This window comes from Neopsephotus bourkii, unplaced genomic scaffold (assembly GCF_033783945.1).
Source record: "Neopsephotus bourkii isolate Nb327-2 ecotype Australia unplaced genomic scaffold, CSIRO-AGI_Nbou_v1 NB_1250, whole genome shotgun sequence".
Classification (NCBI taxonomy): domain Eukaryota; kingdom Metazoa; phylum Chordata; class Aves; order Psittaciformes; family Psittacidae; genus Neopsephotus; species Neopsephotus bourkii.
The window spans coordinates 4,533,876-4,604,268 of NW_026901735.1; the positions used below are offsets into that span (position 1 = coordinate 4,533,876).

Here is a 70,393-nt window from a genome sequence, read left to right on the forward strand (position 1 = left end):
CACAGCCAGCTGGAGAGGACTGTGCTGTATGGGGTGAGCACTGGAGGGGGCACCAATTCCATCCAAACCCCCTCTGTGACATGTATTCCTTCCAACAGACACTGAGGCCAGTTTCATCTGGCATCTCAGAGCCATGGATCAATTATTCTCTGCTTGATGCCACTCCCTTTTCTTTTGGGCTTCATCTGGCAAACAGATACACACCTTCAGCCTGGACCTGCACTCAGCATCCACAATAACTGCATCATTAACATAAAAACACCACTTCCACATTCATGCTCCCAATCCCACCATAAATAGGCTTTACTTGCAAATAAAGTCCTTGCCAAGTAGTATCCTGCCTGGCTGTGCTCTGTTTAACTGAATAAATTGCTAGGACTGAATGACTACAGCCTGTATTAAATGTTGAGGTTATCAAACAGGCACTTGTACGAATTCCTGCTGTGTGGCTCCCGGGTCTGTGTGGGCTGGCTGCTCTCCTGCAGTGCTGCAGCACCATGGAAACATTGGGTGGGAGATGCCTGCTCCTCACTGCATGAATGGCTGACAGATAGCAGTCCATCCCATGGAATTAAGCCCTGCTGGCTGATGAATTCTGATGAGCTACTGCACTGTTTCTGTTGGGTTAATGTCTGGCATTAGCCAATGTCTGGGTTAGACTTGACAACGTCTGTCCTTGTCTGTTACCACTTTGGAAAGCTTTAGTGTCAGGAGGTATGGATCTGTAGGACAGGTAGCAGGTAATACCCCGATTTTAACAGAGGTGAAACCCTTTCAACTCAAGGGAGGGAAGAGTTCAAATCCCTGGAGTAACCAAAAGCACTGATGACATGATTCTTTTCCTTTTAATTTGTACTTTTATGGCAAGGCTAATTCCCTAAACCCTTTGCTTTTAAAATTGTCAAGAAAATAGGGATTAAGCATTATTATTCCAAACTATTGTCAGCAATACAGGTAGTTATAAACCAATTCTTCATACACCTCAAGTGAGGATTGTTCAGTATCTTGCAGGACAGAGCTCTGGAACTCCCTGAGCAGCAGCTTTGGGAAGTGCCTTTCCTGAAGCCTGGTTTGTGCTGCAGGATTCACCCCACTGACAGCGTTAGGAGGTTGGTTAATCTCTGCAGAAATGCTTTCTCTGCCCATAGGAGTTTGTGACACCTTCTCTGCACCCCTTGCTGTGCTGCAGGGTATTGCTGGAGTGTCCCTTGTACATTGCTCAGCACCCTGTGACTGTTTGACAGGTAACAAATTGGAGGCAGTATCCCTAAAAATCCAAATGAAAGACAAATGTATTCTGTAAACGGGATGACACACATCATACCAAAGCACAGCAACAATCCCTTTCACATCTAATGTCCACTTGCAGTTGAACAGATAAGCTTCACAGTGCACTGGAATGCTGATGGCACAGGGACAGCAGGTTTTCCAAAGTTCCTTCCACTCACTAGCACATCAGCATCTTCCTGGAGTGTGCACGCCTCAGCTTCTCACTGCTGCCTTTGGGACTGGTTCAGCCTGCTCCTGGCACTTGTTGGACTGGTGTTTATCTAAATGCGAACAAGGAACAACTGGGCTTGAATCGGTTTTAATTCACAGACTTGTAGAAGATCAAGTTGGAAGAGATGTCAAGGATCATCTGGTCCAACCTTTCAAGGCAAAGCACAACCTAGACTTGATGTCCCAGCACCCTGTGCAGCTGAATTTTCACAGAAATCACAGAACCATAGAACCACAGACTGGTTTATGTTGGAAGGGACCTGAAAGCTCATCCAGTTCCAGCCCCTGCCATGGGCAGGGACACCTTCCACTAGAGCAGCTTGCTCCAAGCCCTGTTCAACCTGGCACATTCTAACCACCAAATTCTATTCCTTAAAACATCAGAAATCATAGCATGAATTTCACTAAATCAGAAAGGTTTTCCCAGTTTCTAAGAGCAGAGCACTAAGTGTGGCATCAAAGCTGAATCTGACTCTCAGCCTCACATTAAATACCAGTCTAAATCCAAACTCTGGATCTATTATGTAGCCAGATAATGTTTTAAGGATCCACTGTTCCTCAAAAGTTGTCTTGGCACTTGAAGCATAGCAAGCTCTGAAGCATTATAAAGTGCTTTCCTGGTTTTAATTGGAGCACATATGGAGGAACTGAACTCTGTCTGCAGGTGACAGACGGAGAGTCTGGAAGGTTTCTATCCAACCTGCCTGTGTGAGAGCAGGGAAACAAGAGCCCACATGAGAAGGGGGGAGATTGCTTGGTCATTGCACCCACCCCCTTCACGGTTTCTGCCAGAATGCTCCAGGCATCCTTAGATAAGCAAACAAATTGTGTTCATGCCATTTATCATTGTCATTAATATAACATGCCAATGGAAGCTTCCAGTAAGCCTTTGTGGTTCTGCTTTTCTAAAATGAGACAGACTTGAGCCAAATGCCAGATTTCTGACAAGGCATTTCTGAAAACCTGCACTATTCCAGGTCTGTATCTGGGCTGGGACCGAATTTTGCCTCTGTGCCCTTTTTAGATATGCATCAGGAAAGCCTGGATCTACTCAGTGTCACAAACTTCCAGTGTTCAAAATCCAGGTTTGAGCTATACACTCTGCACTCATCTCTGCTACCAGGGAGGGACAGCATCTACACAAAGCCTTTAGGAAAAGAACTACTATAGCTCCATTCCTTCCCTATTCCCTACTTCACCAGGCAAGTCCCTACAGATCAGAGCAGGAATAATGCCTACCCCTCCATCTGAAGGAAGCAGGACACTGTCCTACAGATGCTGCTGACTCCAGTAACAGCCCATTGCTTACTCCTGTAATATTCCCCTTTCTGTGCACAAAGGGCACGTATATTACTGAACCTCACTCAGGCAGGAATGCAGTGCTGCTGGATCCTCAGACTCTTGCTTTCAGACAGCCAAAGGAAATGGGCCTGTATTTTCTCCCACAGGTGCTCCATACCACATGCACACACATATTCTGCAGCTACACTTACACAGAGCTCACCTACAAACAGCACAGGCTCCCTCGCTCTGGGGCACGTAAGTACCAGCAACACAGCCCAGCTGCCCATTGACCATCACTGGCCAGCCCTGCAAGAGCTGTGTGTGCTCCTGCTGCTGGGAATGCTGGAGATCACCCTTCCCACCTCTGGCTCTGTGTGCTTGCCTTGGAAAATAACACCACAATTACATCTCTAAACTCAGTGAAGTGAGAGCTAAACACAGCCATGACCATTTCATAACACATCTGCTTATTCTCTACACTTGTTAAGAAAATGACACCGTTATCCAGATTTTAAACCTCCATAAACTCCCTTTAAAATGTTCACCTGCTGAAGGAAGAGTTTGTTTTCCCATGAGACCTACGGTCCAAACAGAAAAGCCTTTTATCAGCCAAGCAGGTTTATCACTGAACTGCAGTCCTTCGTGCCATGTTTACAAGGCTGTAGGTAAACATGTTTGGGAATTGTCACTCTCATGTGGAGAAGCCTCCCCAGAGGAAGAGTTTCCTATTAATGTTTCACATATACATACACATATACATGAGGATGGACGGGCTGTGATCTAACAGCTTCACAAGCTGAACTGCCCAAATGCAGCACTTCTTAGAAGAAATGTTCCAAACGTTGCACAGTGTTTAACCCGCACTGAAATCAGGAGTAACTGTGGAGCTAAGCCCTGCCTGGGCTTTGAAAGGGCAGGATTAACGTAAATACTGCACGGCTTTGCCTGATCTCCAGTCGGGAAGTGTTTAACACCGCAGCTTCCTCCCGCCTGAATCCACATTACAGATTTAAGGAGCATTTCTGACAGCTCCAATGCACTCCCCCCCATTAACAGCAATGTGAATGCCCTGCAAAGAATAATTAATATTAATGACAGAAATTACTGCACAAATGGAGAACTCAAGCCCTTGGGGTGAAAAGCAGAGCTCAGATGGTGGCTGGGGATGTCTGTGGGCATCTGCGACAAGTAGTTGAGTGAAAAATGCACACATGAAGCTGAAAAATATACGTAGCTGGTACTGCAAAAGCATGACTCCTTCAGATGGCTCCTTGACTATAGAAATGTGGGCAGCTTGGCACATTTCCATCAGCATCATTCAAATGTAAAGCAAATACATTTTCAGTCTATTACTACACTTCTGGCAACGCTGAATCTACGTACATAGAGCCAGTCTAACATTAGAGTTGTTGGAAGTGCGTTATCTGGGGGGGAGATTTGGCTCAAAGGAACAGACACCAAACTGATGATGGGTGGATGGGGCTGGTTGTATTTCCTGGTACCGGGATTGCTCACCACTGCAGACTGGGGGTTTCATCAGAAAGCATTTGGAGCTTGATTACCGCTCCCATTCTGCTCGAGGTAGAAAAGAGATTGCCTGCAATGCTTAAATACAAGCCCAGAGGGAAAGCCTCATTTTCCTAAAGCAGCATTTAACCTGGAGCTCAGGCACTCACAGGAGAGAGATGAGAGCTCCTAGGTGGACCAAGGACATGACCTCCATCTACCACAATCTCCATGCTACTAACTGTTCTGGACAGGATGTTTTACTGCTCATAAATATTCACCAGGCCAGAAACAGAAGCTGAAAAGAAACCAGGGCATGAATATCTCCAACTGGCTGGACAAAGAGACTGGAACAACTTTGAAGGAAAGTTGCACTTGGGGCATATGCCTAAGATGAGAGGATCCAGGCTTCCGAGATGGACACAAAGGCTTGTATTTATTAAGATACACCATCAAATGAGGTCCAACAGGAGACTACTACAGGTTCCCTGCTGTCCTCTGGAGCAGCTCCCAGCTCCATCATGCTGATCTCTGCTTCCACCCCTCCTAAGCTCTCTAGTTATTCTACTCTTCATAAGCCAGTTATTTACACAGGTAGGGCCAAGCCTTCACCTCCTCAACTGCCCCAGAAGCACTAAACCTTCACATTCCGAGGCTCTTAGCTCAGTTAATGGTAGAATCATAGAATAGTTCCAGTTGCAAAGGACCTCAAGATCATCAAGTTCCAAGCTCCCTGCCATGGGCAGGGACACCTCACACTAAACCAGGCCACCCAAGTCTCCGTCCAACCTGGCCTTGAACACTGTCAGGGATGGAGCATTCACAACCTCCCTGGGAAACCCATTCCAGTGCCTCACCACCCTCACAGGATAGAATTTCCTCCTTATATCCAATCTAAACTTCCCCTGTTTCAGTTTTAACCCATTACCCCTTGTCCTGTCACTACAGTCCCTAATGAAGGGTCCATCCCCAGCATCCCTATAGGCCCCCTTCAGATACTGGAAGGCTGCTATGAGGTCTCCATGCAGCCTTCTCTTCTCCAGGCTGAACAGCCCCAACTTTCTCAGCCTATCTCCATACAGGAGGTGCTCCAGTCCCTGATCATCCTCATGGCCTCCTCTGGACTTGTTCCAACAGTTCCATGTCCTTTTTATGTTTAGGACACCAGAACTGCACACAATGCTCCAGGTGAGGTCTCATGAGAGCAGAATAAAGGGGCAGGATCACCTCCTTCGACCTGCTGGTCACACTCCTTTGGATGCAGCCCAGGATACGGTTGCTTTCTGGGCTGCAAGTGCACACTGAAGCCGGCTCATGTTCATTTTCTCATCGACCAGCACCCCCAAGTCCTTCTCCTTGGGCTGCTCTGAGTCTCTTCTCTGCCCAGCCTGTAGCTGTGCCTGGGATTGCTCCCACCCAGGTGTAGGACCTTGCACTTGGCATGGTTAAACTTCATGAGGTTGGTATCAGCCCAGCTCACAAGTGTGTCAGGGTCCCTCTGGATGGCATTCCTTCCCTCCAGCGGATCAACCAAACCACAGAGCCTGGTGTCATCGGCAAACTTGCTGAGGGCACACTCAGTCCCACTGTCCATGTCAGCGACGAAGATGTTAAACAAGACCGGTCCCAACACCAATCCCTGAGGGACACCACTCATTACAGGTCTCCAGCCGGACATTGGGCCATTGACCACAACTCTTTGTGTGTGGCCATCCAGCCAGTTCTTTATCCACTGAGTGGTCCATTCATCAAATTGATGTTTATCCAATTTAGAGACAAGGATGTCATATGGGACATTGTTGATCGCCTTGTACATGTCCAGGTAGATGACATCAACTGCTCTACCCCTGTCCATCAGTTCTGTAGCCCCATAATAGAAGGCTACCAAATTGGTCAGGCAGGATTTCCCCTTTGTGAAGCCATGCTGGCTGTCACCAAGCACCTTGTTGTTTTTCATGCGCCTTAGCATGCCTTCCAGGAGAATCTGGTCCAAGATTTTGCCAGGCACAGAGGTGAGACTGACTGGTCTGGAATTCCCCGGGTCACCCATTTCCCCCTTCTTGAAAATGGGGGTTATATTTCCCTTTTCCAGTCATCGGGAACTTCACCTGAAGTTCTTTCAGTCTGGCTGAGCAGTTCTTTCAGTCTGTCAGAATCTGCTCTATTGAAACAGAGAACTTAAATTTAGCCTTCTATTTAAACAAAATAACCTACTGTTGCATGAAGGTCATTTTTAACAACAAGCTCTAACAATTTCAGAATAGCATCTTCTTTTTTGAGTTGGTGAATATTTATGCTAAAGCACTGTTGGCTAGAAACTGAGTAGTTGTAATGTGATAAAGGGCTGATAATAGTGTACAGTGACCTAGAAATAAAGCAAGACTGGCATTTTTGTCCATAGCTTACAAGCAAATTAAGAACAGAAATGTAAAACAGTTTAACTCCATACCATTAACTCAAGCCCTACTCATAGTAAATTACACTGTAGCACTGCTAGGAGTCTGCAGCAAGTATGTGAGACTTGCACTGACGGAATGCTCCTGGAAAAGTACTGTCAGTGGCAGAGCCTGCACAGCAAGGGCAGTGCTGGTCCTGACCCCACAGAGGGAACGTTCACAGAGATCCCTTCTTCTTTGAATGTATATTGCAATGAACTGTCGTATCAATGCAGCAGGGTATGCTTGGCAAGCTGCAGCATAAGTGCACAGTGCTTTATTTAGCTTTACAAGAACCAGCACATATGCTCTGGAGCTCAGAACCATTAGGCAATGTAATTAAAGTGCAAGTGAGCAGTTCCTTGTGGCAATGAGGTTTGGGTCACCTCCTCTCCCCTGCCCCAACAGCAGCCCTCCCTGTGCCAGAAGCAGGGGTATGGTGTGTCAGCTGTGGGGACATTCACCAAGCCTCTCACCTGCTCAATGCTTTAATCCTGTCCCTGTTCCGCACGGCCAAGTTGTTCCTTCTGCCTCCCCCCAGGGGGTTGCTGGGAGACTGTTGTTTCTAATCAAATCATGGGGATTTTCAAGTGCTTCCCTTTCTAGTTAGAAGTTCTCTTTTTTTCTGCATTTGCCCTCCAAGCAAGTACTTGCATAAATAAGGTCTAGCTGCTAGAAACTTCCTGCATACACAGCACCTGTGGGTCAGGGAGAGTCACAGTAACAGGGACACCTCACGCAGGAAGGAGATGGACAGAGCTGGTTGCTATGAAATAGAAACCCTGTGCTGCCCCTTCTGTCAGCACTGCCAGCCCAGGCAGCCACTTGCACAGATGCTCTGGGACTCCCTCCACATGGTCCCCACCTGCCTGGCTGCTCCTTCTCCTTGCCAGGAGGCTCCATAAACAGGAGGGGACCGGAGCAACACAAGGGCTTTCACTGTGGCTCCTGCTTCCATTGCTTTCTCCTTTTGCCCACGGAGGTACTCTGCTTCCAAGTAGGACAATATCAGAGGACTGTTTCAAGGTCAGTTTTGCAGTGTTCAAGAGAAACCCAAATAGAAGTGGCACCTGCCTTCACCACTAAGCTACAGCACACAAGAAGCTTTCAGAACAAGACTAACAAGAGACAGAGGAGCAAAAGCCACATCACTCTTACAGTTCTTTTCCTTGACTAGAATAAAGGTTCTTTAATTTGAATTCCTACTTGAGCTCCTGCTCCAAATCCCAACCTGTGAACACAGACAGCTCAGGACCTGTGGATTTCAAGGACTTCTCAATTACTTCTTTTTCTCATTGTCATCCTTGGCTGTTTCCCAGACATTCAGGAAAGCTTTCATAGCCTCACAGGGCCTGCAGGATAATTTGCCCAAGGAAATGTGGACCGTATCAGCCTGCTTGAGGAGTTGAGGGACCACACACACACACCCGCTACTACCACCTCTGTCTGCTGCTGAGCATCACTGTATGATTCATTCTCCCTGAGCAAGACGGTTACCAGGCTGCCAAGCAAGACAGCTTTGCAGATTTCAACCTGTGACAACATGAATTGGAACTAACACATTCCCAACAAGATGATGCTTAAACCACCCCATTGCAAGCAAAAACTTTAGTTTCACAAAATGATGCCTAATGACTCAACGCGTTCTCTTTGGAAACGCTTTGTCCCTCTTTTCCTATAGGGACAAAGCAGCAAATGCAGGGAAAATACTACACTATGATGCCAGCAACACAGGGAAGCTGGCAATAACAATCCCGCTACCGTACAACAGGATACTGATGACATAGTCCTGCTACAGCCTGACGGGGAAAGTAACACGTGAATTGCATCAACGCTCATTAAAGTCCACACTTTACCGTGAAGTCGCATTTCACAAATAGAGCAGTTTCCATTGCTCCAGCTGGGCTTGGGAGCAGCTCCTCAGGGTTCGAAAGGGGCAATACCACCGCCGTGTGGCCGAAAACAGCCATGTCACAAGGAAGCGGTGCACGGAGACCTGACCGGAATCCCGAAAAGCAACTGCTTGCTGCATTTTCTTTTGTCATTACTCAGACACTCCGCAGCAGGTTGCTGAATTCTCGTGAAGAAAGCACGGATTCATATGGGTATATACGGACTTCGGCTATTTCCCCCTGTGCAGTACATGGCATCATATATTAAACACAACATCATGGATTATAGAATCACAGAACCCCAGCCTGCTTTGGGTTGAAGGGACCTTAAAGCTCCTCCAGCTCCAACCCCTGCCACAGGCAGGGACCCCTTCCACTGGAGCAGCTTGCTCCAAGCCCCTGTGTCCAACCTGGCCTTGAGCACTGCCAGGGATGGGGCAGCCACAGCTTCTCTGGGCACCCTGTGCCAGCGCCTCAGCACCCTCACAGGGAAGAGCTTCTGCCTAAGAGCTCAGCTCAGTCTCCCCTCGGGCAGGTTCAAGCCATTCCCTTTGGCCTGTCCCTACAGGCCCTTGTCCCAAGCCCCTCTCCATGTCTCTTCCAGATTACACTGCGGTTAGCCCCAATCCTCCTGGCATTTTTCAGGTATTGATAATACTACAGCTACCATACAAAGGTGTGCTGGGGGGGGGGGGACGGGGGGGGACAGAGTGGGGGGATGAGAACAGGGAACATGCGCTGTCAATCACCAGTGGAGTGACAAGGTTGGGTCAGAGGCAGATTATGGCCCTACAGTTCACCACTTGGCTTGGCACTGATCACGTTCTTCCAAGCAGCCAGGTAGAAAGAGGCTGTTTTCAAAGCTTTGCTTCAAATGACAACAAAACATCTTTACAGGATGGAAACAACAGCTCACACCCAGGTAATATGCCAAGTAATAGGAAATGAGCTCTTCTGGCTGCAGCAGTCCCCGAGTCAGCTTCTAAGCAGCTCCATGTACACCAAGGTGCAAGAGGAGCGCAGTTTACCTCCCTTCTGCAACAGAGATGGTCATCTGCCTGCCTGGGCATGTCTCCCCTCCAGTCAGAGCTCACAGGAAAGCTGCAGTGTGCAGCTCCCCAAGCCTTCACATAAAACCATATAGTTATGGTTGGAAAGGACCTTAAGATCATCTAGTTCCAACATGCTGGAATTTTCCTGACCAGGTAAATCATTAAAGTCATCTCAGGCCCAGGAAGCGGTTATTCACCAGTGTGAAACACAGCCTGATGTGGCTGGATGCAGGATGCTAACCAGACAGGAACTCCTAGGGATTGCCTATCTTGTGCCTAAACTTCCCAGACATCCCTGAAGGAATTTGTAGTATTTGAAAGCAGCATGGACTGTTTCCAAGAACAGTTTGTGCTTTGGGTTTTCTTCATTTGTTCTCCTGTTGCTTTATTCAGGCTGTCTGGATCTTCAGGGTCTTTTTACTGGGTCAAGAGATGAATAATCCAGATTCTGTGTTAAAGCAGTGCAGCCCCAGATGATGGGAGCAGCAGTAACAGCCTTAAGACTGTGAGCATGCAAAAGCTGCCGACTTTGTGCTGGAGCCCTTTAGACACTACAGAAGATCTAGGAAAATCCTGAAAGAAATCTTTGTAAATGCTCAGTTGCATTTCCTAGTGATCAAGACAGCTTCTTCCTTGGTTCCTGCCAACACCACCTTTTCCCAATGTTGTTTAACAGGCCTGAGAGCTAGCACCTTCCACACAAGGCACATCTGCATTTCAGAGACTCACAGAGAGAAGCACCAAGAATCACCCAGATGAATGCCTGTAAACATCTACAATATTCATGTTTCCCACTGCTTCCAAATTGCTTTCATTGTAGTGACAATGAAAACTCTAGTCTGAGCACTCTCTCCTTTGCATACCTGCCTTTTCCTAACAGCCAGGAGCTGTGACTACACATGGGGAGACAACCACACTCCATGTGTTACCCCATCCTTTGGTATCCTGAGCAACTGGCCTCCAAACCACTGCAATATGAAGCATTTTAATGTGTACTTTGTGAGAATGGCTGTGACCAAATGAATGATTTAGTAACAAAGTGTTTGGAGTAAAGCAGTTGAGGGCATGAGCAATGGGGCTGGATTTGAGCAGCAGCTGCTCCACATTTGTAGAATAATAGATCTGATGAACATATTTGTGAGGAAAACTGGGCACAGCTGGGATGCAGCTCAAACGAGAAACAGCAAATTGTGAGCAACTGCATCAAAGGGCTGGTTTTCAGACCAACTCCACTAAAGCTGCATGCAGTTGGGTTTGGGGGTTTTAATGCAATAGTTTGGCAGATAAGGGAAGCAAGGAGAAAATGCCTCTGTCTGAAGTAATCACTATGTAAAGGTCTGTAGCAGAGTCAGAAAATCAGTGTTCTTTTAGAGTACAGAAGTAATTCAATTGAGTTCAATAAAAACTATATGAGCAGATATATTTAAGAGAAATTCTGTGCTTTTCCAGAGAAACACCATAGATCAAAGCTCATGGCATACTAAGTACAGATATTAAATCATCAGAGCAAACTTTCAGTTGCTGCTACACCCAAAAGGAACCTACAGTTTGCACCTTGCTTTCTACAAGTCATCTCAGGAGTGGATGTCATACAACACAGGAGTCAAGATATGCAGAGAGCTATTGGAAAAGCATATGCCAATGGATTATTGGAGATTCAGTGCCATAGAAACATAACTGTGCCAGAGTTATCAGTAAACAGCATACAATTGAAGCTATATTTCTGAAAGAAATGAGGTGAAATAATATTGTTTCATCAGCTTGGGAGACTCATCATCTTAGTTCCACTAAGCAAAGCCAAAACCAAACCATACAGGCACACACATGTTGGATCAATAGAGATAAGAGTCCTTGCAGGATGGAAACAGCCCGGATCACTGCTTCATACTGTAACCTATGGATAGCCACATTCCTGAGGCCATCTCCCACCAGTACCAGGAGGCTGCCTCATGAGCAGCCCTCACACTGTACTGGTGACTGGGGACAGCCCATTCTGGGTGCAGGATTCTGCACTGCTCCTTTCCTTTCTTCACTGTATAATGAGCTACAATCCTCTACTCATCCTTACTCCCTTCCAGACCAGAAAAAAAAAAACCCTGATTGAAACCCCATGTAGTTAGCTATTTCCCCTCTGTTTTCATCTATTTTCTTTTACTGAGAAAGTAAAAGGATGTCCAGCCTCCCCACATGAAGCTGATGGATAATTTGGGACATCACCAGTTCCTTATTTCACCACATATTTCCAAAGAGCTAATAGATTAGCATAAGCAAGAACAGCAGAACATTCAAATACTGGGTAAGCGTGGTTATTACTATAGCTGTAAGCAAAATGATGTGGGAAATGCTTTTCAGAGAGGAGATAAATATCCAGAGGAACTTCCTCCTGTGGAGAGAAAAGTCCCTCCAGGTAGGTCTGTGCTCTGATGAATGGGCTGGATCCCACAGCAAGTAAACATGTTTTACCAGCACCATGGAGTGAGCAAGCAGCTTCCATGCTCCTCCTGTGCACCCAAGCTAGCAAGAAGCAAACACACCTGAATCCCTTCACTAAACTATACTTAATATCCACTATTTAATTAAGTCTTAAGCTAAATGACTGGAGGAGAAAAAGCACAAGTTAATTAAGGTATCACCATGGAGGATATAAAACCCCTTTGACAGAATAATATATAATATATGAAAGGCAAAGCAAAAGGGCTGTAATTTCAGATTGGCTCCAGGATACCTCAAGAATCACACTGTCTGTATTAACTAAATGTGTTTGAAGTCAGGACATCTCATGTCTCCACATACAAAGGCTTTACAGCTTTAGATACATACTGCCAACACTTAACAGACTCAGGTAGAGCAGGGGAAATGGATACTGCTATGTCATTTTCATATGCAGTACCTCTGAACCCTATTAAAAATAAAGCAGGCTTTCATTAAAGCTGCAGCCTTCATCTAAGACAGTTGCAAGCACTGGTTGTTAATTATAGATTAAACATTGCCACAAGACTTTGTACTTGAAGCTAACCCACATCAACCAAGCTCCAAGCTCAGCATTTGAGAATTCAAAGATCACACAGCTTCATACACATTCTAATTGTTTGCACGTACTTGGATTCTCTTGCAAAGAGGCTCTTCGTGCACATCACCCTATAGTAGCATCATGCTCATCTTACAACTACTCCTGTTGGATCTGCTTACACTGTTACACACAATCCTCTCATCCACTTAAAATTATTTCCTTTGGAGCAATTAATAATAATAGATAGATAACTGTTAAATGATTATTTCTACACTAACATTGTTCCAAACATGCCTTTTAAGTATTTTTATTCAGCCCAAAGAGTTACATACATTCCAAGAGCTATTTATATTCCTGAAGCAATAATATAAATACAAATTCAACTGCTACAAGGTTAAGGGATTGTGTATCTCAAAAACCATAATATTATTAAAGACTTCAAGGTTTTTGTCATGATTTCTACAAAACACCAGCACATTTCCTCAAGCCACTGCAGAAGAGCTACTAAGAAGCTTGTGCTGGAGAAGCAGGATTAAGACCAATGATGAAACTGAGCAACATTTTCCTACCTGGTGTCACAACAGCCTGGAATCTCAGAGTTTACTCTCAGGCAGACTAACAGTACAGCTCTTGCAGGAAACCCTCCAAGCAGGGCTATAAGCAGAGGACTGCTTTATAGACTGTGCCTTGTTTCTGTTAACCAGCACACTACTGGGGAGTGACCCCACCCCTCCTCAGGTGGGATCCATCAGGAGGATGAAGATGAACGGCAGAGTCTGAGCAGCTCATGAGGCTCTTGTTAGCTCATTAGGAAGGGAGGAGGCAGGGGGCTAGGTCAGTGCACTGAATGATGTGAAACTTGAGTGAAAAGAAGATGCACAGTGTTTCTCTGTATCTGTAAGGTGCAAGTTAAGCAGGCTGCTGGTACCATCCTTGGTCAGAGAAAAAAGAACATGGTGCTCAGGTTGCTTGAGTTTAGGGAATGAAAGCACATAGAATTCCTCAACATTTGCAGGAGAGAGGAAAATGCTTGAGGATCCTGAGTTACTGAGAGCTCCAGTAACCATTCAAGGCTGAGCAGCAGCAGGATTTGCCCCCTCCCTTATGAGGAAAGACTGAGGGAGCTGGGTCTCTATAGTTTGGAGAAGAGGAGATTAAGGGGTGACCTTATTAGTGTATATAAATATATAAAGGGGGAGTGTCACGGGATGGAGCCCTTCAGTGGCAAACAATGAAGGACAGGGGAATGGGTACAAGGACACAAGAGGTTACTTAAACTGAGAAGAAACTTCTCAGTGAGGGTGAGGAACTGGAACAGGCTGCCCAGGGGGTTGTGGATCTCCTTCTTTGGAGACATTCAAACCCGCCTGGACACGTTCCTGTGTAACCTTATCTAGGTGTTCTGTCGGCAGGGGGATTGGACTAGATGATCTTTTGAGGTCCCGTCCAATCTCTAACATACTGTGATACTGTGATACTGTGATACTTACTTGGTTCATTTTTTTTCTGCTCAAGCCTCCTCTCCAAGTGTTTTTATGTACAAGTGACTGACTCCACATCAGGAAAAGTGCAACAGGAGTAGAAAAAGATATGGTTCCAAACTGAGATTCTTCTTCTTTCTCAAATTCTTACACACACATTTCCATGATAAAGTAAAATTTATCATTTCCTCCCAGTGCCTAAAGTGGCCAACAAGAAACCTGGAAAGGGTTTTTTGACAAGGGCCTGTAGTGATAGGACAGAGGGGAGACTGAGCTGAGCTCTTAGGCAGAAGCTCTTCCCTGTGAGGGTGCTGAGGCGCTGGCACAGGGTGCCCAGAGAAGCTGTGGCTGCCCCATCCCTGGCAGTGCTCAAGGCCAGGTTGGACACAGGGGCTTGGAGCAAGCTGCTCCAGTGGAAGGGGTCCCTGCCCGTGGCAGGGGTTGGAGCTGGGTGAGCTTTAAGCTCCCTTCCAACACAAACCCTTCCAGGATTCTATGATAATCTTCTCAGGCATTCTCCTCTAAATTCCCACGCCAATCCTTCCAAAAGGGGTCTGCACTGTCACTATAAAAGCACAGTCATTCCATCTCCCGAAAGCAGCAGGTCAGCTAAAGTGTTGCTATCTGAAAGCTGGTAAACTCCACTGAGCTGCTTTTCTAAGGAAAAAGAAAAAAAAAAAAGGAAACCCAATAATATTGTAATGAAATGATGGCAATTGCTGCAGTTTGTCTTCAATGTGCATTTCCCCCAGGCACATCCTGCCTGGATTAGATTCTTTGTCTATAATATGTTGCTCTTACAGAGTCTGTTACTACATATGGAAAAAAATCCAGCCCTCACTGTTTAATATCCTTGAAGAATCATGTTCTTGGGGGCAAAACAATGCTTAAACGCTTCATCCAGAAATGTAAACAGCTGAGCTCTTATCCTGTTACTTCAATGACACAGTGAGAACTTCATTAAGGACCCAATTTTTCAACCTTTACACATTTTTATGCTTCTTGTTTCTCTTACTAAATACCTGGCAAGTTGTTTCACCCAAAATTTAAAGAGATGTGCATGAAAGAAGAGGAGCAGCACATTAACAAAACATGCTCTGCTATCTTCACAGCACTCATAGACACTGTGCTGGGCCATGCTCTTGGGTTTCCTGCTGACTGGGATGTGTAGGCAAATATATATTGTAAACGTTTGTATTCCTTAATGACAAACTCAGAAAGCTCATGTTATCACAGGCAGGCTCCATAATCTGTTCCCTTATGTTTTAAAATCACTTTCCATTGGAACTTAAGGGCAAGAATGTTAATTCAGCTGCACTAAACATCAGATCACTTAGCACTTCTAATAGGCTTTATTCCTGTGTCTAAAACCAGTTAAACAGAGACCTACAGCATACACAGTGCATCCTTCCTCTTCTGTTTAGTAACATAGTGAATAACAATATGGAGCGGCAGCCATAAGCTCGTGTTTTAAATGAACTCAATCTCTGTTTGTTTTACCTTCTACTGTTAGTAGTAGTAGACACCAACATCAAACAATTATAAATGGGAAAGCAGAAAATAAAACTCTACTCTCCCCATGACTTTCCTTCACATGTTTTGCAGAACTCTGCATATGAAGAGTTACCAATGCCCTCCTATAGCTAAGGTGGGCTGGTATTTGTATAGATAGTTGGTATTCTCTAACAAGAATAAAGGAGAGAAAAACACTGAAAGATAAGGAAATCTCATTGTAAAGCCATAAAACTGGCTCTGAGCATATTTTTAGTGACCTGGAGGTATTCTCAAATTACTTCAAAAGACTTCTTGTATTTCCAGTTGATTACATCTGTTCACAACGGTGCAGTGGTAACAGTACAGAACACCTGCCTCCGTGCAGTAATTTTTCTTTAAGGAGGAAAAACCACAAGCAAGAATAGACTTGGAATTGAATTGTAAAAGCTGAACAAACTACTTTTGTCCCCTGGGAAATGAATTAAAGCATTTTAAGCTACAAGAGTGTGTCACTGCTTACACTAGTGCAAAGAAGATGGACTGCAGTAGTTCCCAGACTATTGCAATTGTCACTTCTACTATGTTTGCCAGACATGTTCCTAAAATCTCCTTACTTGATCTAAGATATGAAGTTTTACAAAATGTATTAGATCATTTCCAGGCAGGAGGTTGAATGCAATTCAAGGACTTTTCTAGTTACTGCAACCACCATTGTATAACCTGAGAGAAGGAGTATGGGAAGTGATCCATAGTGAAGCAGTTGGAGTCATCACTTTCTGCAGGCTTTACTGGTGGAGATTTCCCTAAGATAATCAGTAAATTGATTTATACTCTTGAGCAGGTTTAGAGCCTGGGTCATTGGGAAAATCAATACCACTTTCTGGCTTGGCAACCGCTCGCCAGGCAGTTTTGTTAGAAAGGAAAACAGGTGAGTATTGAAATATATAAGTGATGAAGAGCAGCTCTGAAGTTTTTGAAACTAGGGAGAGAATACACATCGTTCTTCTTCTAATCAGATGCAAAACATAAGTAAAGTAGCACAGCTTCACTGAATTCTGACTTGTTTACTCCACTGACTCCTAAGTCAACAACTCCTGGCTTACCAGCAAGTGCTACAGCTCACAGATGTGACAGCAGTTACTCAGAGCCAGGTTGCTTGGCTCCTGCAATTAGTTTCTTAAGCACATAAAAGAACCACCCTTCTCTTAGTATGGTCTCTACATGAGAGGGGTTTTCTCAGTGCTGCTCTAGACCTGGTTCTGCTGGCTGGTACAATCAAGGTGTCTGTGTCTTGGTGCTTTGGCTTTTATTCCCCTTCTTTTTATTAGCCTGTAACTTTGGGTCTTACTGCTTAAATATATTTGTTATGCTTGTGTGTTTTCTCACAGCAGTAACGTTTTTATCTCTTGTTATAAAAGTGTCTGAGGTATTTGTATGTCTTTGCTGACCTTAAAGGACATTTATGTGGGGAACTTAAAATATTTGAGTGATGGATAGCTGTATCAAGAGGCGCTAAAATCCTCAGGAGGTATTGATAGCTCCCAGGTTACAAGTGGGCTTGGTCTACAAGCCCTAAGAAAGAGGACACTAAAAGGAAAAACAGGGGAGCTGTGGTAGCGTAGTGTTTGTGAGGTTGTTTGGGGTCGTTTTCTGTGGGATTGTAAGAGGTTTTTTTGAGGGGTGGTCTCTGGTCACCTGTATCTATAGGAAATACACAGGCTGGGACAGGGTACTGGAAAGAATGTGCTTTCTCCTGGAAGCAGTTACCGTGTGTTCATGCAGGTGTGTGTAAGCTGTGGAACAGAGGAGCTGGGGCTGCCCCATCCCCGGCAGTGCTCAAGGCCAGGTTGGACGAAGCCTTGGGTGAGATGGTTTAGTGTGAGGTGTCCCTGCCCATGGCAGGGGGGGTGGAACTGGATGATTTTAAGGTCCTTTACAACCCCAACTATTCTATGATTCTATGCTTTAGTAGCTCTGCAGCTCCCAACACACGTTACATCTCTGCTCGCCGATGAAAGCTATCGGAACACCTCACTACCTCCGCTCTTCCCCCTCAGGCGGATGCATTCTGCGTCACGCCAGGGTCACGTGTCCGCCTCCTCGCCCAATCCGCACCCTCGCACCCAATTCAAACCGCGGGGCGGCCGTGGCCGTTGGCCTGATGCGCGGAGGGGGAAGGGGCAGCGCGGCAGCGGGACCCGCCCGCCCCGCCCGCCGCGGGCCGCAGGGGACACGCTGACCGCCATGGAGAGCCGGCCCGCGGCCCCGGGGCCCTACCGAGCCACCAAGCTGGTGAGGACGGCGGGGCGGGGCAGGCCGGCGGTGTTCGGGGCGGGTTGGTGGGATGGGAATGGGGATGGGGGGAGGTCGGTGGCTGCTGTGGTGCCCGGGGCTCTCAGGGTAAAGCACAAATTACCATTAGCCGTTCCGGAGACCAGTCGGGCAAGTGGGTTCCGGCCTTCCCGGCCCACCCGGCTGTGTGGGCCCTGCCACCCTCCCCAGAGAGGGCTGTGTAGCTGCCAGTGCCTTGCTCGCTGAAAGCTCGGTGACAGCTAAGGAAGGAGCTTGTCAATTGAAGCATGTCGTCTAGTTTTGTGTGAGAAAAGAGTTTAAAACTGGACTTTTTGTGCCCTGCCAGCTGGATTCACCCCCTGCCTGACGGCTGCGGTGGTTTGACAGTGCCTCAGGAGCCCGAGCTGGTGTACATGCTGGGCATGAGCAGACACAGTCAATACAACTCCTTACGTTTGTGAAACTATAACCTTATTCTCAGATAAGAACAAGATAAAAACGTAAATGAAATGCTTATGTATTTTTTTAATCTGAACTTTGTTTCTATAATGCTACCTCTACATTAAGTAGGTAGAGGGAGGGGATCCTGCCCCTCTGCTGTGCAATGGGGAGACCCCCCCTGCAGCCCTGACCCAGCCCTGGGGCAGCAGCACAAGAGGGATGTGGAGCTGTTGGAGCGAGTGCAGAGGAGGCCATGGAGATGCTGCGAGGGCTGGAGCAGCTCTGCTCTGGAGCCAGGCTGAGAGAGCTGGGCTGGGGCAGCCTGGAGAAGAGAAGGCTCCTGAAGGGGAGACCTGAGAGCAGCTCCAGTGCCTAAAGGGGCTGCAGGAAAGCTGGAGAGGGGCTTGGGACAGGCCAAGGGGAATGGCTTGAACCTGCCCGAGGGGAGACTGAGCTGAGCTCTTAGGCAGAAGCTCTTCCCTGTGAGGGTGCTGAGGCGTTGGCACAGGGTGCCCAGAGAAGCTGTGGCTGCCCCATCCCTGGCAGTGTTCAAGGCCAGGTTGGACACAGGGGCTTGGAGCAAGCTGCTCCAGTGGAAGGGGTCCCTGCCCATGTCAGGGGGGTGTGACTGAATGAGCTTTAAGGTCCCAACCCAAGTCATTCTATGATTACTTAGGATAGCCATCAATATTTTAGTATTAAAGTTGTGATTTTGTTTATACGCTTATTAATGTAATACTGCTTTAGTTGATACTTACAATGATCTGTTTCAGGTTTTGATCTTGCATTCTTTCCTTGTTTGTTCCTCATGCAGTGGAATGAAATTACAAAGTATTTCCGAGCAGGCATGCCACTAAGGAAGCACAGGCAGCATTTCAGGAGACACGGAAGCTGTTTCACTGCATCAGAAGCTGTTGACTGGCTCCATGAAGTGCTAAGGAATAACAGTAACTTTGGTCCTGAAGTTACTAGGCAGCAGACTATTCAGTTATTGAGAAAGTTTCTCAAGAATCATGTAATTGAAGATATAAAAGGGAGATGGGGATCTGAAAGCTTAGAAGATAACAGTGCACTATACAGGTACTGAAGTAAAGACCAGTTAACAGAGCTCTTCATGTTGAGAATTTTATTTCAAAGTCATTGTGTTCAGATTCACAAAGGTATCTTGCTTTGAGTTGAGCAGTTCAGCCACAGCTTAATCACTAGCACCATTTCCACTCACTGTTTATTTTACTCTGATTTGCAGCACAACTCATACATCCTGTGTGCTGAGGGCTGTTTACATGCCTTTGTCTAGACGGGTTTTTCACTGGGAGGCATGCATGCTGCACTCAAGTGCTTTGTAGGGGAGCCAAAGAGAGCATACTGTAGTAGCTCCATGCTGTGCTACCATTCCTGTGTTTACTCCTCTTGTACATTTTACAGAAAATGAAGGGGGAAACAGCCTATCTTAAGTTTTGAAGTTAAAGGTATTAATGGCCCTCACTTCTCAAATTCCAATCTCAGTACTGTATAAATATCTAAGTATCTTCAGCTTGACTTGAAATCAACAAAAGTAGCCCAAAGCTAATTTATAGTATAATGCTAAACAGTGTTCTGAAAAACACTGTTAATTTCCTGGATCTCTTCAGAATCCTATGGAATCACACTAATATGGAATTAGGGTATGGCTTTGGTTAAGTGACTGCTAATGTTTCTAATCTAGTCTAAATATACTTAACATCTTTTCTGTTCATTACAGATTTCCTTCAACATCTCCAGTTAAACCTCTACCAAGTCCATGTACACAGAAAGAGAACTTGGAAAACTTCTGTAGAGACAAAGAAAGACTTTTTAAACTGCCATATTTATCCAGGAGAGCTTTGAAAAGACATGAGTTACTACAGTCTCTGGTAATAACTTGTTTCTTACATGTTTATAGTTGCTGTGTATTTTCTTTGTTCTTTAACAAATAAAACTGGAAGCAGTCACCTCTTTGTGACACTGTTCTGTTGTGTCATCTTCTCGCTGAAGAAATAAATTGGTAGGTTCTTTTAGACAGTGAAGTAGGACATTTATATATAACCATGATGGAAAAGTACAGCTATATTTTATAGCAAAGTGTCTTGGTGATGTGTGCTGTTTCTCTTCAGTGTGCAGAAAGAGGTTTTATTAAAAAACCTGTAAATATTCGAACAAAATACGTACTTGTAAAATCATGGCTGTGGCTGTGACGTGGCATTTTTGAAATGCTGGCAGCAAGTGACAGGGATTGTGCAATTGACCCTGAAAACTATATGAAGTTGTTTCTTCTAAGCTTATTGGCAGTAGTCTATTGGGAAGAGACATGGGGGGGTAGGTTGTAATTAATGCAGCCACCTTACTTAGAATGAAAGGTCATCTCACACCCACAAACACCCCTATTGCAGTATGGGGCTTCTTTTATGATCTGAGATTATGTAGAGTTTTGGCTCATCAGTATGGAGCCATTTGTTTTCTTTTGAATTGTTTGGTTTGTTTTGTTTCCTTCAGTGTAGTATTATCCCTGTTACAGTATTTTAAAATATTGGGAGGGCTGGACAGTGGACTTGTGGAAATGATCTGGACAATATGTCCTTGTTGAAACTTAATATATTTTTTGTTTGTTGACAAGGCACAAATAATTTAACTCTTCCACTTCGTGAAAAAGATTGAATACAAGTGCTTGGTCCTTTATTTTTTTGTGCATGCTTTGTGAATTGAGGTTGAATGTAGGTTCCTAAAGAAGAATACTTCACTTACTGACACATTTGGATTTGATGTGTTTCAACGTTTTCAGTTACTGACTTCTGAGCTGATCAGGTCTTTCTTTATAGTGTCCTCTTTTGCTTGTTGGGCATGCTTACATTGCAGTGCAGGGACTGGTAAGATTACAGGAATTCAATGTTCTGCAGAATGCCCTATACTTCTGAGACTAATTTTTACTTAGTTTTGAATTATCTTAAGAAGCTTCCTTATCTTATGGTAAAAACTACTCATTTTCAGGAAAATTTAGAGAAAACAAAGAGTGATAGAATAGAAGAAAACGAGGAAGATATGCTGAATAGGAAGGAAATAAGCCAGGAATATGTGAAAGAAACTTGGAGAAATGTCATTCTAATACAGTGAGTAGCACATTACAAAAAGCACCTTCTTGGGTATGTGGTTTGTGTGTAATAACCTGATCAAGCTCTTGGCTTGCAAACTTTTCTTGAATCTTTAAAACTGTGTTTTAACTTGAATATTTTTACTATTCTTTACAGATGCCTTCCAATGTATTTATTAACATTGGATTGTTGCATTTAAGAAATTCGTTGAAATTTTATTATTGCTGCTGTTGAATATATTTTATGTACCATAGAGGCTCTTTCCCAGTAATTTTTGGTGTTTGTTTCAGGGAAAAGTGTGTCCTCAAGTTGTCCTTCTAAAAGTGCGAGCGTATTAAATAGCAAACTGTTGTTTGAGTAGACAAGGGAAGAACTTGTTGTCTAAGAGGTTTGCAAGTAATGAATGAAAATATCTGCTCTCTTACTGCCCACAGTTTGCAAACAATTTTAGGGCTCCCATCTCTGGAAGAAGTTCTTCAGCCAACGCAGATCATTCCTGAGTACGTCATATACAACATGACTAACACGAGCAAACATGGTGTTGTGATTTTGCAGAACAAATCAGGTACAATTTCTTTTCCCTGGTTTTGCTTAAAGGTTCCATGTGGCCTAATTACAGCAAACAATAATTAATGTAATATGTTTCATCATTTTTTACATTTTTCCCCAAGCTACTTTACAGTTCAGTATAATTGTCAAGAAGGTTTTGTAGCTTTATTGCATTCACTTTTAAATTACACATGAAGCAATATTTAAAATTAGTTCCCAATTTCATCTTCTGTATTTGAGGTATTAATACATGTGTGCCATTTTTTATATTGGTTATTAAGTCTTTGAGGTTGTGTATAAATAATGTGTTTGTGTGCTTATTTTAGAAGACCTCCCACACTGGGTATTGTCAGCTATGAAGTGCCTCGCATACTGTAAGTTATTAAATACCTTTTAACCTCTTTTGAGAGTTGAAAGTGAAATATACTTGCAAGTTGAGACCAGTTGTGATGTTTCATTTGGAAATTCACATAATCAAAGTGCCTTGATATGCTGAGAAGCAATGACAGCAATCCATAGCAAATCATTGCACAGAAATGTAACCTAAAGGAGCTAATAATACATGTTAAAGATGTCACATTTTAGGTAATTGAGGTATCAGACCTCTAGTCTAGCTACTAATTCTGCTTTTAGGCTGCATCATCTGCATATGACTTTCAGCAGTGTAAATGGATTATAAATTAGTGGAAGAAGAGTGGCTTCAGTGTTCTTTAATCCAAGAAACATGCAAGAGAATTAATTACCTCTGCAGTCTTTCAGTGGAATTGTCCTGTCCAAGGCCATGGAAAATCTAAGGACTGTTTGTAACAGAAATAATTCCTATTAACAAAGTCAGGCAGGGAGAAAACTAGTGCTTGGGCAAAACCTGTTTGTGGTTTCTTCTGATGCAGTTTTCCAGGAGTAAAGGGGCTTTCCTTTTCCAGTTACTGCCTTTGAGCTAGCCTGAAACAGTTCCTACATTTCATATTAAACTGGGGAGACCAATTCACAGAAAACCTGTTGGGTTTTCATTTGTGTTAGAAGAAAGCAAACAAAATTTTGCAAAGGGTTTGATGAGATAGATTTTTAAAGTCTGACATTTTATCTGTGAAACATGTTTTGTGACAACTGAACTTCCATTGTCTGCAGACCAAGAGTCACTCATCCCTTGTTTTGGTATTAATGTAAGAAGTATCAAGCAACAAAACTGGACATGGTTACAACTTAGAAAAGCTTGGTGCTTCTGGTTTGTTTTCTTTGTGTATTTGCTTAAGAGTAAAATTGAGAAAGGCACAATGTTAAATCTTAAACTTCAGGAAAGAAAAATCAGTTACCAAAGGCATCAGCGTTATGTGTACTTGAGCAACTGCCTTGGAGCTACTGGGAAAGTATTGGCTGTGGAGTAATAGAATTAGCAAAGGTTTTCACAAGTTGAGGAGGGAAAAATACTTTCACAGAGAACCTGATCAAGGTCAGTTTCTAATGGCTCAGTCTGATGTGGATTCTCTTGCTAATAAAGGTGTGGGTTTCATAGAATCATAAAATAGTTTTAAACAAGTGCTGCAGCAGGCCTGTGTGGTACTAAGTCTTTCTCCTTTACAGTACCATTAATTTTTATGAAACTTTGAAGAATCTAATGGTCTTTGAAGTTTCTTTTGTCAGATGTTTGAAATTGCTACAATCACATACAGATCGCTATTCTGTAAGATTTGTCTCTCTGTGAAGCGGATTCTGAAAAGATTCTGGAGAAGAGAGGACAATTACTTCTTGCCCCCAGAAAACTGCCTCTTTAAATATCTAACACTTAGATGAGTACCTCTCAAATGAAATCAGAGATGAGTTTTTAATCTGTGTGCTTGTCCTGCTGTTTAACTCTTGTCCCTCTTCCTGGCAGTCTCCTTCACTAGCTTCCTGCAAAGCTATACCATAGTTAGATGGCATGTGTTTTATACATCTGTGTGTATGTCTGGCTGCTCAGTGGAACTGTGGTGGGGTCCGTGCAGGGTTAGTGTGTCTTCACAAGTTCTGTTTGCAGCATGCACTCTTGTGAAAATAACCCCTTTGGTTCTTACTCAACATCTCCCTTTCCTTCAACTGCATTCCCCCCAAAATAGAGCCTCTTACATGAAGAGCGCTAGTAGGAAAAGCAGGACAGGGAAGAGCTTGGTGAGTTGATTTAAATCAGAGTGAAATATACAGCTGAGCACTGGTCTCTGAGCTTTTCAACACCTTAATCCCAACATCAGTTCTGTACTTGGAACTAACAAATAGGTCTTTGTGGGTTGGAAACAGCAAGCAAGCTTCCTGGGTTTTTGAATTCTCCATTTCTAATTTGAGTGAATTAGTTCAAGCAGAGACTTTATCTCTGCAGATGCCAGCTATACCGTAACCAAATGACTTAAGGCAATAGTTACTTTGCACAGTGAAAACCAAGTGTTTATACTGTAGGGGGAATACTGCTTTCCTATATTTTTAGTATATGGTAATATGATTATGATTATAAAGACTGATTGTATCGAAAGTTAAATCTTCTCTGGTTCTATGTGTAACTTAAACAGCCAGCTCCTAATTCATTAAAACTGTCTTTGTAAGGCAGCTGGTTTCATTTGTAGGAGCTCAGTGGAGTATAATAAGGGCTAACAGTTTTATGCCATGTCAAGTTTTATTCCTGCCTGAAACACTTTTGTTTGTTCCTTTCCTGTCTGTAGCCATGCAGACAAGGTTTAGCAACTAGATCTCTTGGGTTGCTCATCTGTCCCTGCCTATGGCAAGGGGTTGGAACTGGATGAGCTTTAAGGTTTCTTCTGACCCAAACTGTTTGGAAATGAAGGAAAGTACTTAGAGTTCATTACTGTTTTGCTGAGGAGCCTATAAAGGATATAAATGAGTTTTCATTTATTTTCTTGGTGTAGAACAGCTTGTTGAAACTGAGCACAACTGTTCAGTGGCTACATGGAATCTTTTACACTATTTTTGCTTACAAATGATACAGTACTCAACTAAAAAATTTTCATATTGCTGGTATGATTCTTTCCTTCCTACAGGAGTAAACTTATATTCTTTTTCCTTTTTTTAAACTGATTTTATAATGAATTTGTGAAAAGTTGTTTGTGATTTTTCTTTCTTTACCTCTATTTAGGGCCTAGAAATAATGACATGAGCCAAGCAACTTACAGTGGGTTTGAGCGCGATGTGTTCCGAACGGTTGCTGATTACTTTCTCAGTCTCCCTGAGCCATTACTTACTTTTGAGTACTATGAACTTTTTGTTAATATTTTAGGTATGTATGAATTGTGAAACACTCAATGCAAGCTGTAAGTTTATATCAACTGGGGAATAAATCTGTACCTCAAAATCTGTATGGCAGCTTGAATCTGAGGAAGATCGTCAATGATATCATTCTGTATTACAGTATTAATTGACATACAGTTCTGTCTCATCATTCTCTACGTAAATTGCTGTCTGAGCTAACATTCTAAATATGCAGTAACCATAATCTAAAGAATACATGCTCGTTCTGTCTGTCCCTCACTATTGCAGTGTGTTAACTATCTGTCTTCTTGCATGGTGGTTCTTAGATCACTTTTGGACTGAGCTAAGTTCTTCTTAGGTTTTACTAACAGAATCATCTATAAATGCATATCTTATATTTGTTGTTCTCTCTGCTCAGTCAGCATCTTTCTGTCTAAACTTGTTCATTTTTCATACCACTTGCATCTTAACTGATATTTCATTTTCTGATAGTTATGTGTGGCTACACCACAATTCCAGATACATGCAGTGGAAAACATTCTGTCCAAGATGAGAAGTGTGACTCTCAGCCTTCAAAAACTCTTCACTTGAACTCTTTCAAGTCAACTGAGTGTCTTCTCCTAAGCCTCCTTCGCAAAGAGCCTGACAAAAAAAAGAAAGAATGTGAAGTTTCCATGAAGTGTTCTTCAGCAGATCTAACTATTCAAACCCAGTGTGCAAATAAACTGTGGCAGCATAAACAGACACATAAACAAGGTAGTTCTGCTAATCTAATAGGAGGAAGCTGTCAAAATCTTTCAGCTTTCAGGACTGAACAAGGTCCACGTCAAACATTTAGGACAAGATGTTACTCTTTGGAAAGAATTGGAGATGCTACTTCAAGCGCATGTAATAAAGTAGGATCTGATTCCCTCAGGCAAAGTGATGTGAACACCATCCTGGGCACAAGAAATGGAAAAAAGTCACTACCTTATGAGCATAAGGCTAATTCTGTGTTGGAGCTTGGTTTTGATAACACAGGTCAAGACCAAATCCATGGTATCAAAAGAGTGTCTGCATCAGCTCTTCAGGACAAAGAGCTATTTGTTGAAGATCATGGACTGAAGAAAATCCATGGGTCTCTGAGTTTACTTGGCAAAAGGAACTCCAGAAGTTGTGCTAGGATTAATATGCCAGTTGCTGAAATCACAGTGAAACCAAGTTCTCCACTTTGTGGGCAAGGAAAACCAAATACCTGTGGTGTGGCTACTTCAGTGGACATCAGGACTGAGGTTTCTGATACCACCATCAAAAAGAGACTCTGCAAAAGTACCACAGAACTCTCAGAATGCTCTTTCACTCACTCTTCTTTTATGTTGACTGGCACGCAAAGTAAGATGGCTTTCTAAAGCATGTTGTATTGGCTTATTGTGTTGGCAAACTAATCTCTGCTTCCTTAATCTGGCACTGATGCTAGGGAGTTTTTGATATGTGAATAGCATGACATGTGGGGTTTAAGAAACCAAAATGATTGCTAAACTGCATTATGTAAAGGTAGCCCTTTGTACCTCTGCTAACAAATAGTAGTGGGTAGTTTCTTTGGAGTCTTAAATATTTGTTGTGTCAATAATTCAGCTTTCTTTGAGGTAAGTAATTCTGACCTACACAGTAAGAGTGTGGCAGGGAGCTTGCACAGACCTGCCTGGTGGAGGGGATGTCTTTTTGCAGTCTTTGAAACACAGTTTATCATGATGAAGCAAGTTGAAGATGACCACACACAAAAAGGCCACAGAACTATGTAGTATGTTACAGCTGGTTTCTCTGAAACACAGATTATTGTCATTGGATAATGACACTGGCACAGGGTGCCCAGAGAAGCTGTGGCTGCCCCATCTCTGGCAATGCTCAAAGCCAGGTTGGATGGACCTTGGAGCAAGCTGCTCTAATGGAAGGGGTCCCTGCCCGTGGCAGGAGGCTGGAACTGGATGTGCTTTAAGATCCTTTCAACCCAAACCAGGCTGAGATTCTATGATCTCAATTAAAAAAAAAAAAAAAAGGAAAAAAAAGGACTTTCTTGTTCCTAGATCAAAATATCCTGAAAATCAGTTCAAATCTTACTGACAGCTGTCTGTACAATTAACTTGTAGATCTCCTTCAGCCTCATTTAGAAAGAATTGCTGTGGAAGCACTGCAGATATGTTGTTTGTTGCTTCCACCACCAAACCGTAGGAAGATCCAGCTCCTCATGCGCATGATCTCTCGGATGAGTGAGAATGTGGATATGCCACGACTGCATGATGCCATGGGCACACGCACTTTGGTAAGAGACTCGTCAATGCTCTGTATCTATTGGTCTGAGAACACTGGGAGTGTTCTGTACTTGAGGTTCTTGTCGCATTGCAGTTAAATAGTGCAATTAAATTAGATAGCCTTTGCATCTCCAGAATGTTTATCAAAATCTGACTTGAAGCAAGAACTTTCTTGTCCACATCCTCATGTATTTCAAGTACTGGTGTTGCCTTTGCTGGCTTTGGGAGAAGGGAAGTAATTTCTTAAAGAAATGCAAGTAGTTGAGTCTTGACTTCTCACCCAACTGCCATTCAGCTTAAACGGTGTTGGCAAAGTGATTGTAGAAAGCCTTTCTTGGGCTAAAATTTGTGTGTGTGAAGATAGGACAAAAACAGCTCCAAAGAATTCGATTTTCTGCCTAGTGAATTTAAAGACTAACGTCAAGGTCTGTATTTAAGCTTTCAATGGAACAACTAAAGATATTTTTCTTTTTTTTTTTTGTCAAAAGCTATAAAAATGTTTTTAAAGCTATTTAAAGCAGGTCCTTGGTGTGTATTAGCTCTTGGTTAGGCTGGTTCTGCAGTGTTTCTTAACGTGTCACTTGTCTCCAGATAGCTAAGATGTACACTTTTCTGTAGGGTAAGGCTTCTATCATTACTGCTTTAAAATATGTATTTATTGAAATTACAGTTCAAAAAAAGGGCAAGTCTAATGTTTAAGAAGTTACTTTATTTGATGAGGAAAGCATTACAAGCAGTTTTCATCCTCTCTTAACCAGCAGTGTAGGCAAGAGAGATTACCCTGAAAGTTGGTATTGGAGAATGTGCTATGTAGACTGGAAAGAAGGCAAATCCTTCAACTGTATGTACTAACCATCTGCTAACCACTTGTAGATGATCCAGACCTTTTCTCGCTGCGTGCTGTGCTGTGCAGAAGAAGTAGACCTCGATGAGCTGCTCTCTACACGATTAGTTTCGTTTCTAATGGACCATCAACAAGAAATATTTAAAGTACCCACTTACCTGCAGGTTGCAGTGCGAGATCACATAGAACACGTGAAGATGGCTCAGGTTGGTGGCAGGTTCATTGGCTGATTGCAGAGTGTTTGTTACTTCTGAAGGTGGGATGGGAAAGCTGCAAATGAAATTACTGTTTTGGATGTAGACTTGTATTGAACTGTTGGTGAAGTCATAGGTACTAGCTATGTTACCATGTTTTGCAACTTGAGATGTTGCTGTAAATTATCATGTTTGGATGTTTAAGTATCTTCTTATCGAAATAGTACATAATTGAGTTTATGCAGACCCCTTCTTCAACTCTTCTTCCAGTGCAAATACCCAAAGGAAGAAATATGTGCCATATTGCCAACATATTCATATTGCAAACAAATAACTCCTCAGGAGTTTGAAGAACAAAAGGTTTCTACCTCTCAAGCTGCAGTGGCAGAGCTCTTGGAGAACATTATCAAAGATAAGAACTTGTCTGTGAAAGACAAGAAGAAAAAGTTAAAACAGGTAAGAAACTTGGTTCATATTTAATCTACTTACGGAAATGCTGTTGTGAGAGAAGGATCTCGTACCAGGTACTAGACCCTGGTACCTTCTAAGGGGTTGATCTCTTCACAGTCCTGAAACATTCCTTTCTGTGGAATTACATTTGAGTTTTGTAACATATGTCACTCAAGATTATTTGGCACTTCTGTGGCCTACTAACATATTGCCTAATCCTAAAGCTGAAATGCAGCAGTTCTGGCAGGATTTAACGCTGGAGGGGTTTTTTTCTCTTTAGGAAAACCTTTAGCAAGTATGCCTGACCAATTGAATAGTATTGTGCTTGTCCTGGAATCTCCTAAGTGAGTCTTGTGATTCAAATTGGGAAAAGCAGCTTTTCAGAGCAAGCACATTTCTTTCATGCTCCTCCCCCAGCTTCTGCAACACTGACTTTCACGTGTGACGTGAAAACCTTCTGGTTGTGGAAAAGTGAAGGCTGGGCTTGAATTCTTCAAGTTCATTAACACTTCCTGCATATGAAGAAGATTAGTTGATTACAATTGATTAAAACTTGGTGTAAGTAAGCAGTAAGAAGAGATACACAGCAACACTAGAAGCAGGTGAAGTGGGGAGGGAGGATATCTACTAAAATCCTCTAATAGTAAAACATCAAGTATGTACTTAGATATTTTTTTTTTTATGAGTTCCCTCTAAAGTCCAGAAGCAGCTTGTACTGCATGGGCAATGTGTTAGTGAGGTTTGCTTTTTAAATTCATAGAGCTGTATTGTTATAGGCTTGCCATTTGTGCTGGGATAGCTACTGGTGTAGTAAATAACAGTGTTTTGGAGCTGTTAACTCAGTTTTAATACTTGGAATTGGGGAAAGCCAAATACATGGCTGGAGGGTTAAGTCCAACTTGAATCAACACCCAAGGTTACAAATGGTGTAATTTTCCCTAGGTTGGATCCATTAGCAGTAAGCTTTGGCTGATGTATAGATATATTTACTGTTAGTCTTGTCTTCCTGAGGCCTTATATAGGAAACAGGCAGAATGTCAAAAACATGTCTGTAGCCAGATATCTCTGAGTTTTATTTCACAGAATCTCAGCCTGGTTTGTGTTGGAAGGGCCCTTAAAGTTCATTCAGTCCCAACCCCCTGCCAGGGCAGGGACCCCTTCCACTGGAGCAGCTTGCTCCAAGCCCCTGTGTCCAACCTGGCCTTGAGCACTGCCAGGGATGGGGCAGCCACAGCTTCTCTGGGCACCCTGTGCCAGCGCCTCAGCACCCTCACAGGGAAGAGCTTCTGCCTAAGAGCTCAGCTCAGTCTCCCCTCTGGCAGGTTCAAGCCCTTCCCCTTGGCCTGTCCCTACAGGCCCTTGTCCCAAGCCCCTCTCCAGCTTTCCTGCAGCCCCTTTAGGCACCGGAGCTGCTCTCAGGTCTCCCCTTCAGGAGCATTCTCTTTTCTAGGCTGACCCAGCCCAGCTCTCTCAGCCTGTCAAAGTGCTTGGGAATCAAAGGAGATGAGAAGGTTTTCTTATTTCAACAGAAGATAAGTGCCTGACAGAGCCTGACTCATTGTTTATTGGTTGTGGACTCATAAGCACAAAGGGCTACAGCTACTGTGTTCAAGTGTCACAGCCTTGCTCCTCCTGCTGATGTGCATCCTCATGAGGTGATTCATGCTCAGTCCTGCGCAGCTGGAGTTTTTAGTGCAGTCTGATTTATTTGTTGCTGTTGTGTTTCTAGTTTCAGAAGGAATACCCACTGATCTACCAGAACAGATTTCCAACTACAGAAAACGAAGCAGTGCTGCTTGAGAACAAACCCACCATCAAACAACCGATGCTCAGCTTAAGGAAACCCAGATTTCGTAGCCTAAGATATTAACTTAACCACACTTCAGCTGCATATTTATTTGTTGGGTCTCTGTGTGAATGATATATGAAAGGGCACTCACTGCAGAAATTTGGTGGTGGCTATGTGTGGAGAAGGGAGAATTGTTTACATGGACACTGTGCTGAAAGGTGCCAAATTACCTTTTTGTGTGTGTGTGCAGTTAACTTTTGAATAACTAAGAGAGAAATATTTATCTGTTTACAAATTATTACAATGTATTATGTTCAGTAAAAGAAATGTGAAAATAAGCACGAAGCTATTAGTAACCAAAAACTGATACATGGTTTCCATATGGGAAGCTGATGAGATGCATATTGTTGTAACATTTTACTGTCTGTTCAGGAATTTGTGCCATTTATCATAGGTTTTAATGTCTATGTTATGAATAAGTGCCTTCTTTTGTGTTCTCAAAATATTTGTCTTTAAACAAAACAATGTTCTTTGAAGTTGGGACTAATTTAAAAGTCAGTTCTGTTGTTTTCAATGGAGGCAATAATTCACCATAAATAAATGATTATCTGACTCCTGAAGTACTTCTGTTCATCTCATCTGTAAAATCCACATAAGCTTTTGTGTATTTATTTATATTAGAAATCTTAGGTATAGTTCTGACAATTTCATGGAAAATTTATTTTAGGTCTATTGATATTCTTCCCAAAACAACCCAAGTGATGGATGATACGGGATGTGACAAGGACTAGACTCAGAATACACTAAATTGCCCTATTTTGTTTCCACAGTTGAGGGTTTGCTTATTAATTTTGGTGGGGCCACAGCTCCCCCACAAGAGTATAAATCTACTTGAGTAATTCAGAGAGAATAAATGGGTGTCTTCATAAAGAAGATCCTGGATTAATGTTTAGACAGAGATGCTTCAGGTAAAAAAGTAGGCAGTCTTGAGCAGAGAATGCTGGTGTAGTACAACAAAAAGATGGATGAACCTTTAAAGATTCATTGGAGTGTTGTTTATATTAAAAGGATTTTCATTTGGAAAGGCAGTTTGGAGCTTGGACTCTGTCATAAGAGCTGTGGCTGTCGCTGCTTTTAGTTTGGGAACGCAGCTGGTTTGTCCTGGAATGATTTTAAGTGATGTGTATGATAAGTGTTTTATAGAATATGTCCTGCGAGTAGGAGCACTAGTGGATCTGCCTGCCACTCTGGACACACTGTCCCACCACCTTGTCATCTTGGTCTGAGGAAAATGTGCCAAAAGGGGGCCAGAAGCTGTGCTGGTAAGGGTTATAAACTGGGGACATCAATTGGTAAGTGCAGCTGAACTGCCTGAATTAACTTGATAATAAGGCAGCTAAAGGGCCTTGGAGAAAATATTGAACAATGTAAAATGGAGTTTTCTTGTTAATATCCGGAGGCTGTAGCATATTCCAAAGTAGGGAACAATGTACTTCTGCTTTGTGTAAGTGGTGGTTGTGCTCAGCTTTGTTAGATGTGTGTGATTTGGGGCTTTGAACATTCACTGTTCATGTACTGCTCTCCTTGAGCTTCTCAGATGGGTCTAATCACTTGTGAAGCCATAGCCCGAGCTGTGACCTCTCCCTAGGCTGATATTCAGGTGCACCCCTTGCTGTTTAACACTTCCATGCTGCTCTTCAGTTAAAGGTTTCTTTAAGATCATACCATGAGAATCAATAATGTGCCATACACTGAAGCAGTGTCTGAATTGGGGTTTGTTGTGAGGAATTCGTGTCGGTGTTACATTTCAGTTGTAATATTGCTTCTAGATAAGTCTAAACTATCTGCTTAATTTGGCTCTAGTTGCAGAAAAATGGAAGGGATGCAGTGTGAACACTGGACTGCAGAAGAAGGTATGTTTGAATTCCAACTTTGGTTTTACTTTAGGATTTGGCTTTTCTTTTTATTAAGTAGTTCTGTGCTTTATAGAATTAGGTATTTTAGAGGCATGCATGCTGTGTGTGAGCCATTTTGTTGTCTGTTACCTTTTTAGTTATCCTGCACAGTTCTGAGCTATGCAGTGTTGGCATGTCCTTTATGCTTTGTCTTACCCATTCCTAGGACAAGAAACTCAACTGTGGTTGTGCCTGCACATGCAAACTCTTACAATAACTTAATCTTACCAGTCATGAACTGGTAGAGAGAATTAAATTTAAAGCAAATCTCAATTTCTCATTTCTTTACCTGGCTTGGGTTTGTTTGGGGGTTTTAGCATCTCATGGGGCGGCGATATGATGGAGGGTCTTGGTTGAGGATTGTCACTTTATATGGGACATCTTGGCATGTAAGTGCTGCAGTCTGTAGCCATGCTTCAGTTCTCTTGGGTTCTCCTCTCCATTCTGATACTTAACTGTACATTTGCAATTATATATGTACCAAACCAGTCTTCAGGTAGCTTTGCAGGGGTAGAGGGTTACTGCAGAAATTCTGCCAAGTGGGCTGTGTCTAGCACAATACCTACTTTGCAGTACATGATTTTGCTCCTTCCCTTAAGAGGAGGAAGGCTTTGTAAGTGAGAAACCAAGATTAGCCCAGGTTTAGCCTGTATTAGCAATGCTTTGATGTCCTGTAGATAACTTTACCCTCACATAGCAGGTGGCAGATGCTCCTTCTCTAGCTCATGTAGTCAGCTCATCTTAAAAACCCTGCCTAAGCTTCCTTCTAGTTATTCTCAACCTGTCAAGTGTTGTGTAAATGCTTTATTTATGTGTTCCAGTTAAGCAACTTATTAGGCGAGAAGCTCACATTTCTTGGGATTTAGTTTTCAAAGGGCTGCCCTCATTATTCAGAGTCCTTGATCCATGTTATTTAATGTTCCCTTCTGAGGCTTTGGCAGTACCTTACAAAAATGTGAATAAATAGATAAATTGACTGGGTGTGGGATAATTAAAACTTCCAACTGAGTGACAGATACAAATTTAATCTAAACCTTTCTTTGAGCTATCATTTATTTATCTTGAGTGAAATATTTTACTGGAAGCCTTTTGAAGGGTTAATGGGAGGCCTCAGTCAAAGAGCTGCTGAAGGCTCAACTTGGGATCTTGTTTTGCAGTTAGAAGCCTTAAATGAACCTTCAGTCTAAAAGAAAACACTTTATCTTGTAAAAAGCAAACAAAAACCACACAGAAAGCAGCCAGCCTTTGAGCTGATGGTTGTTGTAACAGATTGAACACAGTGGCTGTTTAATGTCCAGTCTTCTTTCACCACAGGTTTGGTTACTGCAGCCTAGCTTCTGTTTGTGCAGGAGGAGCACTGAAGGCATGTTGTATTATAAAATGTCTTCATCCTGCATAACGGCTACCCAGGAAAGTGGTAATCATTCTAATCCTGTTAATCTCTAAAATTACTCTTTAGAGCACTGTTGCTTTCATACATGTCTGCTCTTACTACAGGTGATTTCTTAAGGTGATATTTGTGTCATCTCCAGCAGTGGCTGCTGCGCTGCGTGTAAAACAAACAGTGATAGGGTTTGATGGCCTTCTGAGTGTGTAGGGCTGTTAACACCCTGTGTAACAACACCACTTTATGTGCACCAAGTCTTAAGGAATCTGCCTTACACAGCAACTCGAGCTGCTGGTAATGCTACTGTACTGAAGCACTGAATAGAATAAGGGAGAGGGGAAATGATGCTGTGCAGTGGCAGTAAGAGCAGCATTGAGGGGGATGATGACTCCAGCACCCTCCTCCCTTCTCTGTATTGAGTTTCTTTTTCTTTGTAATCACTTCTGCTTGGGAAGAATTTCAGTCTCAGTAAAACATTCAAAGCCCTTTTTTGTGCCAGTGGCAAGACAAAACCTCTCAAAGCCCAGGAGGATTTTGGTGATGAAAGCCTGCTCTGTTCCCGGGCTTTCTCATTGGCAGGGGTGGTTCTGGGCACAGGGCTGCCCTCAGCAGGGCTCAGTCCCATAAATACCCAGTGCACAGCTCTCATTGTGAGCTTGGCTGCTGGAGGCTCAGGCCCTTCATCAGGAAGGAAATGTACAGTCAGTGAGTATTCCTGCGGGCTTCTCTCTAGGAGCAGGTCACTGATTGCCACCATGGCTCATTGGCTTGGGGTTGGCTTGCGGCTCTGGGTCAGCACAGCCCAGGGAAGAGGAGGAGGGGAATTCTTAGTAGGTGTCTGTGCTATGGCACCCTATGATGAGGCTGTCTGGGGGGACAGGTTCAGCAACAGGTACTGGAGAACAGTCTGTATTTTGGGGAACAGTCTGTATTTTGGAGTACATCAGCCCGTGTCTGGTGTGTCTCCACGGGTTTTGCAGCAGATAAAATTGGAACCTAATGAATAATTCTCAGCTGCTCACTCAACTATAATTTACTTAAAAAGAAAGGCAAAAAGAGGAAAACAAATGCTTCTCCAAGAACTGTGACATTCAAGTTGGATTTTGCTTCTGCCTAACAGCTCATCTCAATCTTCTCTCTCCAGGTTAAAGCCATTCCCCCTTCTCCTGTCCCTGCATCCCTTTTCCAAAGCCCCTCTCCAGGTTTCTTGTAGCCCCTTTAAGCACTGGAGCTGCCCTAAGGTCTCCCTTGAGCCTTCTCCAGGGTGACCAATATATTCTGATACCCTGAATTTATCCCCTGAAGGTGTGAAGGTGTTTGCTTGCCCTTCTCCTCCATGTGCTCAGGACGGTTCTCAAGTGGCTGCAGAGTGATAGTCCCTGCGCCTTTCACCCCCTGAAGGCTGGTGCTTCTCCCTTCTGATCTCTCAAGTTATTTGCACATCACAGGTCACTCCATCCAGAAACAAACCCCACCCCCAAAGCCAGGCTAACCCCAACTCTCCTGGCCCTTTCAGAGTCGAACATCCCGCTGGAGGCTACAAGAAGCTCTTTGAGACAGCGGAGGAGCTGTCCTCTCCAGTGACTGCCCATGTCACAGGTTGGTGACAGGAAACAGTTGATCTCTTCTTGCCCAGGTTTTGTGCTTGGGAGATCATAGCCCAACAGAGCTTGGGGCCCTTACAAGGGCTGGAGCATCCTTTTGGACATAAAGGACCCAATAGGACTAGTGTGTTTTGGGGTAGAGGAGGGACAGTTGGATGGGGGATCTTCAGATATTTCAATAGCGAATGTCTTGGTCTGCAGTAGGTGTGTAGGTGAAGAAAACAGGATAGTTTGAGGAGTTCATGCATGTTGAAGAAGCAAGTGTAATAAACATTAAAATGAGGTTTGTTCTTTTTGTTGACATAATGAAAACATCTTGGTCTGATCCGCCATGGGTTGTGCGTGTACCAACACTACATCTTTCACAGGCAGGGTGCCCACCTGGCTGCGAGGAAGCCTCCTGAGATGTGGTCCTGGCTTGTTTGAGGTGGGTGCAGAGCCCTTCTATCACCTCTTCGATGGTCAGGCACTCCTCCACAAGTTTGACTTCAAGGAGGGGCATGTCACCTATCACCGGAGGTATGTGGCTGTTCCCAGGCCAGATAAATCAATAACGAAGCGTTTGCTGTACTGTATGTGATGGGCACGGGCTCTACGGCCTGGGAGGTGCTGGTTATGTCAAATCCATGCTTTTATTGGAAGAGCTGTAATGGTGAGGTCACTAAAACCAGCTGAAGATAACCAAACTTTCTCACAGCTGGCAGAAATGCAGCTTTTTGAGCAGACTGCAAAACATCTGGAAAGAGAGGGCTGGATGCAGCTGCAGTCAGTGGCAGAATGAAATTGCTGTCTGGAAACCAGAAGTCGGTTTTAGTTAAAGCTGCAGAACTACCAGCTTTGAGGTGCTTGGTGAAGAATATTTAGGCAAAGCGCTGTGTTTGCCATCAGCTTCAGTTCTGCAGGAGCCATTCATTCCCAGTGCCATGGTGTGGGGTGGTTGTTGGACCTTACATGCTGCAAATGCACTGTGAAGCAGTGGCTTTCAGCGATCTCTTGAAGCTCATGGCCACAGTGTTCACATTTCAATTGCACAGCCCATTGCAGTTCCAGCTATACCTGTAACATGCCTTGTCCTCACCCTCCCAGGTTTGTCAGGAGTGATGCTTATGTGAGAGCAATGACTGAGAAAAGGATCGTGATAACAGAGTTTGGCACCTATGCTTACCCAGACCCGTGCAAGAACATCTTTTCCAGGTACCTCAGGGTCAGGGAGATGTTGCAGCAATGTCCTGTGGTGCTTCCACTTCCAGAAACCCCTGACTGCCTCTCTGTTTTCTGTGCTCAGGTTTTTCTCATACTTCAAAGGTGTGGAGGTCACTGATAATGCACTAGTTAATGTCTACCCCATTGGTGAAGATTACTATGCCTGTACTGAGACCAACTTCATAACCAGAATTAACCCAGAAACGTTAGAGACAGTTAAGCAGGTGGGTCTTTGGACTATGCTTCTGAATAAGAGGAGGGAAACTAAGATGAAAATGTTTAACAACAGCCTCTTACAACATGGCAAGAGCTAGGGTTTGGCAGGGACATGATGTAGAAATGAAGCCAGCTCTGAGGATTAATGAAAGCAGAGTTGGAATGAGTTCTTAAATGAACTCACTGCTGCTGCTCTGAGTAATATGTAATGAGAAGGTGATGGGATTCTGTGGTCCGTAGCCTCATGCTTGGGTTGGGGTTTTCAAACTGGAGTGAGGTTATAGCCTGGCCAAAGGTGACTGTGATGGTAGGGCTCCTGCCAGAGCTTCACTGCTGCCTTCAGTTACACCAGACCCAAGCTACGTTTGCCCTGTAAAACTCCAACAAAGGTAGAGTCTATGCTTTGGTTTTCTTTGCTGTGTTACTGATGTCCAGCCTGTGGAGCCTTTCTTTTTGGACCTCAGCATCCCAAACCTCTCCCTGTAACAGTGTGAATTGCTTGGCTTTGTTGCCATTCTTTTCACAATATGAATGGTGATCTGGGCTTAAAGAAGAAGTTCCCATATCTGAAACAAGGGCACATTGACTTCATGGAGCTGGCGACTTTCTCTCCCCTGCCAGGAAAGCTCCTGACTGTTGCACCTTGTTCCTCAGGTGGATCTCTGTAAATACGTGTCTGTGAATGGGGCAACAGCTCATCCCCACATCGAGAATGATGGGACCGTCTACAACATTGGGAATTGCTTTGGAAAAAACTTTGCTCTCGCTTATAACATCATACGGATCCCTCCTCTTCAGGCAGGTGTGTTCACCCCACCTCTCTGTGAATGGAGACAATCTTGTCCTAGCTATCACTTCTTTAGCCTTCAAATTAGCTTTGTCATCAAGTTACTTGTTTTAATCTTGCTTAGATTTTTATTTGCCTTTTGAAGTAACAGGAATGTTATATTTAACACACCTCAGTAGTTTCTAAATCATTGAATCATGGAACCCTTGAATAGTTTGTGTTGGAAGGGACCTTAAAGCTCCTCCAGCTCCAACCCCTGCCATGGGCAGGGACCCCTTCCACTGGAGCAGCTTGCTCCAAGCCCCTGTGTCCAACCTGGCCTTGAACACTACCAGGGATGGGGCAGCCACAGCTTCTCTGGGCACCCTGTGCCAGCGCCTCAGCACCCTCACAGGGAACAGCTTCTGCCCAAGAGCTTGTCTCAATCTCCCCTCTGGCAGGTTCAAGCCATTCCTCCTTGTCCTATCACTACCTGCTCCTCCCATGAACTTCCTTGCTGGTTAAACACTATAAATACTAAGTAGGTGAATCCCCCATAACCCTTTGTCTGTCTTGTTCCAGACAAGGAAGACCCAATAAACAAGTCAGAGGTGGTGGTGCAGTTCCCTTGCAGTGAGAGGTTCAAGCCCTCCTACGTTCACAGGTAACATGTCCCAGGGTCAGCACGAGCTCCTACGTGGTTTTGTCCAAACGAACTCCAGTGAGCTTAATGTGCTCCCTGTGCATTTCCAAACAGCTTTGGACTGACAGAAAACTACATAGTGTTTGTTGAAACACCAGTAAAAATCAACCTTTTCAAGTTCCTCTCCTCATGGAGCCTTTGGGGAACCAACTACATGGACTGCTTCGAGTCCAACGAGACCATGGGGGTAAGCAGCACGTTGTACCTAACTGGCTGTCCTGTGCAGCCAGCTCTGCACTGGGAGGTCCATTGTGTTGGTTTCACCAGTCTGTTCTGAGGCAAACTCAAGCTGCTGCTTGTTCTTCAGGTCTGGCTTCATGTGGCAGAGAAAAAGAAAGGCAGGCTCCTGAACATCAAATACCGCACCTCGGCCTTCAACCTCTTCCATCACATCAACACCTATGAAGATAATGGATTTCTGATTGTGGACCTCTGTACCTGGAAGGGGTGAGTCTTGGTGGTGCTGAGGGTCCCTGTGGCATCACCCCCACCCCTGCATGAGCGGGAGGGGGGCCAGCAAAGCCCCACCATCGACACCAGTCTCTGCGAGGGTACATCTCCTTTGGAATCACCTCTGGAACTTGCATTGACTCTGCATAGAACCATAGAATCCTGGAATTGTTTGGGTTGGAAGGGACCTGAAAGCTCATCTAAGCTTACCATTGTAGCACCCTGTGGGTTTAGAGATCTGCAAGGACACTGTCCTGGACAGCTGGATAAGCTGCAATGCTCTGATCTCACAGTCTTGTGGAGGTTTGGGCACAGGCCCTAGGTGTGGATCTTGCCTGAAAGGTTTTGATGGAAAACTGCATGCTAACAGAGCAGTTCTCTGCTAACAGAGGTTCCAGGTTCTCTTGGCTGCTGAAGAGAAAAAGCACCTTCAGCTTGCTGAAGAACATGGATCCTGCACTGGGGCTGGGAACATGGAGGGGGGGGTTCAGGAAACAGCCCTATGGCTGTTCCAAAAAACAGATGGCAAATGAATTTTAGGAAGAAAACAACTGCACTTGACACCCCGACACTTCCAAATCCCATCTCGGGTCTGTCTGTAATGCTGTTTGCCTGCAGGTTTGAGTTTGTCTACAACTACCTCTACTTGGCCAACTTACGGGCCAACTGGGATGAAGTGAAGCGCCAGGCGGAGAAAGCCCCGCAGCCCGAGGCGCGCAGATACGTCCTGCCCCTCACCTTTGACAAGGTACCGAGGTCTGCACTGTTCCCTGCAGGGCTGATGGCTGAGCATCGCTGGTGCTATGCATGACCCTATTAATCCAAACTGAACCTTTTAATGGCGAGGGGGAGCTTAAAGTGTGGGTCTTAGAGAACCTGTCTGTTTTCTTTAGCTGCTTAATGTTATTCTATTTCCCATATGTTACTGTTCAAAGCTGAGACTCTGGAGCAGCAGTTAATCCTGGTGGATTAACTAGTGGAAGGTGTCTCTGCCCAGGGCATGGGGTTGGAACTGGATGAGGTTCAAGGTCCCTTCCACCCTGAAGCACTCTAGGATTCTGTGGAATGGAAGAGGCAGATACTCCTAAACTCATTGCCATTCTGCAGCTTGATAAGGCTCTCCTGCATGCTGCTGCCTTCGCCCTTCAGCACAGCTTGCAGCGCATCTATGCAAATGGAGTAAGAAATTGGTTTCTTCATTATTTCTCTTGGGTGTTTTCCTTTCTCCCAGGCCAACACTGGTAAGAACCTGGTCACCCTGCCCTACACCACAGCTACAGCCACCTTGCGCAGCGATGACACCATCTGGCTGGAGCCAGAAGTCATTTTCTCAGGGCCACGCCATGGTATGACAATGACCCTGAAGCAACAACACCAGTACCTCCTGCACCCCACATCCCACTGATCCCCATGCATAAATATGTATTCTGTTTTATTGCAGCCTTTGAATTTCCACAGATCAATTACAAGAAGTACTGTGGGAAACCTTACACATACGCATATGGGCTGGGCCTGAACCACTTTGTCCCAGACAAGGTAACTGTCATTGCCTGGGTGAGGCACATCCTTTCAATGAGTTTTTGGTTTAAGGACAAGAAAGTGTATTTCTGAGATGTGGACTTTGGTTTTCCTTCCTTTAGCTTTGCAAGCTGAACGTTAAAACCAAGGAGACCTGGGTGTGGCAGGAACCAGATTCGTACCCATCAGAGCCCATCTTCGTTTCCCATCCGGATGCGCTGGAGGAAGATGATGGTAAGATTGATGTTTTGGTCAGTGATACTGTGGATTGGAAACCCAATTATTCCCTCAATTCCTCACCTCCAAACAGGATTATGGGTCTTGATTCCACTGAATTTAAGAGCAAACTCTCACTGGCTGATAAAGAACCAGATTTTGTATTATCTGTTCCCAGTTCAAGAAAGTGCCTGTGCAAGGCATTAAGTCCCACTAAAGTCAAAAGGTGTTGAGCTTGTTCTTAACAGTTTTCTTTAACTGAAGCAGACAATGTGCATTTTGGGAATAACTTTAAGTCTCTTTTATTTCCTTGGACTTAATCCCCTGCAGAAGCACTCCCTGAAAGCTGAGGTAACAGTAAGCTCCATGCTTGCATTTCTCTCATCTTCCCCAGTTCGATGCTTTCACAGATGATAGGGTAGGGTTGTTCCTGTGTTCTGAATGGCTGATCCAGAGAGCACAAAAATAACCAACCTCAGGGCTAAACTGTTCCATCCATTCCACACAGGAACACCAGGAGCCAAAACTGGCATCTTGTCATGTTAAGCTTCAACAGAATTATGAAGTAATTCATAACTGAATTGATAATGTGGAAAAATACTAATCCCATCCCTTTGTGTTGGAATGGGCATTAAAGCTCCTCCAGCTCCAACCCCTGCCATGGGCAGGGACCCCTTCCACTAGAGCAGCTTGCTCCAAGCCCCTGTGTCCAACCTGGCCTTGAGCACTGCCAGGGATGGGGCAGCCACAGCTTCTCTGGGCACCCTGTGCCAGCGCCTCAGCACCCTCACAGTGAGGAGACACACCAAGCACACCAGGACAGCATCCTGTTTTTCTTCCCTAGGGGTAGTGCTGAGCATTGTGATCAGCCCGGGCGTGGGACCCAAGCCTGCCTACCTCCTGATCCTGAGCGCCAAGGACATGAGCGAGGTGGCCAGGGCAGAGGTGGAGATGAACATTCCCGTGACTTTCCATGGGATGTTTAAGAGAGCCTGACTGCTGCCTGCGACACGTCACATCTGGCTTCTTCCAGCTCTGGAAAGGTGCCCCCTCTGTTTATAAGTCTTTTGGTAACATTGTGTAGAAGAGCCTCTGTGCTTTGAGGAAATGGTAATTTTTAGCCTATACTGAAGCCTTATGGATTTAAATCCCCTCCTGGCCACTCCTGTAGTATCCTCAGAGCAATCTGAGTGGAGCCTTTCCATGCTGCTTTGGAAACGTGAGCCAGCAGGCCCGAGGGTGTGTGGCAGCAGCATTTTGTCCTTCACTAGTGCACATGCTGCTCTATGTGTTTGCTCTTTGCCATTTCTTTTGTCAAAGTGCAGCTTCTAGAGTTCTGGATTTGAGGCTGAAACATGGCTATGAAAACACTCATATCACTTGGGATGAATTTGCTTCCTCAGAGTGTTACAGCCCCTCAGCTGAATCCTTCCTTTCACAAGATAAATTTTCAGCTGATGTAGTAAGAGGCTGTGGTTCCAAACACAGATTTATTGCTGATGGAGTTAAAATCCAGGATTCTTGTTTGGCTGCTGTGGTTTAATGTTTTTATTAATGGTATCAAAGAATTAGAAAATCACTTATTAAAGATTTCTAGTATATGGTGCAACTTCAGAAGGCTGATTTGACTGCGGCTGTAGTTACATCCTGATGACAGGATCCTGACACTGAGACACGACCTGGTACTTCTGCTGTTCCGTGATCTTCAAACACTGTGCAATCACCTGATTAAAACCAGAAAGTAATAGGAGCAATGAGGCTCTGAACTAAGAAATGAGTAAATCCTCCTCGTCCTGCACTCAGGCAGTAAAGCATTTGTTCTTATTTTTTGCACAACAGTGAATGAGCAGTTGTTGGCTGCAGTATCAGGGGCAATAGCTGTCAGTGTGAAGTACCCCTGGGGCAAGGGAAATGTAAAGAACAAAATGGCCTCTGGATCCCAAACTTCATGCATTGCATGCAGACATAGCCCAGCCCTTTTATAAAGTCGTTGTGGTGAATTGCTGTAAAACTCCAATGGAAGTAAGTACTGTGATAATCCATTTCTGGTATTACACAGCTCTGCTCCTAGCCTGCCAGTCACACATTGGAAACTGGAGCATTCTGCTCTTCCACATCCATCCTTTTTTAGGAAGTCATCTTTCATGTGTTATGACAACAGGGACTCAACCTACACAACTGCTTTTGGCCTTTAAACACAAGATCATTCTCCCTATTTCACTGCTGCTGCTCCACACACAGCCTTTGAAAAGCCTATGTACAAAACAGCACAATGAGGATCTCAATGGGCACATGGTGTCACTTCAGAGAAAGCTAAACAGGAATTCCACCTATTGGCACAAACTCTGGCATAAAGGAGCAAAACAATAGTGTAAGAACAGCCACGCATGCAAACAGGAGTTGTGTGCTGGTGAAAATTAACATGAGAGTGATTGATTCATTTCAACTGTCATGATGTTCTTTCCATGTGCAGCTCCTAGAGAGGCTGTAGTATTAGAAAATACTACTTGGTGCTCTCCCTTCATCAAAGTTCCCATAAACTCCACAGAAAACACTTCTACGTGCTACCATAACTACGTACACAATTAGAAGGATTAGTTGATAGCTCTCTGTCTTTAAACAAGCTGCAGAAGTGTAAAGAGCATTTAATAAAGAATCTAACAAGGAAAAAGCAAAGACCAAAGGTGGTGGCTTTCAGGAACAATCCAATGGGATGGAAGTTTGTCTTAAAAGAATCAATAAAATCAACTTAAAAGAATCAATAAAAGGCAAGGGGGCCTCCCAAATGTAGCAGCAAATTAGAAGCAGGAAGAGGAAGTGGCAAAAAAAAGTGTCTTATGTCAAAAGAGCTGAACCTCAAAGAGTGAGGATACAGCCATGATGCAAGATTGAAAAGAAAGGATTTGGATACCATTTGATTCTGTAAAGTCAACGGAGAGGTTCAGTGAGGAAATGCTATCAGAATTCAGCAGAAACGTTTAAGATAGGATACTGGGGAAGAGAAAAGATGCTAAAGCTGAAATTCCACAGAAAATGGAGTGAGAAATGGGAGAGCTGGTTCTGGGACTCTGCATACCACTGGCATTGAGCGAGTCACAGGCATTTGCCTCAAGATCCTTTGGAGACCTGAGAATGAAACATTCTAAGATGAGAAAACCCACCTTTCTGGTGTTTTGAGGTAGAATTATGCCGTCATCCCAGAGTCTGGCAGAGGAGTGAAATGCACTGCTTTCTTCCTGTAGCCTGGAGAGGGCACAGTATTAAGCTTAAAAGCACAACAATGTATTGAAAACTGTTGTGCCACTGAAACAAAATCATAGATGGAAAAGGCGTATGTTTAAATCTCAAGTGAATATGCAGACCTACGGTTAAAATTCATTAGACTCCACTAAATAACATATGACAGATCTGATCATTCTGCAGTACAGACCATCCTCTGCATACAGATAGTCACCACTGTTCAATACACAGCAGACTATCTTCATCTGGGGTTGTATGGGAGTTTTTAGGTAAGCGTTTGTGTTTCCTTGAGAAGATCTTAAGAGGAGTCATAGAATTACATGGAAAAGTAAACTATTCAGTAGGTTGAGGTTTGCTTTATTTGTCTGGGGTGTGTTGAGCTGTAAGATGAACAAACTTGATTCACAATTTAACCAGCTCAGCCCTGCAGGAGTTTCTGTTTCATATCCTTACTTTTCTTTCAGCTCTTTCAGCTCTGCTTCCTCCCCTCTGTGGTCACTGTCCCCAGCTTGTGAGACTGGGGAGAGTTGTCTTGAATCCACAAGAGCAACCCTTGCATTAGGCCACAAGAGCAAGAAGTTTGGGCTGAACGATCTCCCACACTACAAAAAGAAAGAGCAGAGAAGAAACTCCTTGAAATGAATCACAAGAAGATGGGTGTGGGATGGTAGAACCATTCTGCCTTGACCTTTATAGTGCAGTTTAATTTGTAACAGATTAATGATACAGCTCCATTGCCATCAGAACTACAGCTCCTCTATCAGTACAGACACCCTGTAGCACCATCACCATCCCCACTGCCCCCAGTAATGCTATGTTATCTTTTCATTTTTCTCCAAGCACTTAAATGTTTAATTCAGAGCAAAGAACCCTATGGTACCCAGGAGCAGGGTGAACAGCACACACACAAGATGTGTTCCTTGATCCATGGAAATGTGCTGAGGAAAAGGCAGGTTTGGCCTCAAGAAGGGATGCTTTCAGGTCATGTGATTTTCAGCCCTGGCTCTATGCTTTTAGATGCAGACCAAGTTTTCAGTAACAGGAGCTTGAGATGCATGTTTTACTCTAAAAGCAGTTAAAAGAATGGACTGAGTTAAATGTCTATAACAACAGCCAACAGTGGTTTAACAGGAAGCACTGTGAGATCATGGTATAGTGTGAAAAGCCTCTTGCCAGGCCCATCAGATTTATACCCCTCCTACCATAACGTAACTCTCGCTCCCGAAACAGCCACCGACTACAATGGTTATTTTGGGAACAGCAGCACAAGCAACAGCAGCCATCATGGAGGCCTGGGCTTTCAATCTGCTGGCGTGAGCCTCGGCCTGGAAGGCAAACAAAGATTTTAGGTCCTTTCAATCTTTCTTCCAGATTCCCTCTGCTCCCACCAGCTCTGTATTCCCAAACCATTGATTTCTTTACAATTCTCCCTCTCTGCTGTGCTCTGGGGAGACCCCCCCTGCAGCCCTGATCCAGCTCTGGGGCAGCAGCACAAGAGGGACGTGGAGCTGTTGGAGCGAGTGCAGAGGAGGCCATGGAGATGCTGCGAGGGCTGGAGCAGCTCTGCTCTGGAGCCAGGCTGAGAGAGCTGGGCTGGGGCAGCCTGGAGAAGAGAAGGCTCCTGAAGGGGAGACCTTAGAGCAGCTCCAGTGCCTAAAGGGGCTGCAGGAAAGCTGGAGAGGGGCTTGGGACAAGGGCCTGTAGGGACAGGCCAAGGGGAATGGCTTGAACCTGCCCGAGGGGAGACTGAGCTGAGCTCTTAGGCAGAAGCTCTTCCCTGTGAGGGTGCTGAGGCGCTGGCACAGGGTGCCCAGAGGAGCTGTGGCTGCCCCATCCCTGGCAGTGCTCAAGGCCAAAATCATGCTGTGTTTTAGTGCCTCGCTTTTCTAAAACATATTCAAAGCACATTGCAGTGAGCATCCCATACCTGTGAGATGCGTGTTGGCTCTCCTGCCTGTGGAGCTGTGTTCTGGAAGAAGAGGATGGGAATGCTCCACTAGCTGCACAGCTGCACAGAGTGGCTACCCTTGAGAGAAGCATCATAAGACAGCTCACCGTTGCTGGCCACTATCCCCACCAAGTGCCTACAAAGCAAGACTCAAGAACGTTTTTACTTCTGAACTCTAGAAATCACGGCACTGTAGCTTGTAACATTCTGAAGGATGGAAACATAAATACCTGTACACACACACACAGATCTATCATTTACAGAAGTTCAGCATGGCAAAGGATGCAGGTGCATGTGTCATTTCATTCAAGGACCCACACACACCTAAAAAGAAGCCTTACAGCATTCCTGATACATAAAGTATGAAAGCATTAGAAGGGACTAATACCCAGAGAGCAGGTAAAGCTATAGATGGCCTTATTAGAGTCAGAAAGGTGACATTACTGCAAGGTAATGTACAAGGTTCCTGGACTCTGAGCTCTCTTTAATTCCTGTATCACAGAACAAAGCAGTCAACTTGAAAAGTTTATGCTTTCAACCCAAAGAATCTCAAAAACTGTATTTTACTATCATTTTTTCCCCCTAATATGATTTGACCAGAATGTTACATGCTTCGTCAATGTGTTAATAATGCAGTCTGATCTGAATTACACAAGGTTTTGTTGCATCTTATCCCATCTCCATCACATGGGGGAAGGGATGAGAGCTTTGAGTTCAGTTTGAAAAGGAACACTTTTAAAAGATGCTGTTTCTGATTTCCTAAGGAATCTGCTGAGACTTCAGTGTTGCAACTGTCTGGCTGGTAGTTCCTGTGAACAAATAACTCATATCACCAGGTTATGAAAACCATTCATTTGTCATCACTCCCTGCTGCTATTGGCCTGGGACATGGTGAATTCAGAGCTCAGAGACAGAAATCAGCTTATTTTATTACCAATCTTTGACTGACTCAGAACTTCATAAACACTGGTGCTGGATCACTGTAAAAACTGATGATGATGTGAAAGCTATTAGACAAGTAGAGAGGAGACTGAGCTGAGCTCTTAGGCAGAAGCTCTTCCCTGTGAGGGTGCTGAGGCGCTGGCACAGGGTGCCCAGAGAAGCTGTGGCTGCCCCATCCCTGGCAGTGCTCAAGGCCAGGTTGGACACAGGGGCTTGGAGCAAGCTGCTCCAGTGGAAGGGGTCCCTGCCCGGGGCAGGGGTTAGAACTGAATAAGCTTTAAAGTCTTTTCCAACCCAAACCAGTCTGGGATGTTGCATCCATTTAGGATAAAAATAGCAGGTTTTTAAAGCTAAGTATGCTGGATTCTCTACTATTCCTGAGAATTATTTCACATACTGAGAGTGAAGTCTGGCTCCTCCCAGGTCCTCGGGAGAGACATATCCTCCTGTAGCTGCTTTTAGCAGAGGTGGGCCAGCAAGCAATAATGTACCAACTTTGTCTATAGTCACAGCTGCTTCTGCCATGGTTGGGATGTAGGCACCTCCAGGCACACAGGAGCCACACAGCACTGCCACCTGAAGGACACAGAAACCAAACAAATCAAGATGCTGGGCAGGGGAGAACGGAAAGGCAAAACCATTAACGCTGATTTCAGAGGCTAAATCACAGCTTGGGGAGCAATGAACTAGAGATATAAATACCAGCATGAACAGCCATGCTGGTTCTGAGAGAGCTCAGTGCTTACTCTGAAATAACCCAGTGGTTTGATGCTTTTCCATCACAGTCAGTAAACAGACGATCACACATAGCATCATAGAATCCCAGGCTGGTTTGGGTTGAAAGGGACCTTAAAGCTGATTCAGTTCCAACCCCTGCCACGGGCAGGGACCCCTTCCACTGGAGCAGCTTGCTCCAAGCCCCTGTGTCCAACCTGGCCTTGAGCACTGCCAGGGATGGGGCAGCCACAGCTCCTCTGGAAGTGCATCCTTAGGGATGAAGTACTCAGTTATGTGAATTTGAGTCTCCCTCCCCACGCTTCATTTGAGCCTCCCGCAGGCAGGAAGGGGGAGCTTCAGGGATCTTCTGCGTGTTTGAGAGTTGTTCCTAGAATCTGTACTGGAACAAACCCGTTTCAGGGCTCTGTTGGTGCATCCACGTGTCCTGCACGTCCTTGTGCTCCGGGTGACACCGTACCTGAGGGATTCTCATGGCAGACATCATCGCTTCATTGCAGCAAACTCTGCCACCGTGTGACTTGTCAGGAAACAGCTCTGCCTGTCCCTGCACACAGAAACCAGAGTGAGTTCCATGATCAGCTCCAAAAGCCAACACTTCCTCCTCCTTATTCCTTCACAAACGCCTTGTAACCGACTCTGGGAAGGTCAGCACCAACAATCACACCCGACGCTTCCATATCCACCATTGCCTACAGTATTTATTCCCCTCAGACACATAAATGCCCGGGTGGTTTGAAAGCAGAGGTCAGTTTTGCCTTTTTTGGTGAAACCCATTCATTCTACGCAAACTGGGACTGCAAACGTGGGGAAGGGGAAGCTCAGGTTCATCCTTTCTCTATCTGTGACATGACTTCAGCAGTTTCCCTTTTTACCTAGTTTATGATACAATCCCTTAAGTCAGGTCAGAGCTTTTTCTGTGTTCACTTTCAGTGTGAAGAGGGGAAAACTGGTCTCTGTGATAACGTGACCTCTGTACACTGGAAGTAACCTGGGCCAATTCTCCTTTACAGTAAGAATGTAAACCCCTGCATTTTTAAGGGCCATGGAGGTCACTGCATCATTATCACAGACAGTGCAATACAATACAGAGCAACGTTATAGACTCTGAGGTTGAAAATAGCAGCCTCCGACCATGTAGTAGTTTACTAAAGACACCAAAGCATCCCAGCACACTGAGGAGGACCCACGCTCGGTCAGCACTTTGTCCCCCCACTGACATCCAAGCTCCTAAACTTTGACTGGAAGCTGGGTGCAGATCAGCCAAAGGGCTCACCTCTGGTACAGACCTTCCAGTTACATCCTGGAGTTTCACTTGTGGGTGGAACTCCAGGGAGGTGTGACAGAAAGTCAGCAGGGCAAGGAAACACAATGGAAATGTGAGTTTATTCCTAAAGATGGCTGTGATTTAGATGAACATGGGTGTTTTCTCCCATGAAGTGGTCCCAGTGTTACCTGCAGGGGCAGGAATGCTCCCCCGCTGTCAGCCAGGTACACGGATACCAGCCTGTTCTGCATGGCTATTTCCTGAGCTCTTAGCTGTCTCTTCACCCCAACGGGGTAAATGGTTCCTCCTTTCCCAGTTGCATCGTTTGCCATGAGGACACACCAGGCCCCACAGATTTTGCCAATTCCTGTAAGTGCATTGACAGACAGACACTCACCAGGACTCTCCAAATACCCCAGATGAACCAAGGGGGCAAGTTCCAGCTAGGATGCTCTCTTGGTAATACTGTGTCAAGGAGCTGCAAATCAAGCTGCAAATACCACAGAGGGCAGAAATCCTTTGGAACAGCGAGCTAAAGGCAGAGGCGCTTAAAAAGGGGATTTAAACGACAGAAAACAGGTGTTGAAGTCAACTCACTCCTGGTGACAATACATGAGAAGAAAAGGTTGACTTCCATCCCTTGAGATAACAGGGAAGGCAACTCAAATTACCCATATAAAGCTAAAAACCATAGCGATCTGTGACAAGAGAGGATTTCGTACTCTGCCCTTTTAGTTACTTTTTAAACTGGACCCCCTCTTCAAAATGCAATGAAAAGGCTTGTCTATGGTATGAAAAATGATACCAAATAAACTGTCTCACAGTGACTTGGTTCCCTTCCCTCTAACAGACAGCAGCTTACCTGACACATCATCCTAGGTTTTTTGAGGCAAAAGCCAGTAACTGGGAAGTACAATAAATCACCGAATCGAGAAGAAATGAACAACCTTTTTTCTTTAAAGGCTTCTCCCAGATTTCCCAGCAAAAATCACAGAAGAATAATAGAGCTGAACTTTTCCCTGTTGGGATCTGCAACTTGCTAGAACTGATGCTCATTTTCCTAGGAAAGCATGTTCTTAAGATATTAATATTTCCATAAAACTTACGATGTGCATCCTTCTTCCTTTCCCAGCCAGAGCAAACACTTTACCTTCCATGAGCAAGGCTGGTTACCCTGGGAAGGTGTACAGCACATACAAACACAACTGATGTACCCTGCCTGCTACCACCTACTCATTGCTGCACCCAAACAGCATCTCTCAAACTGTATTAAGGATAATGTTGCTTCAAAACCCTTTTTCCTTCCGGGCTGCATCCCCACAGGGCTGCTCAAAACAACCCCTGAACCCAAACCCATCTTTAGCTGTAACATGGGTCATGTTTAAAGGTGATTTCCCATCTGGATGACAGTCACTGCCCTTACCGGTGAGGCACCCAGCCACAGGGACATCCCCATAGGGCATGTTGAGCCCTGCCAGTGGAGACAGCTCCAGGAAAGACTCATGGTCAAGCAGCAGCTTCAGGCGCTCCCGAGCAAACAGCCGCTTGTTCCTCTGGCTGTGATGCCCGACGGCCTCGTCTCCCCCTCCTTTCCTGACCAGCTCCAGTACCTCCGAATATCTGGTTTGAGTTTCCATTGATCAAAACCACTATTACTCACAAGTGACACTTCAGCAGATTGAACTGCACTTAAACGTACTGCAGTCCCCATGTAAACGGGGTGAGGGTGGAGAGGAAGTCACGTCTCTGCATTATTGTTTCTTACAAAGTCTAATAAAAAGCAAAGCCATGTAATTTAAAGCAAGCATTTAAGTTTTGTTATTCAAAACCTAACAACGACAAAACCAGAGTGAAATAATACAAGTATTCTATCTGCAGTTTATGTTCCTAGCTAGCAGATGTTATTAAATCCCAGTTCTGCACTGGGTGTTGCCCATATACACCCAGCAGAGTATTTCACAGTGTATGATCTCTGCCAGCAACCCCACAAGCAGAACACTGACAGAGGCTGATCATCAGTGACCATAGCTGACTTTGAGAGGTACTACAACAACGTCAGCCTCTATCTACACTTGCAGCTATCCATTAGGCTCTTACAGTTTGATAGTCTAATTCAGCATGGAGCTTTACCATGTTGCAACTACTCTAGGGATGGATGCGCTCAGGGGCTGCCTCCTTCAGTCCCCCTCAACAAGTTTGTCCAACTAAAATCAGTGACTGGTAAGTAGAATAAATCACTAAATCCAGAGGAACAAGTGGAATAAATCAGTAAATCTAGAAGAAATGCACACTCAACAGCATGGAAAATGCACTTCCAAAGCAGTGAACACTGCAGTGCCACTGCAGCCATGGGGAGGGGAAGTAATTACCCCATATTGCCAGGGCAGCACCACGTTCAGATGAAGAACTGAATAAACTGCAGAGAAATGCGGTATCTTGACTAGGTTTGATCCTCAATAAACCAGGTTCTTCATTTATTTCCAATAGAGCATTTTCCACCCAGATGAATCATCTCGAACCAAACCCACTGCTGACCTAGCCCCTTACGCCGCGCTCTGTGCGGGACTCCCGTATCTTACTGGGGCTTCCTGCGGCCAGGAGATGGGAACACCTCCGGAGCATCCTCAGCACTGCTGCAGCTGCCACCGCAGGAGGGCACAGTGCGCTCCGCTTCCAGCTCCTCTGAACCCCTCCGAGCAAAGGCGGCCGCGTCCGTACCTTCGAGGAGCAGCGCACAAAATGCGCTCTGCTGCTTTCATCGCTGCATCGCGACCCAGTGCGGCACCAGCCACCGCTGCTGGGGGGGAGCTGGGAGCTCCGAGTCACCCTTTGTGCCTTCGCGTTCAGTCAAACGCAAAAGGGCTCTTCCGAAGGTCTAGAAACCATTTTCTAGGTCTAGGAACTGTTTTAATGCAGCCCACGCACAGATTTGGGCATATTTCAGCTCCTCTTTTAGGGGGGTTGAAGTTTTTAAGCCCTGTTCGTGGTAAATTCACTTTGCAGAGAAACTGCCTGAAAAAAAGAGCAGCCAAGGAGCTGGGTTAAGCTCCAAAACGGTAAAAATCCCATCCCCAGATTTATTGTTATTAGGGGGTTTTTAACCTCTGGGCTTCTCAATTGGGATTCCAGGGGTGGAAGCCCCATCCCTGGCAGGGTTGCACGGGGCTTGGAGCAAGCTGCTCTAGTGGAAGCTGTCCCTGCCTGTGGCAGCGGGGTGGAACTGGATGGGCTTTAAGGTCCCTTTCAACCCAAACCATTCCATGGTCTGTGCTTCTTCCTATGTTAAGCAGTTCCTAGAAGTGCCCATAAGTACCTCTCACATCACCTCACAAGCAGCAGCAGTTTTAAACCACCCCAAACCCAGCTTAATACCTTTTAACAACAGCCTCGCCGTTCCTCAGGTTGTCTTTCCCATTAAAGTCATCATGAACATTTTAACATTAATCTGATTTTCCTTTTCCTCCCGTACCTCATCCTGTCCCTGGGCTGCTTCAGTCAGTCAGCTACTGTTAGTCATGGCATCGCCTGCTAGACATTACTGTGTGCTGCCTTTCAGGGCCTTCATCAAAAGGCATTCCTGCCAGAGGGCTCTCTATCTGCTCCTATGCAGAAGGCTTCCCAGTGATAACTAAGCAATGACTGACACGGTTGTGGTGTAAGGATCCGGCACAGGCAGGAGACAGGGTCTGCAGGTAAGAAGTTGTGTGTTCCCAAAGAGCAGCTCCTGTCCTGAGCCCTGCGGTGCGGAGACGAAGCTGTGCTGAGCCCCGAGAGCTCAGGGAGGGGCTCTCTCAGGGCAGATGCAGTGCTGAGGAGCATCACAGGTACCTCAAAGGTAAAACAGCCACAGAGCGTCATGCTCTATGTGGGGTGCGGGGTGTCCACAGGTACCCCAACACCAGAGGGACGTGGAGCTGTTGGAGCGAGTGCAGAGGAGGCCATGGAGATGCTGCGAGGGCTGGAGCAGCTCTGCTCTGGAGCCAGGCTGAGAGAGCTGGGCTGGGGCAGCCTGGAGAAGAGAAGGCTCCTGAAGGGGAGACCTGAGAGCAGCTCCAGTGCCTAAAGGGGCTGCAGGAAAGCTGGAGAGGGGCTTGGGACAAGGGCCTGTAGGGACAGGCCAAGGGGAATGGCTTGAACCTGCCCGAGGGGAGACTGAGCTGAGCTCTTAGGCAGAAGCTCTTCCCTGTGAGGGTGCTGAGGCGCTGGCACAGGGTGCCCAGAGAAGCTGTGGCTTCCATGGTGTAACCAGAGCTTCCTTCTCCCAGCAGTCTGAGAAGCTCCTAAAGAGCTGAGGGGGAGCGACAGAAAACACTTTGCAGCTCCCTACAGAGCTTTGGGGTTTCCTATGGGGTTGTATGTGAATTGTTGTGCTCTCTGCCTGCAGGGGGTAACGGGCAAGGAGAGAGCATCCAGGCAAAGCAGAATCCGTCTGAGGAGGTCTGAACTTCAAAGAGGTGTTGATGGTGATGGAAGTGCCGGGTGCTCAGCTTGCTGAAGGAGGAATTGCTGACGCAAAGGCTTGAGTATGCATTTAAAGTGAGATTTGGGCTTCCTGTTGTTTCTCTTTGCTGGTGGGTTTGTTTTAAACAGACCCATATTATCATTTCCCTGGATTCACACGATTTTTAGTGCTTTGTTCTTTGGGTGTATGAGGGGCGCTACTGTTCAGTTCTAATCCCCAGGCTCATTTCATTTCCTATAATGAACTGTTAGGCCTTCATTAGATACATTATCCCTACAATGCTGCTGTTGCATAGCAGTTTCCTTTACGTCATCTTCCTTTGCAGGCCGTGTATTGGCTTATATCGTGGTGGGCTTGGCAGTGCTGGGTTACTACCTGGGCTTGATGATCTTTTCTAGACAATTCTATGGTTCTGTATGATTTTACAGATTTCCAGTCGATAGAATCTGTGTTCACAGTCACAAGATGCTCTCTGTGATGGATCCAGGCTGCTTTCACTCAGGCTTAAAAGGGGATTAAGCGTTCTCATGGAATCTGAATGCTGCTTGCTGAGAATAGAGGAAAAAGAAACACTCTTCAGTGCACTGCAGCCTGCACATGTATCCCAGGGAATGTTCATCACCAAGAGGAGGCCCCAGTCACTGGGGTTTTGTACTGGGAGGCAGCCTGGTATAAATAACAAATCCTGTAATTAGGAGCCAGGAGGTTCTAATTGACTTATGCCAGTCCAGAGCGGAAATCCAGCCTTTCTCTCTGGTCATGGCACGGAGCATCCTTTGTGTAATGAGCACTGAGGGGAAATCGAGTGAGGTGGGGAGAAAATAGCTCTTGTGAATGGATGCAGCCTCGGGTGAGTGTTTGAAGTTGTTATTTTCAGTGCTTATTTTAGCAGCTTTCGAGCTGAGGGTTTAGAGCACAGGGAGCAGCCGTTAGGAGAGCTGCTAATGTGGTTGCTGGCCTTACGGTGAGCTGCAGCCCCGCCAGCAGGGGTGAGATGTGCCATTTAAAGCAGCACCAAAGCCCTCAGTGGAGTTTTGGCTCAACTTTATTTAGCAGCTTGCTGGAGTGCACCGGATGCTGGGGGAAACCAGAACACACTCTCCGGGATGTCAGACCAAAGGCAGGCGGGTTCCCACAGAGCCCTCCCCTTCAGGTACCTCTGTTCCTTACTTCGGCTCTGTTCTTTAATACCCAGGAGCTGTTGGTGGCTCCTGACCATTGTGGCCTGGAAATTTGTCCACGTTAAAGCAGGTTTTGGTTGTTGGCTTAGAAGTGTCAAGAGGCTCACACAGGCCCAGAGCACTTCTCAGGGCTTGCATCATCCTAAACCAGATCAGATCGATTCAAAATGGGGCCTATAGGGATGCTGGGGAGGGACTCTTCATTAGGGACTGTAGTGACAGGACAAGGGGTAATGGGTTCAAACTGAAACAGGGGAAGTTTAGATTGGATCTAAGGAGGAAATTCTTTCCTGTGAGGGTGGTGAGGCACTGGAATGGGTTGCACAGGGAGGCTGTGAATGCTTCACCCCTGGCAGTGTTCAAGGCCAGGTTGGACAGAGCCTTGGGTGAGATGGTTTAGTGTGAGGTGTTCCTGCCCATGGCAGGGGGGTTAGAACTTGATGATCTTAAGGTCCTTTCCAACCCAAACTATTCTATGACTCTAAATTGGACAAAACAGTTGTTTCCTTTGCCCACGTGATGTTATTTGCCTTCTACCAAAGGAGCAGCAGGGCCCTGGCAGGTACACTGAGCAGTGTCTGGAATTGGTGCAAAGAAGATGATTTTAGTTGGTAGAACACAAGGAGTTAAAGGAGCTGCTCTGAAGATGTGAGAATGAATGTGGGAGGAGCTGGGAGCCAGGTCCTCAGCTAATGTAAGTAAATGTAAGTCCAGCTAAGGGTGTATCAGATGAAAGGCTGTCTCTGTACTATTTAGCTTCTTATTTTGGATGCTCTGAGGTTTTATGAATCCCCACATAAAGAGGTGTGGAGGGACGGATATGCCTTACAAACTGGGCAAATAGTCAAGGATGATCTGTTGAGTTATGGAAGTTTTCTTCACGTCGGTTCATTGCAGCTCTATGAGGCAGCAGCTGTACCACACCTATAAAAATACACATCAGCATCAAACCCTTACCCACAGGTATTTATCACCCAACTAAACACGGGATCACAGTGGGTCTTAATTCCCGTTTCACCTTCCCAGGCTCTCAGTGCCAAGGAAAAGCACATGAAAACTGCTGGGAGAAGAGGAAGCTGCCTCACAGGCCAAGACCACATGCTGGGCTACCCCTGTCACTGGGCTGCATCGCCTTTGAGGACAGATCAGTACTGGGAGATGCCAGCCACCGCAGCCATACAGGGGCGGGTAAGCAGAGGGTCTGGGTGCTCCAAGGGTTAACCCAGCCCCGGAGGACAAACCCCCTCTGTAGCCCCAGGATCAGAAAGGAAGGCAGCAGTGACAGGCAGAGGGAAGCGCCCCGTTCTCCACTGACTGCAGAGGGAGCATCCGAAGGTGCTCTTGCGGAGCTGAAGGTTCTGAAGGTGGCCGCATCTCTGCTTCCCATTCAGAGAAGCCATCTGCTGTTGGTGGCATGTCCTGTGCAAGAGAGAGGCTGAAGGAGGAAGGCACGTGTTTTGGGCTTTGAATTTCAGCAGGTCAGAGCTTTTAAGACTTAAGCATTAATCTTGCAAGCAAAAAGACTATTATGTAGGCCTACACATGTGCTTGGAATACTTCAAACAAGGCTTTCTCTAAGGAGTGAAGTACTGTGCAGCTCTGTTCATACATGGGAGCTCTTCTGCCTTAGACTCTGCCCCTCTTCCAAAAGTACTGGGAGACCAGACTCCTGGGAGAGATCAGAAGGAGATGAGGGGGAGAACAGGCTGGGTCGTGGCTGGGGGATTTGGCATTTCCCTCTTGCCACAAAATGCTCACAAAGCCATGAATAATGACATGATAATTACAGCTGGGGAAGCATGGTTTATCTGGGGAAGCCAGGGGGTGTGTACACTTGCTTACATTGCTGCAAATGTGAGCTCTGGTTTGTCTGACACCTGCAGAAATGCCCAGGAGGAAAAGAGCCGAGTTCTATTGTAGTGAAGGCATAAACTAACGGTGTGCACAATTCCCCACTGCAGGACCGGAGCCTGCCCTGACCTGCACTGGTACAAGCTGAAGAGAATAGGATTTGATTCTGCAAATCCAGACAACGGGTGGTGGTGCCACCAAATAAATGTGACTTTCATGGGTTCAAATGGCAGAGCTGGAAAATCACTTGTTGGTTGTACCTGTACGGTTACCTGAAATCACAGAACCCCAGCCTGCTTTGGGTTGAAGGGACCTTAAAGCTCCTCCAGCTCCAACCCCTGCCACGGGCAGGGACCCCTTCCACTGGAGCAGCTTGCTCCAAGCCCCTGTGTCCAACCTGGCCTTGAGCACTGCCAGGGATGGGGCATCACTGAATGGCTTCTGAAAACCTGGTTTACAGTTTCAATATGCAGCAACTCTGTGAAGATCTGTTGCTTCATCCAGTTTAAAGGCCTGATCGAGAGTCTTCTGAAGTCATCAGAAAGCTTTTTATTGCTCAGAGGAGATGCAGATCCAATTGCAAATAGTTAGGTTGCTCGCTGGTGTATTATTCTAGGCAAGTGCTGATTGATTTATTCTCCTGTGCAAACCTTTGGCAGTGAATGGTGACACCAAAGCCTCAGTCTGTGTTTGACTGTTTAGAGTCCCTTGAACATGGTTTTGTAAGGCCATTGCTAGCTAGTAATTGGTGACTGGATGTGGTTAGGGTAGTTAGATAAACATACAGAGGAAGAGGATGAATCACTGGGTAAATATAACATTGATGCTGTAGGAGCTGCTGTTATGTACAGCACATTTGTGGCATACGTGAGGTAGCTCTTTGCTGTTGTCAGGAAAATGTTACTTGAAGGAGGGATGCAGCCCCATCTGCATATCCACACCTTCCTGATGCATGTGCTGTCTCTGTTCAGACTCTTCACCAGCTGCCAGCTTTTAACATATCCCACTTCTCTTTACATATCCCCTTCGAATTTGATCCCCTCATCTGAGGCCGTATCAGAGATGTTTCCATTGCTGTAAATGTCGGTGGGGTTGCATCGTTAAAAGCCCTAAAGTAGATGGTCCGTGTTAATGTATAAAGACATTTACGCCAGTGAAACAGCATTATAGTTATTAGTGGAGCATGTTGGCAGTTTCAGTCAGCAATTTTGGCAACCACGTATCATAGAAAAGGATAAAAATACCATTTACTGTGATTTTCATGCCACATAACAAGGATGGAGTGATGCAGTACCAAAATCACAAAGAAAAGCCCAGCAAGTCGCTTTCTGCACTCTCTCTTGCACTCTTCCAGGGTGTTGGTGGGCACATTAAGTCTACCTGAAGAGCATGCGGGTGCTGGGGCACCCCATGAGCCACAGATGGAGCTGTCAGCCTGTGGGGAGGGAAACGGAACCGAGGCAGAGTCATTGATGCCAACATGTGGGCATGCAGGTAAAGGGCTTATTCATCCCTGGTTACAGTGCTGGGGATTTAAGCATTAAAAAGGCCTAATTAGAAGACAAAGTAGATGTTTGATCACCCTGTTGCAACCAAGATAAAAAGCATGCATATATATATATATATAGGAAACAATGTGTATATATATATGCATATGTGCTGGAGTGAGTTCTCCAATCCCCCGGTGTTTATTTGCAATGCAAAATCTCTGTTCAGAAGAGCAGATCAATGGTTATTACAGAAGCACAGTTAGCACATGCACCCGATTCACAATGCCCAGCACCCAGTTCCCAAGTCCTTGATCCCGCTCTGCCACAGCAGAGTCCTCATTCCTCAGCAAAGCTGGATTGGTTTGGAATCGTGAGAGACATTTTTTGAGGACAAACCCCTCCAAGTGTGAGCTCTGAACTCTGTGACAGTTGCTGTGATTTATAGAACGCCTCTATCTCAAGTTTGGGCACAAAGTTCCAGCAGGAACTTTGCACCCAAATCAAGCAACACCACATAGGAAATTACATGGGCTATTGCCAGACAAGCTACTGCAGTGATACGATAAAGCCCTTCCCCAGCTCCTCCTTTCCTGAGCCACTTGGCATGAAACGTTATCTTGACTTCTACTTACTGTTGCCATAAAAACCACAGGGGTTTCTTCTTGCTGCTACTTGTTTTGTCAAAGATCCAGTAATTGGGAACATGTGGAGGAGCATTTTGCAGCAGCAGCAGAACAAAGGGCACGAACAACAATGAGAAGTGGTGCTCTGAGAAGCTGCGTTAGCATTTCAATCTACAGCAAGCATCAGGGCAGAAAGCCACAATGGCCTTACACATCAGGTAGCTCATATTCCTCCTGCTGGTAACCACCTATGGGAATAGCTACATGACAAAAGATTAATAGTTATTGCAGAGCATTTTATGCAGTGCTTCTATTTTTGTCAATCTTTGCAGGAAATTCTGTTGTCAGTTCACACTGGAGTTGTTTTATACTTGGTTTGAGCACACCCCCTTGCGATAACACGTTTAGCTTGGTTTGGTGCATTCCAAATTACACATATGGACTGTGACATTGGTGGTGAACACAGTGAACAACCAAGACCACCAGAAAAAGAATGAGAAAGAAAACACAAAACACCCTGAAGGGTCTTAAAGTGCTTTTAAAAAGACTGGTGGAAGGGTTCTGAGTTCTGCAGCCTCCTGTGGGTCACCTCTGCTACCCTGGCCGGGGACTTACTTGGATCAGAGGCTGAGAAAGTTGGGGCTGTTCAGCCTGGAGAAGAGAAGGCTGCGTGGAGACCTCATAGCAGCCTTCCAGTATCTGAAGGGGGCCTATAGGGATGCTGGGGATGGACTCTTCATTAGGGACTGTAGTGACAGGACAAGGGGTAATGGGTTAAAACTGAAACAGGGGAAGTTTAGATTGGATATAAGGAGGAAATTCTTTCTGAGGGTGGTGAGGCACTGGAATGGGTTCCAGGGAGGTTGTGAATGCTCCATCCCTGGCAGTGTTCAAGACCAGGTTGGACAAGGCCTTGGGTGATATGGTTTAGTGTGAGGTGTCCCTGCCCATGGCAGGGGGGTTGGAACTGGATGATCTTAAGGTCCTTTCCAACCCTAACTATTCTATGATTCTATGATTCTATGATCATCTTCCCCCGGACACCTTTGATTTAACTGGGCTGTGGTGTGAGAAGCATTCACTCAACAACTGCAGGCAGTGGCACTGCAGGGGGCTCGTTCAATACAGCCCTTAAAGCACAGCGATGGGTAAAGCCTCCTTGAAACCTCTGTGCCATTGGATACATCTTTTGAATCGAGATCTTTTTGAAGCAGGGTCGCCTATGGCTCCTTTGCAGCTCTCAGCCTTGCTGTTGCACAAAGAGGCCTTCAGAATTCACCCATTTTGTCCGACAAGATCCTTTTTTCAGCATTCATCCTTCAGGACCATGATTTAATCATTTAAGAGGACAAAAATCCCTCACCTATCAGTGGGTTCTCAGTTATAATGGAGCCATTTTTAGCTGGTATTGTTAAAAATAAAGTAAGAAAAGGGACACAGGCTTTCAAATTGGAAGCAACCTGGTACTTTTAAGAAGCTCTTCTGGATCACTGAATGAGCACTGCTGGAGAAATGGAAGGAAATCTAAGTTTTGCCCTTGCAAGGTACTTTAATCCAGTATTTATAGCAGCACTGTAAACTCAGGACTGTCAGAGAAAGATCTCTAAGTGGAAATGGGCTGCTTGCAGGCCTGGCCCTGCTTTGTGATGGTAACACTTCAGTTCGTTCTCTTGGTTCCCTCTGGTTTTGATACTGGGTTGAGAAGCACCTATGGGTAAGGTTGACCATACCTATGATGCAAAAGAGAAGAGATGGAGCACCAGGTTTCCTGCTGGCAAGTGGCACTGAGGGCTTCCTGCAGCACATGGAGCTGGGCACTGAGTGGGTAACCCTCTTTGTGCCTCCAATAACTCCAGTCCACACTGAAGACCTAAGAATCACTGCAAACAGGGAGCTTTGAGATGTTTATAGAGAGGATACTGGAGAAAGCCAAGAACCCATGGCTGGGATGTGCAGTCCAAGTGAATTCCCCCACAAAACCCTCAAAGAGATTTCCAGCTGTAACGTTTTCAGCTTTGAAAACATAACCCAGCTTCCTCATTCTTAGGTCTGTGACAGTTACCCTCCGGTCTCAGCAGGACAGCAGCAGCATTTAACAGCTTCATTAGTGCCAGAGTGCTAATGATGTACCACAGGAGCCGCTGTGGCATCAGGGGTTGTGCTAGCAGAGCTGCAGCAGCGTTCTGATTCTTCAGAGCTCAGGAGCAACATTTGTAAAGGTACGAAATCAGTGGAAAATATTATCTGGATCTAAGCTGATAACAGTGTATGAAGAGAGAGAAAACAGGAGGCTGTGAGCTGGCTGCACTACAGCACAGGCAGCCTGCACACAGTGGGGTTAGTTACAGCCACTCAGAGTAACAGTTTCACCCCCCGCAGAGCATGCTTCACAGAACAGACTAAGGCAGCACTGGAAGCTCTTTGCTGGGCTCAGGAATTAATCCACGGAGAATGGCTTACTCAATGCTTCCGCTTCGTCTGCACATGGAGCTGGATCATAGCAGCCTTGGGAACGATGCATTTTCATTTCTTGCCGTGCTACAACACAGGCACAAGTTGCTTGCTGTGCATTTTGCCAGTGCAGGGTTCAGAGCTGTGTGTTTTATGTTTATAACTGGACAAATAATCCAGATGCCCCGTTCTGTTTTCTTTGTGATTAGTTATTAATGGTGTTCATTCTGTTTCCATGTGGAATATCTGAATATTCCCAGAGTTCTCAGAGTGGATTTCAGAGCATGCAGGAAACAAAAAGTAAAACAGTTCACAGAATCTTGCAGTATTTGCTGGTTTACAAATGACGAATGACTGCCTATGGAATTTATGAGTGTATGTGGAAAAATGGATCATCCGTCGCATTGCCTTCCTCTTGATCTTGACAATAGTAACTGGAGCTGCCCAAGGGCACACTGAAAATCAGTTTGTCTTTAGAGAAAGTTGGGGAAACAGAGATGTGAAGCTCTGCACGTATTACAAACATTTCATCATGAGCGCCTGAGACTTTACACTTTTCAAGCATCAGGGTGGTTCAGTGATGCTATTTTATAGTAGGGCCTGTATAATTACAGTTGGAATCCATACACACAGTTTCACACAGTCCTCAGGCTGATCAGTCAGATCCTTAGTGACTCTCTGCTAAGATTCAGGCTGGTTGCTGAAGTGTGGCACTTCCAGAGCCTTCCCACCATCCTGATCTGTTAGGTCTTGTTTTTATAATGACCCTTTAATTTGATATTAAATTATTATTGTCCAGACTGGAAAGAAGGAGGGAGCCAGGGATGGGGGTTTGGGGTTTGCACCTCGCACTCACCTATCTTCAGAGAATCAACCAGGTTGGAAAAGCTCACCCAGCCCTGCCAAGGCCACCCCTAACCCATGGCACTGAGGCCTCGTCTCCACGGGGTGTGAACCCTTGCAGGGCCGGTGCCTGCAGCCCTGCCCTGGGCAGCCTGTTCCAACGCCTGAGCACCCTCTGGGGCAGGAATTGTTCCTCAGCTCCATCTAACCCTGCCCTGGTGCAGCTTGAGGCCGGTTCCTCTTGTCCCATCCCTTGTTCCTGGGAGCAGAGCCCAGCCCCTCCTGGCTCCATCCTCCTGTCAGGCAGTTGGAGGCAGCCATCAGGTCCCCCCTGAGCCTTCTCTTCTCCACACTGAACCCCCCAGGTCCCTCAGCCCTTCCCCATCACACTTGGGCTCCAGGCCCTGCTCCAGCTCCGCTGCCCTTCTCTGGCCCCGCTCCAGCCCCTCATCCTCAGATCTGCTGTCAGGCTGCAACCATCTCTATGCTCCAGAGATCTTGGCTTTAACATCTTTTACGCCTTTCCTTGTAACGTGGCCTGTCTCTGCAGGGAGCTCAGGGAAGTTGGGGGCAGCTATAACTGGCCTGTAAAGCACCCCGGCATGTGGCAGCAGCACTGGATTCTCCTCTGCACCCGCTCGCTGCCGCACACAGGGAGCAGTGGAGTGGGCAGAGCAGAGGCAAGGGGCTCCCCCCCCAGCGCATTCCATCGCTCTGGCCCTGCCGCTGGTTATTTGCTCGCTGTATCAGTGCCGCAGGGGGGCTCAGAGCAATGCGCGGATCTCCCCAGCAGAGCCCTGCATCCCGAGCCCGCTTCATTCAGGCGCAGCGGGAAAGCCGGGGATTAACGGGAGCGGGAATGCTGTGGATTCCTGCACGCTCGCTCTTCCCCCGGCGCTGTTGGTGCTGGGGACTCTGCCAGATGAAAGCAGGGCTGTCAGCATCCATCAGCCCGGCTCCCGAGGCGGCATTCCAGGGGATGGACCGGCCTCAGCGGGAAGCTCTGCGGCTGCTTCCCTCTGCCAGGTTAGACGCAGGAGGAATCCAGACCCTGGCACACCTCGCTCTTCGCCCTTGCCCTCTGGTTTCTGGAGTTATCAAATCCTCTGAGGCAAAATCAGAACGGAGTTAGTTACAAATGTTGGGTCAGAGAGCGCAGAAACAGGGGACGGGAGATTCAGTGACAGCCCATCCTCTTGTTGATCTTAAATAAGCGAGGTTCCTGTGCTGTAGCAGGGAAACTATTCCCAAGGAGCTCTTCAGGGGGAGTTCTGTTTCCTCTAGGATGTCATTGTTCAGTTACAACTTATTGTTGTACTTCTCCACAGTGGTAAAATACCCACTGATAGAGCTAAATTATTCCTTTCTGTATTTCCTCCACAGAATCCCCTTACATGTATTAATCATCTTCTGCTCTCCAGCCACCAAAGCATTGTCCATGTGTGTAACTGTTATGTAGCTGTGGTGTGCTCACACATGAGTCACTGGGTGGGAGCCCACGTTCTCTGCTGTTGGATATTCATCTGCATTGCAAATAGGAAACAAGTATCAGAAATACTGTGATAAATGAATGTAAGAACAGCACAGATGAAGCAGTGCCCTGGCAGCCACTGGAGTTGGAAGGGGCCTTAAAGCTCACTCAGCTCCAACCCCTGCCACGGGCAGGGACCCCTTCCACTGGAGCAGCTTGCTCCAAGCCCCTGTGTCCAACCTGGCCTTGAACACTGCCAGGGATGGGGCAGCCACAGCTTCTCTGGGCACCCTGTGCCAGCGCCTCAGCACCCTCACAGGGAAGAGCTTCTGCCTAAGAGCTCAGCTCAGTCTCCCCTCGGGCAGGTTCAAGCCATTCCCCTTGGCCTGTCCCTACAGGCCCTTGTCCCAAGCCCCTCTCCAGCTTTCCTGCAGCCCCTTTAGGCACTGGAGCTGCTCTCAGGTCTCCCCTTCAGGAGCCTTCTCTTCTCCAGGCTGCCCCAGCCCAGCTCTCTCAGCCTGGCTCCAGAGCAGAGCTGCTCCAGCCCTCGCAGCATCTCCATGGCCTCCTCTGCACTCGCTCCAACAGCTCCACGTCCCTCTTGTGCTGCTGCCCCAGAGCTGGATCAGGGCTGCAGGGGGGGTCTCAGCAGAGCACAGCAGAGGGGCAGGATTCCCTCCCTCAACCTGTTATTGCAGGCAATGTTTTCCTTTCCGACCTGAAACTTGGATAGTGTAGAGTTCTGCAGAGTATGTAGGCACTGTTTGAACACTTCCCATCTAGCTCCACTGGGATACTTCAGCCTGTCTTGCTAAAGAATAAAAAAAGATTGATCATTCTTGGGGTTTGTTGTTTTAGGAAACTTGATTTTGACAGTGAAGGCAGGTCTGTGTGGCTCAGCTGTGATGCAGACGCTTGCCTCCTCTTGTTTGAGTCATCCCATCTTATTTTATCCAAGTTCTTAGGACTAACTCTCAGAAAGGTCAACCCTAGTTTAGTTAATTGGGATTTGGGGGGATTTGGTAGGAACAGTCTCATTCCAAATAATTAACCTGGGCAGCATGACATTCAGGGAAGGAAAACTGCCCTGTTTCTCTGCTTTCCTTTTAGATGCCTGCACAGGTCACGCAGCCCCAGTTCTCAGTGTGCAGTCGTACAACGTGTCTGCTCACCTTTTTACCCCTCCCGAGTGTGGAGCAAGGAGCAGAACGTGTCTGGCTCCCATCTGCACAGGGTAGCCGAGCTGGGGTAATAATTTACTGCAGATACAGAGCCACAATCAATTAGAACGCCCCCAAGGGTCTGGACGAAAGAGAGGAGGAGCAGTGAGTCATTCCTGAGTCATAGAGCCTCCCGGATTTATCCTGGGATGAGGTACTAGACACACCACTCCTTGATCTGGTCTCTCTCGAAAGGACAACCGAGCCCTCCACAGCCCTGGGTATAATTGTGGAAATAGAAATGCCAGCAGCAATCATTCCCTGGCAGCAGCAGGCTTTAGTATGGCCGGTAGGATTAGGATCAGGTCCGTGTTTTGGTAAGAATGGTGAAAACAGATGTAGGGCAGATTGGTCTGGCTGCTCAGGCAGTCTGCAGGCAGCAGTGGTCAGGTCACCGCTCTGCAACCCGTGGTGTGAGTTATGGGAGCTGCTGTGGGAGCATATTTGGGATCAGTCAGAGATCCCCACATTGTGAAAGTGCTTCTTGTGCCTTTCCTTTCTCCTCGGTTTCTCCTAAAGGTTCTTTCTGCTGTGAGAGCGTTTTCACTGCTCAGCATCGCTGGAGGCCCGAGGCTGCACCCATCTCCCACACAGCCCCGTGGCTGCCCACCATGGGTGTGCTCAGGACCTGCCCTTCCTCTCAGCACTGATTCCCTACGGCAGGGGAGGATGGAGGTTTCAGACCTCCGGCACAAACAAGGCATCCTGGTAATCAAAACCAGCTGGGTTCGTGTGGGTCCTTTTGAATTGGGTGGAAACCACCACTGGAGAATACCAATTGTACCAGAAGCTTTCTCAGTTGAATAAATCTCATGTAGGGGGTTTGTACCAGTCCTGTGCTCAGTCCTGGGTGTACGAGGAGATAGGAGCAGAGGGATCTGGAAAGTTCTGCAGTATTCCTAGAACCATGGACTGGTTTGGGTTAGACTGGCTTAAAGCTCATCTCCACCCTCGCGTCAGCCCCTTTATGCACTGGAGCTGCTCTCAGGTCTCCCCTTCAGGAGCCTTCTCCTCTCCAGGCTGCCCCAGCCCAGCTCTCTCAGCCTGGCTCCAGAGCAGAGCTGCTCCAGCCCTCGCAGCATCTCCATGGCCTCCTCTGCACTCGCTCCAACAGCCCCACGTCCCTCTTGTGCTGCTGCCCCAGAGCTGGATCAGGGCTGCAGGGGGGGTCTCCCCAGAGCACAGCAGAGGGGCAGGATCCCCTCCCTCCTTGTACTGCACAGCATACAGGTGTCACAGAGCTCCTCTGAAGTCATGGTCCCTGTTCTTCACCAAAGCACAAAAGCAGGGAGGGTGAAGATGCGGAGTTTAGCCTTTGACAAAATGTGCTCTGAGGCAGGAGCAGTTCTGTTTCCTCCTAACCTCCTCAGGACTGCTTACAGAATGCTTCCACTCTGGAGCTGTGCCTGCAGTTGTCTTACCAGGCACCAAACTCAAGATGTGAGCCCCTGTTTATGAAGCATTCTGGTTGAAAGCACTTGAACCTCCCTGCAGTGCTGACTGCTCCTTGCTGGCATAGCTGTGCTCCTCGGGCTGTGGGCTGTTTGTTGTTAACTTGCACAGGGTTTTCTTTCCATGGATCACAAGTGTGCACAGACTTCGTGTGCGATTTGATGAGCAATCTGAAAGGAGGAGGTTGGGTTCCCTTTTTGCTACCTTTCCTTTAGTCCAAGCCTCATGCTTCCACTTCCACTCTATTATTCAAAGCACAGCACTCATTAGACGTTTTGGTGAGCTGATTTAACTCCCTGTCTGGCAAACCCCCTGAGCTTTGCAAGATGAAGAGTGTGCTTCCTGCCTGCTTAGCAGTTGGAGGGGCCCAACAAGCACTGGAGCCGGCACATGATAAGCTTCAGGAATGCATCACTGGGAGGGGGAGGAACTGATCCTCCCCCTTTAGGGATCCCAGAGCTATCAGATCAGCTCGCTCCATCTCCTGTAACTTCACCCTGAGCCTCCCACCATGTTCCAAGTGTGAACAGTCAGCAGGTTAGGAAACAGTGATTTCACTCAGGTGCTGGTGCAGGTTGGGGAGCTCAGAACAGCCACAGAAACTCAAGTAACAGTGCAAATGGGCCAGGAGGGTTCCTACTTCCCCTTGTCTGTATAACAGACCTCTTTTGGCTTATTATATCCATTTCCTTGTGCAAGTTTCATGAATAATGTATCTTAAGTACATTAAATGTCAGCTATTTTGACAGGGGTCTTTCTTAATGACAGGTCTCTTTTAAAGATGATGAATATCCACTGTAAAACATTCATTTTCCTTCTTCCTGTTGACTGAGACAGGTATTGATAGCAGGCTCAGGAGATGAAGCCTTCAGTTACTAAATGATCATAAGCCTTAAAAATGTGGGTAAGAAAACTAATTTCCCTTATTCCTATTTCTTTTGCACGCATTGAAGAGCTTTGGGTTAAAAATTGGTGCTAGGTTTGATCTGAGATCTAATGAGTTGTGACAGGCACCGAGCTGAACCATACAGCATCACCAGTGAATATACCTGCACAGAAACACCAAATGCATCGGAGATGTGATTGTACGAGAAGAAATTTGTATTTCTGTGACTTTTCCATCTTTCTATCAAATGGAGTTGTGTTCCATGGGCAATTCTCGCTTCCTGCTGCACAGCAGCGGTTCTCATTGCACACTTGTAGGCAGTTCTAATCAACCTAGCACTTATTAGGCAGTAACAAACCCTCAGAAACATCACAAGGCTATAACTTGACATTACAAATGTCTTTTCTGATCATTTTAGGAAGCTTGCCTGCTGTTTTCTAACACAACTGAATCCAAAAGAAGTTGCTACACCCATAAAAATAGCAGTTACAGCCAGACTTCCAGATGGGAATGTTGTTCACAACATTAGACTGTGATCGATACCTGCGAGAGAGTGTTGCTAGAAATAGCCATTCCATGGTAAACCTACACAGTGTCTGCTTCCTGCTGGCTCAGAGCAGATCCTGCCCCAGTCATTCTGCAAAGTTCCCACTGGGTTTTATCTTCAAGCATGCGGAGGAGAAGCAAAGCTGCTTGATTGAATGGAGACCAAAAGAATTCTTTGCGTTCTCTGATACACACAGCAGCATCTTGTGCCCCCTGAGAGGAAATGATGGCTGGCTCTGCCTTTGCTTTGTGAGGTTACATTTTCATTCCAAGAAGACCTGCGAATAGCAGATGAGGAAGAGGAGGAAAGCTTTCCCTGTGTACGTGTTCCACAGTCCATGGGGGTTTGGTGTAAATCAACAAACTGGTCCTCCAGAGGCAGAAGAGACTTCTCACAAGGGCCTGTAGGGGCAGGCCAAGGGGAATGGCTTGAACCTGCCCGAGGGGAGACTGAGCTGAGCTCTTAGGCAGAAGCTCTTCCCTGTGAGGGTGCTGAGGCGCTGGCACAGGGTGCCCAGAGAAGCTGTGGCTGCCCCATCCCTGGCAGTGCTCAAGGCCAGGTTGGACACAGGGGCTTGGAGCAAGCTGCTCCAGTGGAAGGGGTCCCTGCCCGTGGCAGGGGTTGGAGCTGGGTGAGATTTAAGTTCCCTTCAACCCAAACCAGGCTGGGATTCTATAGTATCAGCAGATCTATTCGTGTAGCACACTGGGAATTAGGTTAGAAGCACTAAAATAACAAACACCCACCATCCCCCTGTTTATTTTTACCATGGCTGAATTCCTCCTCCAGTTCACCCCACAAAACCACTTGTACAAGAATTTGCACGGCCTCTGGATGAACCGGATGGGAAATCAATCCAGCTGGAAAAAAACCAAAACTCGACATCCCTGCTCCAGCAAAAAATCACCTCCCAGCCAGATCAGTTCCTCAGCCTGAGCTGTGCAGAGACAGGACAAAGTGCTTGTCTGAGCTGCACTGTAAGCAACCCAGCCGTTGAATGTGAGTCAGACTAAGGCTACACCTGGTAGCAATTTGCTCTCCTCCTCTTGTCTTTCTCTCTTTCTCTCTGCAGCTTGCCTTTTGGCTTGGGTTCACCATATGGTACCAGAAACAGCTTTATGAGCATGGAGCAGGGATAATTCATGTGCCCTGGGCTGGGGAGAGGAGAGGCTGCCAAAAGAAACGTCTTTGGAACTGGAGCCAAGTCATCAGGTGAAAGGCTTTCTGCCTGCCCATGCCAAGCAGGGCCTTTTGCTATGATCCAAATATTTATGTCTTTACAAAACACATAAACGTTTCAACAGTGGTCTCTTTAGCTCTTATTCCCAGCTCTTCATGTGATGTTGCTGTTCCCATGCTCCTAAACCTCCTTCAACGTGACTAATTCACTCTGGAGGAGCTCCTGACTTGCCTAACCTGAGGCACGTAGATCCATAACATGAGAAACAAACTTGGGCTGAGAAGTGATGGGAAGTTGTGATGGGGATGGCTACGCTGCTGCATGCTCACGTACCTGCAGCTCAAGTTAACATCTCCTTATTTCTCTTTTCCCTTTCTTTTTCCCTCCCTTTCCAGAGTGGTTTCTGTAGGGATTTGGGGTTTAAAATGTTCCTGCCTCTGAACTTTCCAAAAGTAACCAAAGTGCAGAAGTTTGGAAAGTCAATGTAAAGCTAGATTCAACTGGTGTATCATGGTTCAATCTTTCCCCTGCTATTCGTTGGTAAGTTACACACTTGGTGCATCTCCTCTTCTTACATTTCCAAACTCTTCACTGATCTACACTAGCAAACAGCCCGTCACATAACAGTTTTCCTAGGTAGGATGAGTAATTGAGGAGCTGAGGGTTGTGTGGTATGTGGTAGACAGGAGACAAAATCCCTAGGGCCGTTACTTCACATGCCTTCTGCAAAGAGCCTTCCTTTTCTGTGCCTGGGGCTCTGGGGATGGCAGGTACTGTGCATTGTATGTTCCAGCGAAGCAACTCATTCTCCAGCAAGCTTGCTTTTTGCTTCATGTTCATGAATATTTCAGGAACTCGTGCTGAGAGGTTTTGGTGCATTCCAGGACAATGATTTCAGGTTTCTGTTCTGCTTTAAGAGGAAATGTGGCTCACTGTGACATATTCTACATGGTTCACATTATTCTTTTAGACAGGGTTTATTACTGTTACAGTCAGAGGTCCTGAAAATAGCATAGAATCCCAGCCTGGTTTGTGTTGAAGGGACCTCAAAGCTCCTCCAGCTCCAACCCCTGCCACGGGCAGGGACCCCTTCCACTGGAGCAGCTTGCTCCAAGCCCCTGTGTCCAACCTGGCCTTGAGCACTGCCAGGGATGGGGCAGCCACAGCTTCTCTGGGCACCCTGTGCCAGTGCCTCAGCACCCTCACAGGGAAGAGCTTCTGCCTAATGTCTAACACTATGGTTTTTCCTTGCCAGAAGGAGCCTGTGTTCTTCCAGCTTTCTTCCTCTTGCTCCATTCTTCTCATCAGTCCTTGACGTGAGATGGGTACCATTTCTGGCGCTCTCTCTAGAAATTCATTCATTCTCTTTAGCCACAAGCAACACTGGCACTAAGGAACACAGTTGACTTTTCTCACCCTTTCAGCTCATTGTTTTCCATTGCTTGAACTGCTAAACACACTTGGGTAACAATTTGCAGTGACACAAGGCATAAATTAGCCTTTTCCAGCTGAAATATCTCTGATTCTAGTGTATTTTACAACAGAAGCTGCAGTGACCAGTGTATATTATGACACTTGGGGAATGTTGACTTAATCACAGCACAAGTTACATTTAAATATGTATCATTTTACTAGCAATCTTCCTTTGCTTATATTGATGTATCTAATATATTGTAAAACCTCTTAAAAATAACACTTTGACAAATACATTTGCTGCCTTCAAGGTATATGTTCTCCGAAACGGAATGGG

The 70,393-nt window shown here is 45.8% G+C and overlaps 3 protein-coding genes across 5 annotated transcripts; 2 read left to right on the top strand and 1 right to left on the bottom strand.

Annotated features, from left to right (window-relative positions):
- The first annotated feature begins 17,866 nt into the window (after positions 1-17,866).
- DEPDC1 (DEP domain containing 1) lies at positions 17,867-31,456 on the top strand. Of its 3 annotated transcripts, none has more exons than XM_061364865.1 (12): positions 17,867-17,946; positions 19,202-19,467; positions 20,129-20,279; positions 21,391-21,509; positions 21,926-22,056; positions 22,367-22,414; positions 25,159-25,299; positions 25,764-26,642; positions 27,398-27,570; positions 28,433-28,609; positions 28,868-29,053; positions 30,777-31,456. In XM_061364865.1, exons 1-12 carry the CDS (start codon positions 17,899-17,901, stop codon positions 30,915-30,917), a joined length of 2,460 nt encoding a protein of 819 aa, XP_061220849.1. In that variant the 5' UTR covers positions 17,867-17,898; the 3' UTR covers positions 30,918-31,456. The 3 variants fall into 3 exon arrangements, with proteins under 3 accessions (XP_061220849.1, XP_061220850.1, XP_061220851.1); XM_061364866.1 differs by having other exon boundaries at positions 25,791-26,642; XM_061364867.1 differs by lacking the exon at positions 25,764-26,642.
- Positions 31,457-34,846: 3,390 nt separating this feature from the next.
- Positions 34,847-42,329, top strand: RPE65 (retinoid isomerohydrolase RPE65). Its single transcript, XM_061364868.1, has 14 exons — positions 34,847-34,883; positions 35,695-35,777; positions 36,151-36,301; positions 36,869-36,976; positions 37,068-37,209; positions 37,856-38,003; positions 38,550-38,631; positions 38,725-38,857; positions 38,978-39,117; positions 39,739-39,868; positions 40,352-40,466; positions 40,562-40,656; positions 40,761-40,872; positions 41,699-42,329. Exons 1-14 carry the CDS (start codon positions 34,873-34,875, stop codon positions 41,848-41,850), a joined length of 1,602 nt encoding a protein of 533 aa, XP_061220852.1. The 5' UTR covers positions 34,847-34,872; the 3' UTR covers positions 41,851-42,329.
- A 24-nt stretch (positions 42,330-42,353) lies between these two features.
- LOC133218477 (probable methylcrotonoyl-CoA carboxylase beta chain, mitochondrial) lies at positions 42,354-50,623 on the bottom strand. The gene is given in 9 exon segments (XM_061364938.1): positions 42,354-42,578; positions 44,016-44,097; positions 44,548-44,696; positions 45,297-45,419; positions 46,022-46,178; positions 47,382-47,560; positions 48,180-48,260; positions 49,175-49,353; positions 50,410-50,623. Coding segments are annotated over 9 exon segments (1,248 nt in total). The 3' UTR covers positions 42,354-42,494.
- Positions 50,624-70,393: the final 19,770 nt, after the last annotated feature.

Bases quoted from the DNA above. Each gene is read 5' to 3' on its own strand.
- DEPDC1 (XM_061364865.1), top strand. From the start codon at position 17,899: ATGGAGAGCCGGCCCGCGGCCCCGGGGCCCTACCGAGCCACCAAGCTG. The intron at 19,468-20,128 runs GTACTGAAGTAA...TGTTCATTACAG, and splicing joins GATAACAGTGCACTATACAG to ATTTCCTTCAACATCTCCAG. The intron at 25,300-25,763 runs GTATGTATGAAT...ATTTTCTGATAG, and splicing joins ACTTTTTGTTAATATTTTAG to TTATGTGTGGCTACACCACA.
- RPE65 (XM_061364868.1), top strand. The intron at 38,004-38,549 runs GTGTGTTCACCC...GTCTTGTTCCAG, and splicing joins GATCCCTCCTCTTCAGGCAG to ACAAGGAAGACCCAATAAAC. The intron at 39,869-40,351 runs GTACCGAGGTCT...CCTTTCTCCCAG, and splicing joins TGCCCCTCACCTTTGACAAG to GCCAACACTGGTAAGAACCT.